The sequence below is a fragment of the Malus domestica genome, chromosome 16 (assembly GCF_042453785.1).
Source record: "Malus domestica chromosome 16, GDT2T_hap1".
Classification (NCBI taxonomy): domain Eukaryota; kingdom Viridiplantae; phylum Streptophyta; class Magnoliopsida; order Rosales; family Rosaceae; genus Malus; species Malus domestica.
Window position 1 is genome coordinate 15,385,086 of NC_091676.1, and position 71,851 is coordinate 15,456,936.

Sequence of the window (71,851 nt, forward strand, 5' to 3'; positions counted from 1 at the left end):
ATTTGAGACAGCGATCAAGTATGGATTCATTGTTGTGTCGTGTCTTCCTCTTCTAGGGAAGTGAATCCTACAAACCGAGTGATTTTTCGTGCTCCGGGCCAAGACAGATTGATTGGCTATTTGTTGGTGTACCGTACCGTCCAACAGGGGCAGCACACCTTTCGGGGATGTTGACTCGACATCCATTAAGTATGTCTATCCTTGTAGGCATGGTTGCAGCTGGTATATGATCTCGTCACTTTAGATAGATTAGAGGAATACGTCTGAAGCAACAATCTGAAAGCTAGAATTCATTGCACTTGTTTATCATACTTGTGTAGTATGGGGATCGAGATGAGACATAGTGGGTAACGTCCATGCAAATTCGCGCCATTCTCTAGGAAAGTTGACGTTCTTATCTCCCTCTAACGACAGGAAGACTGTATCATTAAAGTGACAACCCGTAAATGGGCGGTAAAGAGATCGCATGTAAGGGCTCGAAGAGAGCTAGTGTGAAGGAGAATCATAATCGACAAAAGATACACATCCTTCTTTGAAGACCCATGATGGTACGTTGTGGCAGCGCAACTTGGCACATGGAATACACACCCAAAATGCGTAAATACGAAAATCGTCAGGTTCGTACCCAGTAACCAATTGTAACGTCATATAGGTTAGGTGGCAATGGGCCTCAAGGCGGACCAACATAACTGCGTACAAAGATTGCATAGCCCTAGGCAGAAACCAAAAACTTGGTACGTTTACCAAAATATGGGCGATCATTTAAATTGCGCTTTATGATCACTAGGCGAGGCTATTTGCGGTGAATCATGGGAATTCGATGCTCAATTATAAACCCAAAATGACATATAATACTTTATCGAAAATCGTCGATAGAAACTCTCTAGCATTATCCAGTCTCCTGGACTTTTATGGGACAAGTAGGGCGGTGAACCTTTAATCAACCAAGAGGTTTAGCAGTAATGTGTGTGGATAAACATGTGACCAGTTTGTCGATTCATCAACCAAAACCATAAGTATTTATATGGTCCACATTTTGGTTGGATTAATCCACATATATTCCCTTGAATCCATTATGAAAAGAGAGTCGTGTCATATCTTTGCGAGGAATGATATAGAAAATCAATTTCCCTAATGAGCATGTTTGGCAAAGTGTGCTTGTAGGCATAAGATCCTTCGGGTAAGGAGATACGTCGTAGCATCATTGTTCGACCTAAGTGTCCCAAAAGGTCATGCCAAAGCAAGAAACTGCTCAATCACCAGGCTCTAAGCTAGCCATATGTGGTGTATTCCCAGTTGGGAGACAACCCATTGGTCCCAAATCAAAGCTTCAGGCTCATTTTTTGAGGTGGTGCAAAGATATTTCACTCTATTTTCTTCAATGATTTCATTTATGATCATTGTCATCTCGAATATCCTTAAAAACTCAACGGTAGGGAGAATTTAAGGTCCCTTAAATGGTGATGCAGTACCATTCATACAACAAGGAGCGTGTCAATGCTCTTAATCAGGTTGGATAAACCTGAAGTCGTTGTTAAAGATGTGATTTAGGTGTAAAGTTAATGTGTATAGTACGTATTCATCCAGACAACTAACTTTCCCACATTCCTACCTAATCACGTGTTTAATTGAATTGGTCACATGTATTAAGAAACATGATTCAATTAACTCATATCCGAGGACAATATCAATAAGATTATCCATAAGTAAAACATACACCAAACTTGAATCCAAGAACATGGAAAAATGTTCACAAAGTAAATGGTTTACTAAGGGGATTTAGCCAACAAGGTCATCCATGTCAATTATACTCTTCCAACGGTGTTTGGTGGAGTAAAATTAGTCTCACGTATTGACTACTAGAATGGTACTCCTTAACAACATTGGTAGGGGCACGAATAGGTGCATAACTAATTATCTATTTCATCAAGACAAAAGTAGATTCTGCAGGGTTAAGGTTTGGGAATACTATCCCTTATTCTTGAAGTTTTAGGTCTTAGGTGCCAAGAATCATGCTTCGAGCATGATGCCACACCTTAGCAAACCCTAATTCTACCATATGTTTGTGGTAGTAATTAGATCTGAGAATTTGGTAAACTTATGCTTTCTACACTACTGCTTCAGGAGCGAGTTAGAAACATGGAAAGACGAGAAAAGTATTCTCTAGTCAAAATTCGATTGGATTCATAAACTTCAGAATTGTACTCATTCATGGACGTAATCATGGTGTGCTTCAGGCAATGTCCTTCATGATTAGACAGTCCGTATGAGCGAGTCAAAGAGCCATGAAATCCTTGTTCAGGAGGTATTTCCATTTGTAATGCTTTGGGCATAAGTCTTCGAATGAAGATCATGGAAGAGGCTTATTCAGCTATTCCATGCCATTGTTGGCTACAATGGTTTCTCAGCTTCTTGATAGTCAAATGGAGATTCACGTCTTGTACCCTACATAAAATGGTTTCTATTAGAAATGTCCAAATAAGGGAAATCGAACTTGTGACGGTTCGAAAATCCACTGAATTGGAGGGAACAAGATTGTGATGGGTGTTATGGGAATGAATCATCCAGAAGCATCAAAGTTAGAACATTCAAGTTCTAAGACATGGTTTTCATGGGTGTATTGTTTTATGAAAACTTCAGGTTTCAAAGGCACTAAATTTGAAATTACAAGTTTAATTTAGTTTATGAACGTTTAGTTCATAAAATAGAGGTTCATGCAAGAACACAGAATGCAAGTCACTTTTAATTAATTTAATAGATTAGGACCAAACGGGGTCGATAGTAGAAGCAAAAATAATGACTTCGAGTCATATTCACTTTAGATGGCTTCAGGCCAAATAATTAAGAAAATATAGCCTAGTGATGCTTTAACCAAAAACGTCCAAAAAATATTTGGGTATGGTTAAGAAGCGAGGATACCAAAAAAATTGCATCGGGTCAAAAAACAAGCCAAAAATGGCTTTAGGCCATGTGAGGCTGCTGCAGGCAGCCCAATAACAAGCAAAGTAAGTCTACATGCTTGCTGTGATGTTACAGACCAAAGACAAAAGGCATAGGGGTTAGCAAGCCCAGCTTGTACTGGCACGGGCTGGTGCGCACGAAGCCTAGCTTGAGCTGGCTTCAAGTTTTAGGTTGGAGCGAGGTGAGCCCATTAGCTTAGGTTCTGTTGCGGGCAGGCCGTGACATGTGGTAAGGCCTAGCAAGCATCGGGCTTGCGAAAGTGGACCATCGTGCAATAGGTAAAGTCCAACAAGCAGTAGGCTTGCTTGCTTAGGTCAGGGACACATGGACAAGGTCCAGCATGGCTATAGGCCTGCTAGAGGTAGGTTAGGGGATATAGGCCCATATAGAACCATTCTCAGGCCAAAGCTTGGTTGTCATGCACACGCAACAAGCCCCAAAAAAGGTTGTTGCTGTGGTGGTCCAAATGTCAAACGACATCATCCCAAGGTTACACAACGTGGCTTAGTTGCAAAAATCCCACATTTTTAGTCCTTGGAAAGCTGGAATTGTATCTCCAATACGTTGTATCACGTTCAACATAGAAAACTTAAATTGAATCAATAGCATGTAGATCAATTCAATAAAATAGTAAATTAATCATAAAAAGAATGATTAAAACGTAATACTCCCCTAATTGAAAATCAAACTCTCTTTAGCGCAGCGTCAAGAGCGTGCTAATAACGTGTTGTAGGTATAATTTACCGAACAATTATGGAGGCCATAGAGAGAGAGAAAGGTGCGGCATAGAGAGAGAGAGAAGAGAGATGTGTAATTGTGGGTGTGTTCTATTCCACCCCATTATGCCTTTGTTTATAATAGTAGGATAGGCAAAACCTTTCCCTTTAGGATTACAACATTTAATAGGTAATCTACTCCTAATAGGAATATAAAATATATTCCCATATCTACTAGGATTTACACAATCACATTCCTAATCTAATAAGACTGCAACAGTTTCCTTAAAAAATTGTTTTCTTGCTTATTTATTTAATTGTTTTTATTAAATCATTTTTATTATTTAAATTACAAAATCAACCTTTTATACAATGTTCTAAAAATCGACCTAGGCGGCGCCTAGGTGCTAGGCGATAGAGTGTCGCCGCGATTTGGACCAAATCGTCCGGCCAAATTGGGTAAGAGTTAGAAGCCCGCCCAGACACTCTCTAGGCGGTCTAGGCGGTGAGTAAGGCAATAGTTTTTTTTTCAGAATAATAGCTCTCTGGTCTTCAGTTGCTGTCAGCGCGTCGCATCTTTCGTTTTCACTCGTTGTTGTATTTTTAGCAAAAAAATAGAAGATTTGAAGAGAAGAGGGAGTATGGGAGAGAGAGAACATTCAGATTGCAAACCTGGAATACATCAAATGAGGAGGAAATTTACAGAGCAAAAGCAAAATAGAAGATGAACTGAGAAATGAGGAAGAGGAAACAATTGAAAACCCCAAAATAATGGCCTTCCACTTTCCAATGCGTCAAACCTACAAGCAACACTACACTCTTGTCATTAAATTTTCTTTTAATTTTTTTACACTATTTTATGTCTGATGGATTGGGACCTAGAATGATGTGAGGGGGTTGTGATGGAGGGGTCATCACGTGGTTTGAATAAAACATTAAATACAATTTTATTCAAAATATCTTATATTATTTTATTCTTAAAAATTTTAAAATTAGATTGTTTTGTTTTGGAAATCCCAATTAGAGAGGGAGAATTTTTTAGACTTTGAAAGTTTCTCTCTTTTTAAGACCACAATCGCCACACCAAATTATGTACTTAAAACTCTAACATCACATATACTTTTTTTTTAAATAACATATTTTTCATGTTTATTTTTCTAATATATAATTAATTTATAATAAATTTACGTAAATCCGCCTAGTCCGCCTAAGTGTCTACCTAGATCTCGCCTAGCCGCCTAGGCGCTAAGCCCCAGTCCACCGCCCGACTAGCGCCTAACGTTTTTTAGAACCTTGCTTTTATAAGCTTTGGTTTATACAGTCTAGTGCTATCCTTCTTCACTTGTAAGTGAAAGGTCTTAGGTTCGATTCTCGCCAAAGGTGAATTTGAATCACATTATTACTAGCCTATTGTGAAGCTAGAGTGGGATTTTAACATATATTATTTTAAATAATCTCTATGGAGAACGATCTTACATGAGCCGTTTATACTACAACTACCTTATTTTCTTGCAAATATTTTTAAGTGTTTTTATCCCTACTTTTGAGGTGATAAAAATCCTATCACACAAAGCAAGTAATGTTCCAATTCTCCCGATTCGAAGAAAATTCTCAAAGCCATACAACTACCTTATTTTCTTGCAAATATTTTAAGTGTTTTTATCCTTATTTTGAGGTGATAAAAATCCTATCACACAACGCAAGTAATGTTCCAATTCTCCTGATTCGAAGAAAATTCTCAAAGCCATCCATCTTCCGCTATCATCCCTAAGCAATTCCCCTCCTGGGGCAATACCCGCAATTTCCCTTACACTACCATCTGTATTAAGTTTGACTCAACCCGAATTTAATCAGTTTCATGCAATGAAGTTCTACGTTTTATGGATTCCACTTTGAGCTTTCTTCTCCAACTGGCTTTGATTTCAAGGTAAGTCTTTTCTCTAGAATTTTGTTTGGGATTATCTCTTTTTCCCTCTGTTCTGCTCAATCTCTATGGCCTCTAATTGAATATGTTTTGTTAATCATCCTCGAAAGATGACTTATGAGCTTTCTCGACCAAAGAATCGTTAGGTTAGGGTTGAAGGGTTATTGATCTTTTGCCATGCTCTTTCTTCTTTCTTGACCCTGCCGCCGTCAGCTATCTCTTTCAAGCCATCAGCCGCCGCATGATCTTCAAACCCAGGAATGTCTCCTTCCCAACTTAATTTTATTTCCGAGTTTGAAAAAAAAAAAATTCCAAGTCCCAAATTTGTAATTAACAATAAAACATGTAGATGCAACTTTCCCCTTTGTTTTGTATGTTTATCTCCGACGCTGGATGTCGTTTGGTAAGGTTGATTCTCCCTTCTTTTTTATTTGTTCCACTTAACTCATTGTTTTCTTTCCTATTTTGTCTTTGGTGAAATTTTACTTCCATTTTTTTTTAAATTACTAGATGCTAATGCATTTACTCGGTGTCAAAAATAAATAAATAATATATATATATATAAAGCCTTTAAATAAAGCAATTTTCATTTTTTTATAAAAATGGAGATTAGTGTGAGGTCCACATCACATCGAACTTTAACGATTCGAGTTGTCTATGTGGATGAAAATTTCCACCGTCTTCCCCTTTGACAAAAATGCACCTGCAAAATAATAACACATAAGATTAAGGCCAAAAACCTCAAGCGCCCACGATGAATGGGGGGTTTGGCCGAAGAATCTCCGATGTCAAAGTTAGAATTCTGAGAAGAATGTGTTTAAGAGTTTGTGGGTAGTCAGTGACTTAGCTTTTTAGTTGGAGAATAAGGCTATTTATAAGGAAGTGGCCGACCCTATTTGGAGAATAGGGAGGCCACATATAGTGGAATTATGAGTATAATTGCAAGATATTATGTGAAATAATAACTTGCAATTAACTTGACAATGAATCCTAAATTGAATAGGAAAATTGGGAGTTACTTTTTGAGTGATGATTTGATTAGGAGTGATGAGAGGGATTTGAATAAATATCATTTTGATCACCTTTGTCTCTTCCTTGATTGAGTTGTTATTGTCCGTTGAATGCGTGTGGGAATCTCAGTGTGCCTCAAGGGTAATTTTGTCATTTTAACCCAAAAGTACATGTGCCACCTCCATAATTTTCTTGATTTTTTTTTGCTCCACAAATGCCCCCACACCTTCTGGGCTGCTCGTAGGAAATGGCAGCAGGTGTAGAGATCTTCCCTTGCTTTAGGAAACATAAGATTATTTCCTATTTTGATGTAGATTCCCACATTAATTGGAAATTAAATCATTCTAGGAACAAGAAATAAATCACTTCCAAAGTCTATTTAAGTCTACTTTAAGTAGATGATTAAATAACCTTCATATAACAATTTATTCTACCCTAGAAGAGAGAGAAAGCTAGAGGATATTTGTTCCCCCTCCCCTTGCAATCTTCTACACTTGCCTGTGTAAATGACTGTCTTTCGTTGCTTTCTTCATCTTGACGCCGCACCAAGGTAAGCAAAAATTAATTTTTCCTTGTCTTCGTAATTTTTACGAGCCTCGAGGCTTGAAATTTGGCTCGACAGGGGTCACGTCATTATTGTTGTGAATCTCTTCACATGAGAGCGAAAGTGTCTGCCATAGTTAGATCTTCTTTCATGATCAATTATCCGAACAACGAGTGGTCTGCTGGGAGTCATTTTGGAAGGCTACACTAGTTATCGAGTCGTTGTATCCGACTATCTTTGCTTTCTCTGCGTTGAATCTCTTCACATAGTCGCGAAGCAACTCTTTTAGGTTCTTTTTTACGTTGAACAAATGGTCGGATTTCTTCTTGATCGAGCGATAAGATGAATATTCTTTGGTGAAAACCAAAGAAAGTTCGTCGAAACTCCAGATGGATTGTGGCGGAAGGGTGTGGAACCAATCTTATGTCTCACCTTGTAGAGTGGTGGCAAATATCTTGCACATGAGAGCGTCATTGTTCTAATAGAGGATCATTGCACTTCGGTAGTGCTTTAGGTGTCTCTCCAGGTCTTCATCCCTTTTGAATGATGTGAAATATGGCATGTTAAACTTGCGTTAAGGCTTTGCCTGCTCGATCTCATCTGTGAAGGTTAACCTGCTTATGTTGGTCATTTTCCATCTTAATGCCTCGTCAGTGACCTCGTTGCGTTGGAGATTGCACATTCACTCAGTCAGGAACCTATCTACTTCTTCCTGAATTTGCCTTTGTTGGGGTAGCAAAGCTCTCAGCTACCCCCGGTCGTGTCCTGCTGGTCTAAACTGCTCTTCTATGTGCTTAGCTTGTCTATGTCGCGGTTGTAGTGCATATGTTACATTCCTAACAAGCGAGCGAGTTCCTCGCAATCTGCCGGTTGAACTTAAGCTGGATTAAGTGACTGCTTCTCTTAGTCGGTCGTGCTGCCTATTCCAATGTGAGGTGAAGGATGCTCATTGTGGGCCTAGCCACGAATGAACACTTCACCTGGAAGGTTGCTCATGTTGATTATCAGAGTGTGGCCCCAACCGTGAATGTATGTATGTCCATAGGCTAACCAAAAGTGCACCCTCCTCCACATGCTAAGACGAGAGTATACGCTATCTTGGGGGCCCAGTCGGGAGTATACACTGCCTAAACTCTCAATTCGTGACTGGTCGAGTGGTTGCTTGTTGAGACGTTATTGGAGAGGTTCTTCATCTGCCATTGTCCTACTTCAGGACACCTCGTTTGGGGCACGCTGCAAGAGCTGATTCACTAAGGTTGTCTGCTATGTGAGGGCGTTTGTCAATATGACTTGTCAAGACAAGTGTTGTTCGCCATTTAGGGTGGAAGAGCTTGGACGGTATACGTCTCCTTGAGTAGTGGAAGTGTAATGGACTCCGGCATGAGATTTGAGTTAGGACATATCAAATATGCGGAGAAATGAGGTGAAAATACCCTTGGTTCAATCGTCAGTCTAGAAATCTGAAGCCGGGACGGTTGAACCGGTCTTTGGCCGATTGGGATTGCTTGGAGGACCATGGGAATGGGCTGGACCTTGGATTGGACCATGAGAGCAGGTCGGGCTGCTGGCGTGGATTACTCCGAGTACAGTACACGTGGGCGCTGGGCCTAGGCTCGGCTCAGGAACTCACTGGGCTCGCACTGGCCTTGGGCCTGCGAGTGTTTGGCCGTTTCTCATGTCGTAGCTACTTAGGCTTGCGCTGAAAAGTGGAGTGGGCCTGGGCTTATGACTACCTTGTTGCTCCATGCTCACCGTGGGCTGGCAGCCATAGAGCTGGCTCACTCCCCACTGCCATAGTGGTCCCCGTGGTTGCCATGGTGGTGGTCCTCCTTGGTGGCAAAGTTGCTCATCTTGCCATCGTATTGAGCTTCGTGGATCATCGTAATGGGGCTACGTCTCATTCTCCATCATTTGATCTGGATCTTTGAACGTACGAAGTTCTGTTCATCGTGGTTTTCGAATTTCCCGTCATTGTATTTTTTTTTCCTCACCTCTATTCAAAGAATTAAAAAATTCTAGGAATAAGAAAGTATGAAAAATGTACGAACGAACGAGAAACGAGAAACTATGAATGCGAGAGTCTTCTTCGAGCATGTGAATCAAACTCTCAATGAAAGCACCAATTTGTGGATGCAAATTTCCGCCGTCTTCTCCTTTGACGAAAATGCACCTGCAAAATAATAACACCTAAGATTAAGGCCAAAAGCCTCACGTGTCCACGATGAATAAGGGGGGGCTTTGGCTGAAGTATCTCCGATGCCAAAGTTAGAATTCTGACAAAAAAGTGTTTAGGAGTTTATGGGTAGCCAATGGCTTAACTTTTTAGTGCGAGAATAAGGTTATTTATAAGGGAGGCCGGCCCTATTTGGAGAATAGGGATCAGCCATATATGGTGGAATTATGAGTATATTGCAAGATATCATGTGAAATAATATATTGCAATTAACTTGGCAATTAATCCTAAATTGAATAGGAAAATTGGGAGTTACCCTTTGAGTGAAGATTTGATGAGGACTGATGAGAGGGATTTGAATAAATACCATTTTGATCACCTTTGACTCTTCCTTGATTGAGCCGTTATTTTCCGTTGCATGTGCTTAGAAATCTCAGTGTGCCTCGAAGGTAATTTTGTCCTTTTTACCCAAAAGTACACGTTTCACCTCCATAATTTTCTTGATTATTTTTTGCTCCACAGTCTATTTTTCAAGTTGCACCTCGTAGATTATCCTTGCTAAATATTAGTCAAATCGGAAATATTTAAGACATCTAATTGGGTTCAAAAAAATTAACGAATATTTTGTTATATAAGAAACAATGAAATTTTATCTTGATAATTAAAATAGGCAAAGAGAGATTATATTCACACACCTCAAATTACTTATCCCACACCCTTTTAATTTTTTAATATTTTTCTATCAAGTGTTAGTGGTGTGTAGAAAATATTAAAAAATTAAAAATGTGTGGGAGAATTAATTTGAGGTGTATGATTATAATCTCTCATAGGCAAATGGTTTCGGATAGAATTGAATTTTTGCAAGAATGATCTATGAATCGAGACTTACAAAATAGACGGTTCGAATCGTTGAAGTTGGACGTTAAGTGGACCCCAAACGTAATTTCCATATATATATATATATAATAGTTACATGTTTTGAAGGAATGAGGATATTTTGTGATTGAAAAATCTGGAACATTTGGTGGGTTATGACCAAATCTAAAATTATTAAATTTTCCTTTTTAGCAATCCGAGTACTTGATTAAGGAAAAGGTTAAATACCTCCATGTAATAAAATTCATTTACTTAGGGTGAAGTACCGATTTAGTCTCTGAACTATCACTTCAACGAAAATTAGTTCTCTAAATTATTTTTTTGGTGAAATAAGTCCCTAAATTCATTAAAATTTGCTAATTTCATCACTACAATTATATTCAAACCTATTTTATCAAATTTTTCGTCAACTTAAGTCACTTGACACACTTTAAAGTGTAATACCGTCATTTTCTCACCTATAAGCCCTAACATTTCATAAAGGTTGTGAATCTAACGTCTGATTTACACTCCAAAGTTAACTTACTCTATTTCTTATAAAAAACTACCAATTTACCCTCCAAAGTTTATTTCATACACGAAATCTGAAGAGCCAGGGAATGAGAGTCGAGAGGAGGAAAATGGGGAAATTTCTAGGGTTAAGGTTAGGGTTAGGGATCACCCTGTTACAATTATTCCACTTGATTAATCGTGTGTGTTCTGCAAATTTTAGCTGGAGTGTAATCATTTGGTTAACTAGTTGGATAAAAGAGGTGAGGAAAATTGCAAACAAGACAATTGACCAAATGAAGTTAAGAGTGCAATTCCGATCAAGCTGTTGAGGTTACTTGCTTAGATGAATCTGTGTCTCGGCATGGTAACTATGATCATTATGATAAGGAAGGTGTGCGAGGTGAGTATATACTCAATGAGAAGATCAAGGGGCTGGGGATATATCCAAGGTGGGTAAGTGGGGTGGTGATGCAAGACGGCATAAGCTGCTACATTATCGAGAACCGCCTCATTGGAGCTTGAAAGGTATGGTTTATTTATCATTGGTTATTGTTGGGCGGGGATAATCATAACACCTTCAGGAAGCTTTACAGTCACTTTGATTTGATGGAGGGTTTAATGTATGGGCTTAATTATATTTGTTTAAATCCTATCTTTTGGTTTGGAGTGTTTTGGCACTCAATTAATGTGTTGTTTTGGTTCTCAATTAGTTCGGTTTTCGAGTTTTTTAGTGCCATTTGGGCTAGTCTTATGACCTTTAGGGTGTTAATTATTACTAAGGGCTATTGTGTGTCTTCTAAACTTCTGGGTTTGCCTGTTTCATATTACTGGAACTGTGTCGAAAGCTTGACACTTAGTATTTATAGGTATGGGTTGGTGAGGCTTAGTGTTTCATCCCAGAGCTTGTATACCTTAACCATGACTGCCATCTCTCAACTTGAGGCCTCCTCCTCCAGACATGCTAGGATTCCTACCAGCCCTAAAATTCCTGATTGGGTGAACAAGTTTGCTAACTGTTGGAGCGGAAAAATTCAAATCCTTTAAATCTTCCAACTAGTAAATCTTGTAATCACATCGAGAAGCCAAACATCATCTTCGCTTGCCATCAATGAGAGCGGGGAGACTTGCAGGGAAACACTCTGATGCTCAAGTCAGTCTTTGTTCAAGATGCTTGTACAATATAGAATGATCTCATACCTCTCTCTCTCTTTCTCTCCATACTGATGGGATTATTGCCGTTTTATAGGCATTTAAGTCTTGGGCTCCAAGTTCCACTCTCCTTCTATGTCTTCATGTTCCATGGAGTGGGTATTATGTTGCTTGATTGTAGCTCCACTCCTCATGTTTGGTATACTAGTGGCTTATTTAGTGGAGGAGTTATTTTTGGCTCCTGTGGGAGGATAAAACCTAATTTCGACTCATGGGCCGATCATCTAAGGAAAAAGAGTTGTGCAGAATAAAAAGCCCACAAGAAATAAGCACAAGGGCGCATGCCGAGGTAACTACCCCACTACGGAAGAGAAGTGGGAGAGGAAGGCAGGTCATGGGACTTGTTCCCAAAGCATGTAGTGATATGACGATGACCACTAAGGAAGTGGGGAAGGAAGACGATCGTGGTACTTGAATCTCAAGTACGCAATCCTATAAATAGGGAGAGGAGCCAAAGAATCAGGTACGTAAAGAACACCCGAGAGAATCCCGAGAATAGGAACTAATCGACTGACTTGAGCGTCGGAGTATCTTCTGCAGGTACCCCACCCGGCCAAAGCTGCGGAGGAAGATTATTTTGGGACACTTCGAAGAAGGATTCGGCGAACGTGAGGATTGCGGTCAACAACTCTGTGGAGGTATTTCTCTTTGTGGGAAATCCCGCTCCAACAGTTGGCGCCGTTTGTGGGAACGAAACAAAATCAAGCTATAAACATGACTGGATCCACACAAAAAGTTCTGAATCCTTCTGAAGATACAAGGACTCGATCGGTACACGCAAGGTCTCAATCCCAAAATAGTGAACCTTGTCTCGCCATGCAACAATTTAGAAGGTTAACGAGGGAATTGCGTGAAACAAAAAGACAGCAGATGAAGCGTTGAAGAAGGCTGAAGCGAGAAACGCAATAGAAGGTGCAACCGGCACCAAGAGACAACGTGCAGAAGAGGAAGATAAGAGGGCATCTCTAGTAGCGCGCCATACAGTAACCGTGTTGAAGTGACGAAAAATCAGGGCGAAGAGGATCACAGGGGAAAAGGATCGAAAAAGGTAAAGGATGTTGATTTGCGAGAACAAATTGAGAAGATTGTGAAGGGATATAAGCCCCAGACCCTGGCAGAACTTGCCTTGGAAGCAGCCAGAGGGATTCGCAAATCGCCGTTCACAGAGGACATCCTGAAAGCTAAAAAACCTGCCAAGTTCACCCAACCAAAGTTTAGGCTATTCGAAGGTGCAACTGATCCCGTCGAACACATTTACCACTTTCAACAACAAATGGAGCTTGAATGAGACGATGAGGCCCTCATGTGCAAGTTGTTCCCCTCAAGTCTTTCGGGGTCATCGTTAACTTGGTTCAGGCAACTGAAACCGAGGTCTATCGGAAGTTTCACAGAGCTTTGCGAAGCATTCATATCCCAATATGCCTGCAATCGGAGGCCAAGAAAAGATATTACGATCTTGTTCAACACCAAACAAAATGTTAGCGAGAGCCTCAAAAGCTACATGACTAGGTTCACCGAAGAGATGTCCACCCTAAAAGAATGTGATTCCCACACTGCGTCTTTGGCATTCCGAGAAGGGGCGTTGCCTGGAACAAAGATGCGTAAGTCATTGATCGAAACGCCACCACTGGACATGAGGGAGGTGATGGTCCGAGCTGATGGACTCATCAAATTAGAGGAAGAGGAATTAATCCAATCAAAGCAAGCCACCACGACTATTGTTACATCTCCAGCGGGCACTACCACGAAAGATTTGAGTGGATATTGAGAAAAGTCATGGAAAACACAAAAGATTTGAATGTAGGGAAACTTGGACGCATATGGGAATGACCATATGAGGTGACTGAAGCTTTCAGAAATGGAGCTTATAAACTCAGGCACGTAGAAACAGGTCAGTATGTGCCGCGCCCATGAAGCGCAATTCATTTGAGAAAGTACCACATTTAGCTACTCGTGTTTATGTTTTCCGTATCTAAGTTTCTATTTCCAGCAATGTTGAAGGGTAAATCCCCTATTGTCTTCCTTGCATGTCAAAGAGGGTGTCCCTGGATGTCTGTTGACATCTCCTCATTGTATGATAAATAAAGTTGCACTTTATTCGAATCTTAGACTAAAGTCTAAAAGTTGAAGAGTATAAACCAAGGGATGAGGATCAAATCAAGATCGAAAACATAAGATCGAGTGGGAAAAGAAAACCCAAGATCGGATGGGCAGAGACCCAATCAGGATCGGAAATCTAAGATCGTGTGGGAAAAGAAAACCCAAGATCGGATGGGCAGAGACCCAATCAAGATCGGAAATCTAAGATCGTGTGGGAAAAGAAAACCCAAGATCGGATGGGCAGAGACCCAATCAGGATCGAAAATCTAAGATCGTGTGGGAAAAGAAAACCCAAGATCGGATGGGCAGAGACCCAATCAAGATCGGAAATCTAAGATCGAGTGGGAAAAGAAAACCCAGGATCGGATGGGCAGAGACCCAATCAAGATCGAAAATCTAAGATCATGTGGGGAAAGAAAACCCAAGATCGGATGGGCAGAGACCCAATCAAGATCGAATGGGCAAAGATCCAGCCAAGATCGAAAAGGTAAAAAATTGATTAAGAGTAAACTCAAGGTTGAACGATTTTTGAGATCGATAACGAAAGTGAAATGTTTGAAATATTCCCACAAGAGGGGTTTGAAATAAAAAATCACCTATAAGCTAAGAGGCCACTTTGAAACGAGAAATCACAGGCTTGGTGAAGAAACTGAGCAGGTGAAGTGAAGGAAAATAGGGATGGAAGAACTCAAGGTAATGACATATAAATATATACGCATACATGTGTAGAGATATATGCAAGTATATGAGAAGTAAGTGCAGAGATTTGCATGTCGTACGCAAAGGTATGCCTATGTTGCGTGTAAAAATGTGCCTATATATGCCAATGTACCCAAATATGTATGCATATATATATATATATATATATATACATGTGTGTGTGTGTGTGTGTGTGTGTGTGTGTGTGTGTGTGTGTGTGTGTGTGTGTGTGTGTGTGTAGGTAGTCTGGTTAAGGAAGTGATATCTGCAAGTCCAGGAAAATATATATATAGATAGATATATAGGTAGCCCAGTCAAGGATGTGATTTATGCAGGAATGTACATAAACATATAAGAGAGGGAAAAGCAAGTGTGTCAGTGTATATATATATATTGATATATTGATATATGTATACATAGGCGTGCATATTAGATGTGCAGACTAGGTGTGCAGCCTAGCGTTATGGATTATATGCGTGAGGAGGAAACACACATGGTAAATATTTATATATGTAAATATATATATATATATATATATATGTGTATGTAAATCAGGTAAAAGTGAATGAATAAGTGCAGACAAGATGGGATAGAGATCTATATAATAAACACGTATAAGGCGTCAGTCCACTTTCATAAGTCCTCTTTCGTAATGTTCGTAAATCCTTTTTCGTAATGATAGACCTCTTCCGTGACGTCAGTCCTCGTTCGCCATGTCAATCTTTCGTAATGTTCATAAATCCTCTTTCGTAATGATGGACCTCTTCCGTGACGTCAGTCCTCTTTCGTAATGTTCATAAATCCTCTTTCGTAATGATAGACCTCTTCCGTGACGTCAGTCCTCTTTCGTAATGTTCGTAAATCCTCTTTCGTAATGTTAGACCTCTTTCGTGACATCAGTCCTCGTTCGCTCTTTCGTAATGTTCGTAAATCCTCTTTCGTAATGTTAGACCTCTTTCGTGATGTCAGTCCTCGTTTGTCATGTCAGTCATCTTTCGTAATGTTCGTAAATCTTCTTTCGTAATGTTAGACCTCTTTCGTGATATCAGTCCTCATGTGAGTTCGTAATGTTCATTCGTAAATCCTCTTTCGTAATGTTCGTTCTTCGAAAATTTATTTTTAGAAAAAGCAACTCCCACAAGGTTGGCAATGCTTAAAGTTTTAGTTTGGCTTAGAGAGTATAGTTTCAAGGCCTTATGAGATCGAAAAACTTGGTTTTTCCCTATTTTACATGCGTAAAAAAGGGAAAAAAAAGGCATTGTGGGAGGATAAAACCTAATTTCGACTCATGGGCCGATCATCTAAGGAAAAAGAGTTGTGCAGAATAAAAAGCCCACAAGAAATAAGCACAAGGGCGCGTGCCGAGGTAACTACCCCACTACGGAAGAGAAGTGGGAGAGGAAGACAGGTCATGGGACTTGTTCCCAAAGCATGTAGTGATATGATGATGACCACTAAGGAAGTGGGGAAGGAAGACGATCGTGGTACTTGAATCTCAAGTACGCAATCCTATAAATAGGGAGAGGAGCCAAAGAATCAGGTACGTAAAGAACGCCCGAGAGAATCCCGAGAATAGGAACTAATCAACTGACTTGAGCGTCGGAGTATCTTCTGCAGGTACCCCGCCCGGCCAAAGCTGCGGAGGAAGATTATTTTGGGACACTTCGAAGAAGGATTCGGCGAACGTGAGGATTGCGGTCAACAACTCTGTGGAGGTATTTCTCTTTGTGGGAAATCCTGCTCCAACAGCTCCCACATTGCCCCTTTTTTTCTTTGCAAACACATCGTTGAGGGTTTGTAGAGGAAAAATGTTTCTTTGCAAAAATTCATTCGACTTGAGATTTCATCATTAGTTTGGCCTTCGACTACGATCATATGGTCTTTGACCATGAGTTTGGCCTTCGGCTACGAACATATGGTCTTCGACCATGAGTTTGGCCTTCAACCACGATCATGTTGGTCTTCAACCATGAATTTTGGGTTTTCGACCTTCAATCTTGAGCCTTCGGCTCTTATTCAGTCTAGGTCTTCAACCCACGGTCTCATGATCTTCAATCACCAATTTATATAGTAATAGTATGCCCTCAGAGTGATTAAAATTCGAACAACATCAATAGTACTAATGAGCATGTGTAAGAAAGAAACTCTTATCTGTTGGGCAACTTCGTTGTTGTCGAATTAAATGGATTTCCTTTGCTTACAACCCTTGAGTGCTTGCCGAATAAGTGCCTTTTCAATATGCAACCAAATGATGTGCAATGTAAGCATTTCCACTTCCCCTCCATATTCTCACAAATTGGAACAATTCATTGCCAAAACAACTCCAACAATCCTCATTAGCCTTGTCAATATAAGGCCACAACATTAATAGTGAAATACTCATATTATTCATTGCCATAACTGATAAAGTAAATGATAAATAAGTTGAGATTCAATTAGTGATTCAATGTTCTTGGCTTTCTTTGCCAAAGAAAAACCATGAATTGCACGAATCCGAAACTAATTAATAATGCAATAGTTTTTATCTGTCGAAGCAAATTTAGTGCATTTATTCTGCTTTCAAGCTTTGAGTGCTTGCCGAATAGGTGACTTTTCATTTTTCTTCGTAGCTTCTGACTCTATCATCCTCGTGCATTATTTGCAATATTACGCCATGTTTGATTGGCTTGGACTTCCTTCAAGACTTGCAATTTAGATCCCATCACAATCTCATTTCAAACTCACTCCCATCATGCTAGACGGGTTCGATCACACCTACCATCTGTACTATCACATAAATTATCGCAATGACAAAGCATAAAAATACTGTACTTTCATGTAATTCCTGAAATTGTAAAAGAGATGGTCTAAGAATTCTTATCGATTTGGAGGGTTTAACTTTGCCCCAATTTTGGTTTGACCAGGGCAACTAATGTGAGTGGCTCAGCATTGACACATTTTGGAGTTTCTCTTATCCAAATGGTCTCATATGTCGGTGCAGTTGTGGTTGTCAGCAGCAGTACAAATGCTTGTGGCCGGTATTATCTTTGCAGTCAAGTAGTGTGCATTATAATCATCATGCATGATTCTTTTTTCCCTTCTCCAGTCACCATTGTAGTTGGTAGAAACCATTCCAGTGACAAACATATTCCCCCAGTACACACGTTTTGTGTCGATCATGTCCAGTCGCTTCATCCTAAGAGAAGTATGTAAAGCTGATTGGTGCAACACTGAACTCTAAATCATTGCCTTATGCTAGGACTTTTTTGTTCGTGTGATACACAACGTGCCCCAAATTCTCGGCTAGTCTTATATCCAACATTACTGATATTTCCTTCTTCCCACATTGTTAAAGGTCCTTGCCCTCATAATCCTTGCCACTTTTATTATCAATTCGAGAAATCATAAAGGAGGGCAGCAAGTCTTTATTTTTGGGAATTTTAATCCATGCCCCCATTGTCGCTTAGACGGCCTTTTTGTACGTTTCCCACAGACGACGCCAATTGTTGGAGCGAAAAATTTCGGATACACCAATTCTCCACCAACAAGTAATCTTGAACACGTTGAGAAGCCTTGGACGCTATCTTCACTTGTCAACCATGAGAGCGGGAGACCTACAAGAAAACACTCCGACGCTCAAGTCAGTCGTTGTTCAAAATAATTGCAAGACATTGTAAAGCTATCTAATACTTCCCTCATTTTCCTCCCCCTGTTCTCATGGGATTCTAGTTCCTTTATAGACATAAAAAACTTGGGCTTCAAGTTTCACTTTCCTCCTATTTCTCCATGTTCCATATTCCATGGAAGTATTTGATCATGCTCCTTTATTCTAGCTCCACTCTCCCAAATTTAGGTAGTGGCTCATTCCTTAAGCCTTAATTTTTGCACCCACACCAACCCACTTCCCGGTCAACCCCCTGTTGTGGTTGAGGGTGCATGTGGCACCTTCACCATGGAGAATGGTGTTACTAGAATGTCGACTCTCTACTCAAACCTGAATGTTGAGTACATGGAGAGTAAGGTCCTTATAGGTAAGTTAATGGGAAAGCAATTGGATGCTAGGACTATTAAATGGAAGTTGGGGTTAACTTGGGGTTCTAAAGTTAAGAATCCATTCTACTTGGACCACTTTAGGCACAGGTGGTATGCCATTGAGTTTACTAATGAAAAAGAAATGGAGTTTGCTCTAGATAACAGGCCTTGGTATGTGAGGGGTCAGATTTTCCATATGGAGAGGTGGAATGTTCATTTCAAGGACACAAATTTCATTTCTAATCTAAGGGTGTGGATTAGGATTCCTAGAGTCCCAGTTAAATAACGAGATGCAAAGATCTTGGAGGTTATCACACAACCTGTGGGCAATTTTATCAGTGTGGATGAAACCACTCTCTTGGTGCTCCATGGATTGTTTGTTAGGGTCCTTCTAGAAGTTGACTTGAGGCTGCCTCTGAAGAGAATCCTAGTGGTGAATGATGATGAAGATTGCCCTTGTTGCTGAGCTACGAGAAACTTTTCGAGATTTGCTTTTATTATGGGAGGAAAATGAGTGACAAGCACTCGTGCCCTGCTAATTTTGACAACAATGATTGCCTTCTTGTGGAAAAAAAATTTCGAAGATGAACCATTAGTGTGCCCTGCAGATTTTCTAATGAGTGATGAAAGCAAGAATGAGCTTCATGAGAGGGTAATGCTTTTCTTTCCCTAGCCTACTCTTGTTGATGAGGTTGGCTCTGTTAAGGGAGAAACTACAATGAGGGGTGAGATGGTCCAGGAGCAAATGGAGGATGAGGATTGTTGGAACACTGTGCCAGTTAGAAAGAGTAAGAGTGATAGCAAAGGCAAGAGTTCTGGACGTAGGGATAGCAGAATCTATGAAAATGTGGTTCGTGGTAATAGAACATGGGTGTCTAAGGCTGACCTTGTTTCTAGGTGGGGTCATCATACTGAGGGAAGGTAAGGCTCTGGAACTGCTCGAGGCAAGTGTGTGATGTTTGAGAAGTCTACGGACAGCAAGCTTAAGGGAAATGGAGTGAATGAATTTATTGATCTGGAAACCGATGAGGTGTTTATGGAAACGGAGGATGGAGAGTTCGAGCAGGTGCAAGCTGGGGGTAATAGAAAGAGAGATAGGAGTGAAGGTAAGAGTGGTGAGGGTCCGAACTACAACTTAGAAGATGTCGACTGATGAAGTCGTTACCGTGGAACTGTAGGGGTTGAGGCAGGCCTGATTTTGCCTCTCATTTTAATTTCCTTTGTTGTTTATGTTTTCTGGATGTTTTTTGCATTGTTAAACCTAGATTTAGCCTTGATAGAAGGCTTGAAGCTTTATTGTCTAAGAGGTTCTCTAATATTGTTTTTGCTAGTGGAGATGGTAAGGCTGGAGGCCTCTGCCTCTGTTTGAATGATCGGAATATCAGTCTGAATGTGAATATTCTGAATTTTTGTTTTATCCATTGTGATATCTTAGATAAGCAAACAAATCCTAACTTCATGTGTACCCTTGTTTATGCCTATCCACAAAAACACATGCAGCCCCAACTTTGGAAAGATATTCTTGATCTAACACCTATTATCCTTGGATTTAGACCTTGGCTTCTAGTTGGGTTTTTCAACAATATAACTAATCTTGCTGAGAAAATTGGTGGCAATAGAACTATTAATAATTACATGATTGAGTTCAATAGGTTCCTTAGTGAAGGAGATTTAATCTCAATCCCTGCTTCAGGTGTGCCTTTCACATGGTGTAATGGGCACAAAGATAACACAGTTATTTATGAAAGATTATACAGGGCTATTGCTAATTCAGATTGGATTAACTTGTACCCCAAGGCATCTCTGCACAATTATCCCATATTTGGTTCGGATCATAGCCCCATTTTATTGGATACCAATACTATGTACAATACTAATGGTGCAGGTAGTACTAATTTTAAATTTGAGGCTATGTGGTTAGCACATCCTGATTTCAGATATGTGGTGAGTAGAGTTTGGAGTGAGGGTATGCTTGGAAACTCCTGTGATAAGGTTAAGGGGCTACTTAGGTAGATTCAAATTTCTTGTCCATAAATGGAACAAGGATACCTTTGGCAACCTTGTTGATAAGAAAAAAGCTCTCATGAGTGAGTTAAATAAAATACAACAAGATAACATGAGCTTACCGATGTCTAACTATTTGTTAAATAAGGAACGTGATATCAAGAGGCAACTTTATCATGTCCTTAGAGATGAGGAGATTTTCTGGGCGCAGAAAGCCAGAGTTATTTGGCTCCAACTTGGAGATAAAAACACTAGGTATTTCCAAACTGTAACCAATATTTGAAAGAAAAAGAATGAGATTTCCAAGATTCGTGACCACCTTGGTAATTGGTGGGGGAAAGGTGATGGCTTGGAAAATGTTTTCGTTGAAGATTTTAAACAACGGTTCACTTCTTCTCTCACCCCTTCTAACTCAGATATCAATGATTTTATGAATATTATTGATCTTTGTTTAAATGAGATTCACAATGCCTCCTTACACCAACCTAGTCTTGACGATGATGTCCTAAGAGCGGTTAAAAGTATCGGTGCCCTTAATGCCCCAGGACCTGATGGTATACATACAGTTTTCTATCAAAATTGTTGGGATCTGGTTGGCCATTCGATTACGAATATGGTTAAAGATTTCTTTAGCACAGGGTCCAGTTTAGGGTTGATAAACCATACTCGTATTGCCCTAATTCCTAAGGTGGATAACCCTGACGTGGTGTCCAATTTTAGGCCAATTAGCTTATGTAACGTTACTTATAAAATTGTTACTAAAATTATGGTTAATCGGATAAAGCCTTTGCTAACTTATAGCAGTTCCAGGAATCAAGTTGCCTTTGCTCCTAGAAGATCTATCCAGGATAATATTCTGATTGCTCATGAAATTTTTTCCTCTTTTAAGGGGAGGAAGGGTAGGAATGTATTACTTCAACTTCTGTCTCTGTGTTAGTTAATGGTAAAGCGCATGGCTTCTTTTGTCCTTCAAGGGGCATTAGGCAGGTGATCCCCTCTCTCCCTACATTTTTATTCTTTGTATGGAACCCCTGATAAGACATCTAGACAAGTATGGTAGGTCCCCTAGATGCAATGTAGTCTTCTAACTACTCCTAGAGGTTTTATAGTAACGAACCTAATGTTTTCAGATGATTGTTTGGTTTTTGCTAAAGCTACCAATAGTGCAGCCAAAAATATAGCCAAAGTGCTTAATGATGTTTCTAATGCTTCTGGGCAAAAAATAAATTTCCATAAGTCGTCGCTTTGATATTGTCAATATTCTGTAAATCCAGCATAAAACCACTATTGGTAAATAAACATTTAGGGATTCATAATATAATTTTTTGGAAGGATCCAACTAATGCTAAGGATCTTATTATAAAGATACAGAACAAGCTGTTTGGTTGGAAATACACTTTCTAAGGCAGGGAGATTTACTCTTATTAAAGCAAACCTTTATGGTATTCCTAATCATACTATGGCTTGTTTTAAGTGTCCTAATAAGCTTACTACGGCTATTGATAGAAAGAACAGGAATTTTCTGTTGGGACAGGATTCCAAACTTAGCCCTGTTGCTTGGGACAAAGTTTGCTACCCCAAAGAGAATGGGGGGTTAGGCATTCGGAAGAGTGCTCACTTCAACAACACTTGCTTGGCAAAGTTAGGGTGGAAAGTCCTGACTAAGGAGCAAAATTGGTGGGTCCAAATAGTTAAGAATAAGTATATGAAGAATGAATATTTTCTAAGTAATAAAATTAGACAAAACTACTTGTGTGCATGGAAGGGTATCCTCAAGTCGAGGGAGGTTATCATGATGGGTTTGAGGTGGGTGGTGGGAAATGGAGAAAATATTCTTTTCTGGACCCATAATTGGGTTTTCCCTTTCCCACTTACTAATCTCTTATCTAGCAACCAGATTACCCATGTTGATCTTGATATGAAAGTAAGCCACGTTATTGTTAATGGGCGATGGGGATAGACAATTACTATATTGTATGGTTGATGTTGAAGTGGTTAACAAGATTTGTAGTATTCCCCTGCCTTCTAGCCCTCAAGGCAATTCATGCTATTGGGGTCCTAATGCAAATGGTAAATTCTCTGTCAAATCAGCGACTTGGATACAGAACTTTGCTACCAATATGTGCATTCTAGCAAGATTATGGAAAAAAATGTGGAACCGTATCCTACCTCACAAAGTTAAAATTTTTAGTTGGCTTCGTATTCTGGAAAAAGTCCATACCAGAGACCGGTTGGCGAGATTTATTAATAGTATGCCTACTTCATGCCCTATGTGTAATGTAGAAAATGAAAGTATTAGACATCTTTTCATTGATTGCAGTTTTGCTAAGCAAGTGTGGAATAGTCCTGCTATTCCTAATTCTGTTAAAATGAATCAAAGTCTTAATTTCAGTGATTGGTTAAACTCCTTGGACACCAGAAATAGTGAAGGATTGTGTGAGGATTGTGCGAGCTGAGTATGGTACTCATAGTGTGTTGGCAGATTTGGAAGGAGAGAAACCGGGTTGTTTTCCAAAATAAGAATCCGGATTAGACTAGAATTGCATGCTCTGCTTTATCAAAAGAACATCAATTGTGTGTGTTTTGCTTCCTATGGTGATGCATGTTGCAATGCACTGATATTTGTTTTCTCACATTCTGTTGTAATTTAGAGCAAGTTCATCGAACTCTTGCGGTCAAACCCATAGGAATCTAGGAACTTCGCCCCAGAGACCAATGACCGTGATATGAACACTTGGACACCTACATGTTAGTTATTGAAAATATAGTTGTAAATAGACCTCCACATGTAAATAGTGTTGCATATTGTAGGTATTCAAAAATTTATGCTTGTTTTATACAGTTTTAAAACCCGCAGCACCGCACGCGCACCGTTGCTAGTCTCTTCCTAAATACGATTTCACTAAAAAAGAGCAAAGCCAAGACAATGGGCGAAGGTAATGACGGGGCATCGTTTTTACAAGTAATTGAATCAGAACGGATTGTAAGCAAACTACAATCAAAGAATTAGAAAATCCTCATGGCTCGACAACAGCAAGAGCACCTACTAGCGGTTTCTGTACATCGGGGTGTTAGGACTCAAGAATTTAAGGCAGCAATTTATAGCCGCAAGCTACGTGGGTTAGGCTTAGTAAGCGCTTTGGTAAAGTAAGTGCAGATCTCGGGCAATATACGCATGATCAGATGAGAGTTCCTGCAGTGTTGCAGCATCGAGACAAGTTCAGTAGATGAAAACAAAAAAACGAAACTTCAGACAAAATAAGCAAATGAGGCGGTACCCTTTTTCGCTAAGCAAAAGATGACTAAATCTAGGAACTCATTTGGCCTATATATAAATAATCTTCTGAATGAGATCGAAAGGTTGGAGGGAGCACGTACCCTGGTCTGGCACTCAATTTATCGAACTGCTCCAAAATAAACAATATGCATGTGTGCCTCAATGACATCGCATGGAAGGCTTCTGAAAGTTCATACATGTTTGAAACGTTGTCCAACGATATGTCCTATTCAAAAAAGAGTAGAATGGTAATTACGTGGCTGCCTTCTTCAACTCAGAGCAGGACATGAGCAGAGAGAGAGAGTGTCAGGTCACCTGTGCTATTGTATACTCACAAAGCCGCTTGAGTCCCTCCAAAAGATACTGATCAGCAGCTCTGAGGAGATCTTGAGCAATATCAATAGTAATGTCGACTGATCCAGTGTATATAAATCTGTGCAAAGTCGGAAGTCTCTGAGTTATCAAAGCTCACAAGACGGCTTTTGTGAAAGAGGAAAAATACAATCTTCAATTTACCTCATCATCAACTCGAAAACCTCCCATCTAATATTTGGTATCTCAATGTCCCTCGCATCCTTCTCCTGTCATAGGTTAAATGGAAATTATAAAGACATTGCACACTATTGAACATGAAGACATCCTTTTTACTGTGTTATGTGCACTTCAGTGCTTATTTGTAGGAAAATAGATACCCACCCGGTAACCACCATCAAACATTGCACGGAAGGCATCTGAAGAAGCTAGCAGGCAAATTCTGTGAGCATAGAACCGTCTACCTGCAATTGGTCAGCAAACAATCAAACATTTAAAGAGGTCCTTTATGTTAACAATACAATGACCCATGGTAATTGAATATTCTGTACTGTCAACTAATCTAGCATAAGTAGGACGAGCTTAAATAAAGATAAAAGATTTAAACCTTCAACTAAGAAAATAACATCGGACAGCGTAGGATTGTTTACATACTGCTCCCCCAGATAGACCTGCATGAAGATTTATCCCCCATCACAAGCAATTTATACCAAAAAAATACTTTATTGCCTTAAGATTACAGTAATTTTAAATGCAAGAAAGCAACCATAGAATAGGCATATAGGATTCGATTTCTTTCCACGGAAAAACTGTACCGAATTACAATGAGTGGTGTGGTTGTAACTTTCCCTTATGTTTTAGAGGTTCAAAATGGCCAACAATAATTTGAATAAGTTGGAAAACAAAACATATATAATGCTTCCACATTGACTTTATATTATGTCCACAAACACAAGAATTCACCACAAGCAACCAACTGTTTGAAAAACACCCCAACCTGTGGTGTTGGAGATGGGGGAGCTGCATCCACAGGAGAAAGAGTCATGGCTTTGTTGGCTAGCTTATACAAAGCCGTAGCACCATCAAGTTGCTGTTTATGGGCACTGGAACCAAGAAGCCCGAGAAGCAACTCCAGCCCTGCTTAATAATATCGATATCAGCAAACACAAAACCAGCAGAAATATAATACAAGTTCATATGCAAAAGAAACCATGAAAAACATGATATAAACACGGGGATGTGACATGCCATTGTTGTCGATGAATACTGTTCTTAGATCATCTGGCGAACAAAGATGAGCAAAAGCCAAAGCAACTCGTCTTTGGACAGCCCTCTCTGCTACACGCATCAAATATAACAAATGGGATAAAACCTAAATTGAAACAATAAGAAGTTACAATCTCATAGATTTAATACATTAAGCATACCAAATGCTAGAATTACAAAATAAAATTAAAATTAGATATAGGCATGACAGCTCACTCGTCCATGAATCTTCTCCTCTAATCTTTTCAATGTTTTGGTCACACAATCCTTTGTTGCCTGATAATACGACTCATCAATTCTTGCAGGTTTACAATTTATAATATGTAGCAAAGAGAGAAGGAAAATGGAAGAACTGAAAGCATCCATTATAGTTAGTTGGTTAAGATACGTAATGATTTAAGAATTATAACATTTAGAAACATGCAGTATTTAGAGGAACTACAAATATAATTAAAATCTTTAGAGGGAGAGAGAGAGAGAGAGAAAGATACTTGAAAAATAAATTCTCCCTCTTGCAGCTTCTGAACACCTCCAACCCTTATATAATCGGAAACATTATCCTAGAGGAGAAAACGAACCAACAAAATAACATCAATTAAAATGGTGTTAAATGTCTACCTTGACCCAATTTTCATGAAAATTTATTAATTATACCATACCTCATTATCTGCAAGGCCATAAAGAGTAAATGCGGCATTATGTTGTAGAGAACCATTTTTCGAATCAAGAAGCTTCAGCAATGGCACTAAACCACCATTGTGAGCAATACCAGCTTGGTTGTTTGAGTCCTGAATTAGCAAATACTTGAATCATTATTACAAAAGAGCATCTCGCATAGCACCAAATGACAAAGAAAAAGCATTACTTGAATAATAAATCAAAATTAATTCATTGGATCACTATCAGGAAACCTGAGAACTAGTGATGATATTAGTGACTAGAAGAAACTTGAGTTTAAATCTAAAACTTCTGCTCAACAGTGAAAACATACGACCAAAATTCATCTTCATTTCTAGCGTAACATGAAATAAGTCCATCTATGGTTAAGTATATTCTCAGCGCAAAATCAAAATCCATCCTTGAAAGGTAGAATACATCCACTGGGATGAAGACAATATGGCCAAAGAATTGTAATTTACACAAAAGAAACAGCATATGTGAAGAAATAATAACCTGTGCCAGTCTCCCCAATGCAAAAGCTGACATCTCCTTTAGTTGTACATCAGGGGACTGAAGCATCTCAATCAGAGGCCGAACAGCACCCCTCTGTACAATGTGAACCTACAAAAATCCTGACTATTTCAGTGGAAGGGCAAGGGCAATGTAAGGAGTAAGGACCCAAAAGCAAAGTATCAACAGGGAAAGAACAAAGCCCTATCTACAAGAATAAAGCAAAGATTGCAAGTCATAGGATCATTATTCAACCAGAGACAAGATTAATGATGTTTTCATTCCTAACATCTTTGTGGTGCCAAACGCAAAAACAGGGGTGAGAATTTGACTCAAACCATGAAAAAGAATTGAAAGAAAGAAATATATACCCACCTTGCAATCTGAATCAGTTGCAGCAAATTGTCCAAGTAATAAAGCTGCTTCTCTTTGGCTCTCAGAGCAGCAGGAACTGTAACCCAATACAAAAGACTTGAGAAACTTCTTCACGTTACGAAATAATGGACACAAAACAATAAAAGTGTAGTTTCATCACGTGACATGGCACTACTGAGACACACCTAAGCAATCCAATGACAGGTTGTAAAGCTCCCGCAAGAAGAACTTCTTTCTTTATGATTGGAGACGAATGTACCAGATTTCCAATAACACCAACCTGCATCACATTATAAATGGTCTGATGTTGCAAAAACATTAAGTGCGAAAACCTAATTCTGAACAATATAAGTCCAATAGTGCATAGTATAAATTCAAGTAAAATAAGATCCTACCGCTTCGTAATGTATTGCAGCATCCTCAGACCGAAGCATTAGAATGAGAGTAGGAAGCGCATTGCATTCAACAATCTGCAAAGCCATAAATTGACACCATCAGGTTCTTGTTCAAACCAACCTTTTATCAAAGTAACTTAAAAAAAAAAGACCCATCACCTGATTCTTATTCTCATCATTTTTAAATGCCAGGGTTCGTAATGCTCCAGCAGCTGCTCTTTGCACCTTGGTATCAGCAAATTCAAGCAACTCAACTAGAGGTGGAATTCCACCTTCTATTCTGTATATTCAGTCCTGATGATCATTAGAATCGTGTTGCTACTGTCATTTTTATTGAGAAAGAAGGTACTTGAGACATAAGCAAACCTGACACGGGTTTTAATGTTGCTATTCTCATGAGCAAGGTTGGTGATGGCATCAGCAGCTCTACGAATGACGCTATACAAAGCTCGAGATACAGGACTATCCTTGTGCCTCTTTAACAAATCCACAAGATGAGCCAATGCACCAGTGTCAACAATGAGTTGTTGGTGCTCCGGCTGTTGACACATAAGACAGGAAGAATGAACATGTTTAGCAATTACACGAAGAGTTAGCATGACAGTGAATTATATCCTATCCAAGAGTCTCTCGTATACATATCCGTGCAACATAAAGATGGTCAAGATTAATACTCGATAGACCAAGAATCAAAAGCAACCCAGACATATCGGCAACCATACCACACCAACTTACTATAGCATACCAGCAACTACAATACCACCAAACAACCCGATTAAAAATAATCACACTACACCTCGTTCCATGTACACATCCAAAACAGGCTTGATTGTTCGTTTTCTTCTTGGAAGATAATATATTGTTTTCGTATTTTCGAATTGTAATTTCCCCAACACTGACTGTAATTTTATAAAAATTTTGAATTTTAGCAACTTCAGTTAGTAACCAAATCCAACTAACATAAATTCCAAATCTTTTTTTTTTTTTGTCAAAAATAAATTCCAATTCTTGATTTCTGTGAGTAAATTACACGCTCAATTGTATGATCACTGAAAAAAAAACGAGAAATCTATTCATGCAGAAAAGGAAATTTCCAAGTCCACAGAAAATTTTGACCAACAGTGGACTGAAAATTTGAAAAACAGTAAGAGTAAAGTGACCTTAACTGCGAGAAGGCCCAGGGCAAAGGCACTTCCCTTCTCAACCTCGTGTTCGAACGGCTTCGAACTCCCGTCGCCGTCGCTTAACGGCGGAGCTTGAAGATGTTTCACCAGAGCCGGAACCGCGCCGCCTTCGACGATCACGCTCACTACCTCCTCTGCTCACACACAAACGCATAAAATCGTTAAATCCAAACAATTCAAGATCCTCGAAAGCTTCACAACCGATAAGAAATGAGGGGAAAAAAGGAAATTGAGGCGAGATCGGAGGGTGATTTGGGGATTTCGTTTCAACCAACCGTTCTTGGCGAGCTCGGCGAGGACGTGCGTGGCGCGCTTAGCAGAAGCTCGATCGGCTTCGCTCCAAGAGAAAGTGGAGTTGAGGACCTTCACCTGCTCACTGACCTCGCTCAGCAGCGCTTTTCTTGCTTCGCCGGACTTCACCGAGATCTCCCGCTCGCCGCCGGTTTCCTCCTCCAGCTTCCGCTTCTGCCCCTTCCGCTCTGGACGTCTCTGGTCCTGGCGCCTCTGCAACTCCATCAACGACGACGGAAGCGAAGAAGAAGAGAAACTGATCCGAATTGGAAAACAAACTTCGGATTTGAACAGGTTCGACTAAGAGACAGAGACAAGTGAGAGAGAGATCGATCCAAGGGTATTTTCGGAAATTAGAATTTTAAAAAATAGAAAAAGTAAAAGCTTTTTCTTTTTTGTTTTGTTGCTTTCTCCTTTCTTTTCTTTTCTTTTTTATTTAATTTTTTTTTATTAAATTATTTTTTTGAGAATAACTAAATTATTAATATATGGATTAACGTGCGCTCCCGCTTGGAGAAAGCATAGAGTGGGACGGCGATATCAGCTAACGTGCGCACGGTGCGTTCCCGTGAGAATCCAGAGGACCCCGCCAACTGCCATGCTAGTTCCGTCGTGCTTGCAGGTAGTTGCCGTGTGGGACTTTCGTTCAAGTTATTGGGTCGGGTCGACCGGGATGGGTCGGGTGTGTGAATAAATGAACCCGGGAAGTTAGCCAACTGAAAGTGATGTCTTGGGAGAAAGCACAAGACCGCGTGAATTTGGCACCCACCCGAACCAACCAAAACTACAAGGAACGGTTTCATTAAACAGACAGCGCTATCTTAACGTCTCCATCTACTGGTACAAAGTTATTTACTAAATCAAAATGAAGAGTTTGAAGTTATTGTTATGTAGCATTTTGAGCCGTTAATACAAATTCAAATCTTGAATTACGGTGACAGTAAACTCATTCTCTAATTCTCGTGAAGAGAATGTGATTTTTCACACACGAGGGGTTGATTATGATTGTTTCAAACATTCAACTGGGTTCACATGCCTAACATTTCACGAATTGATTGGAGAGTTTTGCATGTGAGTCAAAAATAGAGGTCCACCCAATTCTTATATTTGGAGAGAAATAGTAGCTGCAGAATCGAGCCTAGGGAAATAGAGAGAATCCAATGGTGATTACACAATAAAATATAGGGTGTGGGTGGACCAGCACAATCAAGTTTTGGGCCCATTTTCAGAAGTGTCACTCTTTTCTTTGGACTTAGTCTATCACTAGACCCATTTGTCGTCCGATACCCTTTTTCAGCTTTTAAAAATGAGATGATGGGGTGGTTTGAGAGTGACATGTTTAAAAAAAAAACATTCATGAAAAAAAGCTATGAGGGTTTTAGGTGTTTGGTAAACTGAAAAAAAATGGCTTATTTTGGAAGCTGCTGTGAGAAAAAGCTGAAATCAAAGGAAAAAGCTGAAGCTGCTATTTGTAGCTTTGGAAAACTGGCTTTTTTTCAAAGCACACGGAGCTACAGTGCTCCTTTAATGAAAAGACCCACTATCAGACTGTTTTTTTTTTCAAAAGCACTTTTACAAAAAAATTTACCAAACACTCTGCTGATTTTTTTCACAGCCGCTTATTCTCACAGCACAACCGCTTATTCTCACAGCAGCTTTTTTTCAAAGCACAGCAATACCAAACCAGCCCGATATACCACTCACTACAGTCTGATGGTATTCCTCTTTATTTAAAAATGAGAGGTCTTATATTCGAATCTCGTGGATGGCAAATTCGATACCAAATTAGGCTGTCCATTGTGTGGCTTTGCCGAACTCCCCCTCCCCTTAGGGTAAAAATATCGATGTACTCAAAAATAATAATTTGAGGTGATTTGACCCAAAAAAAAAAAGGAAACTTTAACGAAAAACTTCTGGTACTGTTCACTTAACGAAAAACCACATTTTTACACTAAAAAGTCAATCCTGATACTATTCATTTTACCCTTTATTTTGTCATTATCTTTAAAACTCAAAGTTTTTAAGCTATTTTCATTAGTTTTCCTAAAAAAAAAAGGTGCTACCACTTAGTACTATTGTCTAATAGTATTCTTCTTTCCTTGTAATTGAGATGTTTTAGATTTGACTCTCATTAAAAGTGAATTTAAACCACATTATTGCTAGTCCTTGTACTCAAAAAAAAAATTGAGGTGATTTTGTAGACATCGAAATTTCGTAAATAAATGTTGACCGGTAAATCAAAGTGTCAACGCTCATGTATTACATAAATTTTACACATAGCGTGTGACTCAACGAAAATTGAAATGAGTTGGAAAAGTCATCAAATAGGACACGTGTCAACACCTGGCAGAAACGACTTATTTCATCTGGAATATTATATTCAAAATTAGGTCTTGGAAATTTCTATAAATACAAGCCTATTTCATTCATTTAAGGGAACCAATTCATATTACACCTTGAAGCTCTGAAACTCCGAAGCTCTCAAGCATCCAGGTTCCCGAAGAATCAAGAAAGTGTTCTTCGTTCTTCATTCATCGTTCTTCCAAGACCAAGCCTCGACGGCCCTTGGATCAACAATCATCCACCTTCAAGATCAAGCCCCGACGGCCCTTGAAGAAAGCGTTCTTCGTTCTTCGTTCATCGTTCTTCCAAGATCAAGCCCCAACGGCCCTTTGGATCAACAATCATCCACCAATTCAAGATCAAGCCCCGACGGCCCTTGAAGAAAGCACCATCGTTCATCATCCGTTCATCCAAGATCAAGCCCCAACGGCCCTTTGGATCAACAACGTCGACAAATCCACACATCCAACCGTTCTTCAAGATCAAGCCCAAAAGCCCTTGAAGATCCGTTCATCACTGTTCTTCAAGATCAAGCCCAAAAGCCTTTGGAGATCCGTTCATCACTGTTCTTCAAAGATCAAGCCCAAAAGCCCCTTTGAAGATCCGCTCAAATCCACCTTCAAGATCAAGTCCACGGCCCTTGAAGAACATTCATCCTTAGATCAAGCCCAACGGCCCTTTGGATCAATCACACATCCACAAATACACACCTTAAGGAGATCGAATCAGAGGATCAAATTAGAGAGAGATTGTAACCCAAAATCATCATCAAATACAAATATTTGTTTGTGCACGTTGTTCTTGTCTCTTTCGTTTCAGGAATTTTCCTTGTTCACAAATTGGCACGCCCGGTGGGATCATCTCTGCCTCTCATCTCTTTCTCCGTTCAAGAAATTCAAGCGCACTTCAAAAATTAATGGCATCAAGGAAGGCTCAAATTGTTCCCGCAACCGGCGCAAAGAACAAAAGCGTCCTCGTCGCAACTGGTGTCACTTTGGGCATCACGACTCGAAGCATGGCAAGAGCTACTTCTGCCGCCTCTTTCACATCTGCATCAACTCTGCCAAGGGAACAAAAGCACCCAAGGCACGAGCCCTTGATCACCTTAGCCTCACTAAGGGCACCAAGGGGGGAAAGCCCAAGGAAATACTCCAAATCCATGCTCTCCGATGCCGATTCAAGCGACAGTTCAGCCATGCAAGTCATGACCATTGGAGCAACTTCAATCGATGAGCAGCTGGCTCAAATGAATGAAGCAATCGCAAGGCTAACCCGAACTGTGGAAGAAAAAGACTTGCAAATTGCAGCACTCGTCAATCGACTAGAGGCGCAGGACGGCGATAAACCCGACCCAGAGAATGATCCACTAAAGAGAAGAGAGGACGAAGAAGAGGAGCCTCAGGTGGAGAAAAACGACGCGAAGCCGGAGCCAGACCAAGCAGCGGCACTCATGAGATCTCTTTCTATCCAGCAGCTGCAGGAGATGATCACCAACACCATCAAGGCACAATACGAAGGGAGCTCACATACCTCCTTGTTCTACTCAAAGCCCTATTCCAAGAAGATTGATGCCCTAAGGATGCCAAGGGGTTATCAACCACCAAAGTTCATGCAGTTTGATGGAAAAGGAAACCCAAAGCAGCACGTTGCACATTTCGTCGAAACTTGCAACAACGCGGGGACGGAGGGAGACTACCTCGCCAAGCAGTTTGTGCGCTCGCTGAAAGGAAACGCCTTTGAGTGGTACACAGACCTAGAACCTGAGACCATCAACAGCTGGGAGCAATTAGAGCGGGAATTCCTCAACCGCTTCTATAGCACCCGCCGCACTGTGAGCATGCTAGAGCTAACAAGCACAAAGCAGTGGAAGGACGAACCAGTCATTAACTACATCAACAGATGGCGCACTCTAAGCCTCGACTGTAAAGATAGGCTCTCGGAAACCTCTTCAATCGAGATGTGCATCCAAGGCATGCAATGGGGTTTGCAATACATCCTTCAAGGCATTAAACCGCGGACCTTCGAGGAATTGGCCACTCGCGCCCATGACATGGAGTTGAGCATCGCCCATCATGGGAAGAAAGAACCGATCGCCGACTACAAGAACGACAAAGTTCTTGGGACAAAGGTGGAAAAGGCTGCATGGAAACCCACCAAGGAAGCGATGACGGTCAACACATCTCCCGTCAAAATATCCACACGAGGCAAGGCAATTCAAACCGAAGCTTTTCGTGATCAAGAGATGCGTAGACGCACTTTGAAGGAGCTTGAGGAGAAGACTTATACATTCCCCGACTCTGATGTGGTTGCCATGTTAGATGACCTGTTGGACAAGAAGGTGATCCGTTTGCCTGAGTGCAGACGGCCGGAAGAGATGAATCGTACCGACAGTCCAAGATACTGTAAATTCCACCGCTTCATCAGTCATCCGACAGAAAAATGTTTCGTGCTGAAAGATCTCATCATGAAGCTGGCTCAGAAAGGAATCATCGAGCTAGATCTTGACGATATAGTGGAGTCAAACTATACCACATCCACTTCTGGCTCTTCCGACTCAAAGTTTTCACCTCAACCGCTGGGGGCATCCTCCAAGATAAGCAAAGTTGAAGGATGGACTTATGTCACTCCGAAGAAATTGCACAAGAAGCATATGTCTTCTCCACAAGTTCACCAATGGGAAAGAGGGCAAAACAGCTCCTGTCCACCTCTAGAACAATGTGAAAGTGTTGGAGATAGTGAAACTTTGACACAAAGATCATCCATCCCCATCACGATGTGTGACATCTTCCCAGAAGACTTCTTCAACTACTCAGTCAAGGCTCCTTGCTATGAAGATTGTGAGGAACGACTCTCTCAGATCGCTTGACGAACCAAAAGCTCCTGGTCTGCAAGAGCCTAAACTGCAAGACGAACCAAAGCTCCTTGTCCGCACGAGCCTAAACTGTAGGACAAAAGGCTCCACGCCTACACGAGCCTAAACTGCATGGCACAACGCTCCTGGTCTGCACGAGCATAAAAGGCAACACCAACGCTCCTGGTCTGCACGAGCATAAAATGCAACACCAACGCTCCTTGCCTGCACGAGCTGAAACTGCAACACGGCACCAAATGCTCCTTGCCTGCACGAGTTGAAACTGCAAATGGCACCAACACTCCTTGCCTGCATGAGTTAAAACTGCAAACGGCACAAAAAGAAAATACAAAAAAAAATATGTATGTATTTGAACTACGTTACGACTTGATCTCTTATTTGGAGGGGTATGTAGGCAGCTCGAATATTCAAAATTCGAGTTCAGTCACACCAAAATAGGGAATAAAGATTTAATTAAAAATTTGGTTGCTATTACAATTTCTTTGTACAAAAAAAAAAAAAAGAGAAAATGATGAATACATATGTTTATGTATTTACTAAAAAATAAATAAATAAAAAAAAACACATGTTATTAATGTATTATAAAAAAAATATATATATAATGGTGGGCTGCATTATTGAGGATGACCGTGAGCCCAGCAAGCACTCAACGGCCCAAAACCGTGAGTTACTTTTCAAACAGAATGAGCCTTCGTCTTCTACCTCCTCTCGGCCTTCTGCCATCGATGAGATTGGGTTGTGGTATTGTCGTCAGAAGGGCTCAAAAACAGATGGTTAATGAGCAGAGAACCCCTTTAATGGTTGCTGCTACATATGTTGTCAAAGCTCAGAGACGCAACAATGGCGACGAGGTTGATACGGATAGCCATAGCTTCTGCGGTGTCGTCGAGATCAACGGCGGCGGCGTCGTTTTGTTTCGTCTGCATCCGGGCTATGGCGTCTAAGGCCCAAGCCCAACAGGTGGACCTCAAGGCCCGAGACAAAACGGACATCAAGACCCTAGTCGAATCGGACCAGTATGTGTGCGAAGATCTGCAAGCAGGGGATTTCTCAAGACACCCAACAAGAAATGCGACCCAGGCCCAATCTCGCTCTCCCGGACTCTCGGCCGCCCTATGGTCAGATTCATCGTAGTTCTGCGTGTTGTGAGATGCAAAACAATCTTCTTCATAACGGTACTGACGCACACAACCATCTGAATCAAAACGCCTCACGCGATGAACAATCTCATATCTTCCATCAGGACGCATCACGGGTTCAGAGTAACCATCTTGATTCAATCTCCGAGATGAACGCTCTGAGTCAAACCTCTGTCCTGGTTGGAACCGTCTTCCGGTAAATCTCCCGCCGCCGTCGCAGCAGCAGAAACTACAATAGCAGCAAGGATGGAGCAACCGTCGCCGCTGTGGCCGAGTTCGAGCCGAGCTCGGTTTTCTTGGCGAAGATGGTTCAGAATTTCATCGAAGAAAGCAACGAGAAGCAGCCGCCGCCGAAATGTGGCCGGAACCGCTGCAATTGCTTTCACGGTAACAGCAATGACAGCTCCGACGACGAGCTCGATATCTTCGGTGGAGGCTTCGGCGATTCAATCTCCTCCGGTTCGTTCGGTGGCGACGCCTCCGATAATTTAAAGAGTCTGATTCCATGCGTGAGCGTCTCGGAGAGAAACCTCCTGGCTGATACGGCGAGGATCGTCGAAGCAAACAAGAATCTCAAACAAAAAGACGATTTGAGGAAGATCGTCGCCGACGGACTGCAATCCCTTGGCTACGATTCCTCCACCTGCAAATCGAAATGGGAGAAGTCGTCGTCTTTCCCTGCCGGTGAGTACGAGTATAGCGATGTGATGGTAGAGGGCGACAGGTTGTTGATTGACATCGATTTCCGATCGGAATTTGAGGTCGCTCGATCCACTGGGGTCTACAAAGCCGTCCTCCAATCGCTGCCCTACATTTTCGTCGGAAAATCGGACCGTCTCGACCAGATCGTCTCTATCGTATCGGAGGCAGCCAAACAGAGCCTGAAGAAGAAAGGCATGCACTTCCCTCCGTGGCGGAAAGCTGAGTACATACGCGCCAAGTGGCTCTCTCCTTGCACCCGAACCGCCGTTCACCGTCCCGAGAAAAACGCACGGCAAGGAGCGAGGATCAAGGCAGGCGTCGGAGATGTCGAGTACATGGACGGAAGATGGGTCAACACCGGCGTTTTGAAGCTGGTAGTCGAGGATATTCCCTCTCGGCACCCACCCCTCATTCTTCCTCCTCCTCCGTGCTCCTTCTTCTTCCTCCTTCTCCTCCAAGCTGCTCATCTCATTCTGCCCATCTGTCAAGCATCGGCATCAGCAACTTCTTCTAGCACCAGGACCTCCATCGCTGTCCTTGCCCCTCAATGGAAGCTTGGGCAGCCCCTCCTCCTTCGTCATCTCTCGAGCTCGGCCTGGGTTTTCACCCACAAACCCAGACTTGCATAGCATCATATATAAAGAAAAAAATAATAATAATAATAATAATATATATATATATATCATGGTGCGGTATGAGTATAAGGGCCATCATTTCATTAGTGATGGTGGGTGTAAGCACGAAAGGAAAAGAAAGAAAAGGGAAAAGCAAAGGTGGTGCTTCAGGCACCATGTGCAAAGAGAATAAAAAAAAAAATAAAAAAAAAAAAATAATAATATATATATATATAAATAAAAAAATAAAAAATAATAAAATAATAAAAAAAAAAAAGGGGAAAAGGTTTTGGAATGATGAATCAGTCCACGTGAAAAAAAATTAATATGTATGTATGTGTGTGTGTGCATAATATATATGTTTACAAAAAAAAAAAAAAAGAACAACCAAAACAAAACAAATGCATCGAGAGAAATAAAGTCCGTTTTTATTTATTTTTTCTGGAAATTTTACATAAATTTGCATTATACACACTTAAAAAAAAAAAAAAAAAAAAAAATCAAATTTACAAGAGGGGATCTTCAAGGACGATCAAGTGCCGCCTCACCACTCGGCAGAGCTCCAGAAATGAGAGGCGCCGGAAGTTGACTATTTGAAGCCACACCACTCGGCGGAACTCCAGGAAGAAGAGGAGCCAAAGGTTGATCATTTGGAGCTTCATTACGCGGTACAGCCCCAGAAGACGAAGGCAAATGCTGCTGGAACAAACCCACAAACCTCTGATGATCAAGTAAAATTTGACCATCAGATTCCTGCATCTGGTCAATCTTCCTCTTCATGTTTGTCGCATAGCTATGTGCGAGCTTATGCAACTGTTTATTCTCCTGCTTGAGCCCTCTAATCTCCTGTTTGAGACTCATCACCTCAGCCGCCAATGATTCAACTTGACGGGTTCGAGCAAATAGGCGTTGGGCCATATTAGACACAGAACCCGCACACTGCACACTAAGAGCCAGGGACTCCTTAACAGCCAACTCATCAGACCGCCTGGAAAGTAGTCTGTTATCTTTGGGAGTGACAAGGTTCCGGGCCACCACCGCAGCGGTCATATCATTCTTCATCACTGAATCCCCAACGGTAAGAGGACCAGTGGGGGATATGAAAGATGGGCGCCATATGTTGTCTGGAGAAGGCGGGATTGCCTCTTCACCAAGATTCAAGTCAAAACGACGGTCGGAGGGTCCAGACATTTTCAAAGTGTTGAAGGAAAAAGAGATCGGACAAATCAAGATCTTAGAAGTACAAGAGGGGAGTTTTCACAAGCGAAAATTCAAGTGTGCTTTGAAACGAACTGCATGCCTCTATAAAAAATCAGCACTCGACGGGATTTCAGAGATCGAAGAGGCGAGCTCAGAATTCGAAGAGGCCATTCAAAAATCGAAGAGGCAAGCTCAGAAATCGGAGAAGCATCTTGCTTTTCCAAACGCGTCGGCACCCGTCACACGCAAACTCAGCTTTGCGAAAATCACGGGCAATTTGTCGAAGCGCCGATCCCAGATATCGAAGAGGCGCCAGTCTTTTTCATCCACGTCAACACCCATCACACGCAAACTCAGCTTTGCGGAAATCACGGGTAATTTGTCGAAGCGCCGATCCCAGTTATCGAAGAGGCGCCAGTATTTTTCAGCCGCGTCAACACCTGTCACATGCACACTCAGCTTGGCGAAAATTACGGACAATTTGTCGAAGATTTCTGATAAAGAAGAAAGCACGTGAAGCCTTACTGTTTAATCACGCGTTAGTTGCCGACACGAGTGAAAGAATAGTACCTCTACAGGTATTAAGGGACCTCCTATAACTGTCCACCTTCACCTTCCATAGCGAGGCAGACATGCAGAGCCTTTCTTCATCTCCAAAAATGCTTTCCCAACGAAACCTCTCGAGTCATTCAACGTTCCTTATTCCTTGGGGTACCTCTACAAGCCAATGACTCCAAAGCAAAAGTATCTCATATCACCAGGGTAGAAAGCAAAAGTATCTCATATCATGCGTTCTACCTGTCATTTCCTTTGTCCTTGTTCTTACCTACAAAGACAAGGATAAAGAAAACAATATGCCGGAACTTCCACTCAAACTCGGGTAAGGAACCGACTGCTTGGAACCCTTCCCTGATTGCCTACCTAGCACTGCTCTCGAGTACTCGTTTCCCACTGCTGCTGTACTTTCAAAGAAACTGCCACATCTGCTTGGAGGACAGATAAGGCAAGTGAAAATGATACCTTGCAGCATGTGGAGACAAGGTGCAGAAGGAACAAGCAGAGAAGAATGCGGTCTGCACGATCAACTCAGCAGAAGGAGTCCGAACTGAGGAACTCGAGAAGCTGCCACATCTGCCTAAAGGAACAAGCAGAGAAGCATGCAGCATGCACAGTCAACTCGGCAGAAAGAGTCTGAGATGAAGAACTCGTTTTGACCCTCAAATTCTTGGGTTGACTTACTAGGCGTTGTGGGCTGCACGTGTCGATTCACCACCCTTGAATCAAATCCTTAAAGATCAAGTCACCAACTGGAAGAAGAGTTCATCAATCTTGAAGATCATACCGTTGACCAAACTGCTCAGGTGTGAATTAGAAAGATTGAACAGAGCAACAAGTCGTCACCTTCACCTCGTGCCTGCTTGTCATGTGTTCGAGTCAACCTTCAAGAATCAAGCCTCGACGGCCCTTGAAGAAGCTTTCAGCCAAATTCAAAATCAAGCCTCGACGACCCTGGAAGAAATCACAAGTCCGATTCAAGATTAAGTGTCTACCACCCCTGAATCAAAACCTAGTTCAAGAATAAGTTGTGGAAAATCAACAATTGAAGGAATCCAGAAAATCCTTCAACACAGTTCAAGATCAAAGCTGTGGAAAGTCAACAAGCGCAACAAAATACGTGCCGATTCACCCACTACCAAAGCCGAAGATCATCTACCACATGAAGCTCCTTGTGGTCCAATTTCAATCTTCAAGATCAAGCCTTGACGACCCTTGAAGAAATTTCAAACAAAAAGTTCAAGAACAAGCCTCAACGGGCCTTGAAGAAATCTCAAGCCCAATTCAAGATCAAGCCTCAACGGCCCTTGAAACAATCTCCAGCCCAATTCAAGATCGAGCCTCGATGGCCCGTGGATCGACATCTACAGTAAGGGACTTCAAAACGCATCTCCTACACGTGACAAGCACATGTATACGACGTGCCTTGAAGTGGGGGCATTTGTAGACATCGAAATTTCGTAAATAAATGTTGACCGGTAAATCAAAGTGTCAACGCTCATGTATTACATAAATTTTACACATAGCGTGTGACTCAACGAAAATTGAAATGAGTTGGAAAAGTCATCAAATAGGACACGTGTCAACACCTGGCAGAAACGACTTATTTCATCTGGAATATTATATTCAAAATTAGGCCTTGGAAATTTCTATAAATACAAGCCTATTTCATTCATTTAAGGGAACCAATTCATATTACACCTTGAAGCTCTGAAGCTCTGAAACTCCGAAGCTCTCAAGCATCCAGGTTCCCGAAGAATCAAGAAAGTGTTCTTCGTTCTTCGTTCATCGTTCTTCCAAGACCAAGCCTCGACGGCCCTTGGATCAACAATCATCCACCTTCAAGATCAAGCCCCGACGGCCCTTGAAGAAAGCGTTCTTCGTTCTTCGTTCATCGTTCTTCCAAGATCAAGCCCCAACGGCCCTTTGGATCAACAATCATCCACCAATTCAAGATCAAGCCCCGACGGCCCTTGAAGAAAGCACCATCGTTCATCATCCGTTCATCCAAGATCAAGCCCCAACGGCCCTTTGGATCAACAACGTCGACAAATCCACACATCCAACCGTTCTTCAAGATCAAGCCCAAAAGCCCTTGAAGATCCGTTCATCACTGTTCTTCAAGATCAAGCCCAAAAGCCCTTGGAGATCCGTTCATCACTGTTCTTCAAAGATCAAGCCCAAAAGCCCCTTTGAAGATCCGCTCAAATCCACCTTCAAGATCAAGTCCACGGCCCTTGAAGAACGTTCATCCTTAGATCAAGCCCAACGGCCCTTTGGATCAATCACACATCCACAAATACACACCTTACGGAGATCGAATCAGAGGATCAAATTAGAGAGAGATTGTAACCCAAAATCATCATCAAATACAAATATTTGTTTGTGCACGTTGTTCTTGTCTCTTTCGTTTCAGGAATTTTCCTTGTTCACATATTTGACCCAAAAAAAAAAAAAGGAAACTTTAACGAAAAACTTCGGGTACTGTTCACTTAACGAAAAACCACATTTTTACACTAAAAAGTCAATCATAATACCATTCATTTTACCCTTTATTTTGTCCTTATCTTTAAAACTCAAAGTTTTTAAGCTATTTTCATTAGTTTTCCTATAAAAAAAAAGGTGCTACCACTTAATACTATTGTCTGATAGTATTCTTCTTTCCTTGTAATTGAGATGTTTTAGATTTGACTCTCATTAAAAGTGAATTTGAACCACATTATTGCTAGTCCATTGTGAGGTCTAGTCCGCTCTTCCACTTCTTTAGTGCACATAACATCATTTATCATTTGCTCAAGAAAAAAAAAAAAGGAAATTCTTTATGCACTCTGTTTTGATTTTTAGCACTTCATTTTTTTTTCTTTCTAGTTATCAATGAAACTAATCAAAAGAAAATTAAAAGATTGAAATAACTAGGGAGTGTAATTGTGAAAGAGTGTGTGAAAAATCATTGTCGTTTTAAATTAATCATGTTTACGAACAAAATATAGAGGGCTTCTAACTCAATTGGTTATGATGTAATTATTATTTTTTATTTTTTTATAAATGTGTTGGTGTTTTTCACATAAAAAATAGCACATGGAGGTCCAAGAGAATGGGGCTCAACCACGTATTCGACTTAGGATTTAAGTTGTGAACAAAACTAATATACTTGTCCAATTAGTGATGAGCTAAGATTACATAGGTACAAAACATGATATTAGAGCCAGGTTTAGATTGGGACACATGACAAATCATCATGGAGCACATGTAATCAATTGCCTAATAGAAGGAGGATGGATGAATTATGATTTGATTCAAGGTCGAGATTGTTAAGAATGGTGGATCAAATACAATTGTGCAGTCACCCAATACTACAGTATGGTAATATTCATTTTCAATTAAAAGTGAGAGGTCTTAGGTTTAAATCTCATGTGTGGCTTAACTGAACTCCCCCTCTTAATGTAAAAATATATCAATGTACTCAAAAATACAATTGTGCATAATCGAAGGATTGATTGTTCATAAAAGAATATTAATCTAAGAGTTGTTGGTCTAGCCGTCAAGTCCTTGGTTTGCTCTTAAATTGTATGAAGTTCAACTTTCTTCCACGGTACCCACCTAGCAAATGCTAGAGTTTGTTGCTCCCCAAATGTTGTGGGGTCAAGTGAGTAGTCAAGTCTGTTGATGCACAAAATCAATGAGGATTTTGGTACAACAGAAAGTGTTAAGTTTGTGACATTCGCTAGATTGCTCCGGTCACTAATGTGGAAAGTATGTAAATGGATAGGAACAGGGAAGCAAACACAAGATGTACGTGATTCACCCAGATTGGCTACGTCCACGGAGTAAATGAGTTCTTATTAATTTTGAAGGGTTTACATAAGTACATAAGTTTAAGCTTTCTTTTAGTGAGTACTAGTGAATGATTTAGTACAAATGACATTATGAAATATTGTGAGAGAATGATCTCTATTTATAGAAGAGAGTTTCTAGTTTCATTCTGACATTGACACGTGTTGTGTTGTGATTGGCTTCTGATGTTGACACGTGTCGCGCTATGATTGGCTTCTAATGTCGACACGTGTCGCGCTGTGATTGGCCTCCTGGTTGAAGGGAAATTCTTCTAGGTACTTGACGGTATAACGTTAATCGGTGCTCAGTAGTTTCGGGATTGGTCAAGTATGGTACAAACAGGGTCTAAGATTTGGATACACTAGTTAAAAAGAAAAAGAAAAAGAAAGAAAATATTAAGTGCACGGTCTTTTAAGATAAAATATCACTTATGTCACACTTAAAGTTACATAAAGTTCGAGCCCTACCATTTTTTCCTTGGATCTAGTGGTTAAGAAAACATATACAACTTTATTTTGGTATAATGTTGAATAACTATAGACAAAGCCAGTATTTGTTCCAATTGATATAAAGTAGAGAGCAGAAAACAGTCCCTGTTTGCTTAAGCCGATTTAAAATATTTATTAATCTTTTTCTGATGGTTTGGTTTGGTTTGGTTTGGAGCTTCTGTTTGTCTCGGCTTCTACAGTTTACCGTTGGGCTTTCGTTTGAGTTGGTCTAGTCCTGCTGGCTTCACTTGTTTACAGTTTATCCGTTTACTTTTTCTGGTGGGCCGGGCCTTCATTTGGTCTAAGTGGTACCCCACACACCCACCTACCCCACCAAATCATAATTAAATTAGTTAATTTAGCAATTAAACTACCAACTCTTGACCCAGCCCTCGTTTTCCCGCGTTTACCCAACCGAAATACCTTTCCTCTTCTCCAACTCCACCTTCGCGGCTCCTTCTCTCTCTCTCTCTCTCTCTCTCTCTCTCTCTCTCTCTTCCTATTCCTTCCTTGCTTATCTCACTCACCCAACCAAAGCCCTTCCATTCTCTATCTACACCTCCTCTCTCTCTCCTCACCCTCTCATGCCTCACCCTCCACCATGTTTATCTCCCTCCTCCATCTCCTCCCCCCCCTCCTCCTCCTCTCCCTCCTCCCCCTCTCTCTCTCCCTCCCCAAAGGTATGCCCTTTAACATGGACATGTCAAGTCCTTTATTGTAAAATTCATTTTCCGTCTTCCAATTGATTTTGGGTTGAATGCTCACATTCTAATTTTGAAAATTTTGAACCAGGTACTCTAATTAACTGCGGCGCCGCCGTCAAATCCGAAATCGACGCCCGCGAATGGCTCCCGGACACCAGCTTCGTATCCGCAGGGACCCCGAGGAACTTAACGACCCCGGGCCTCGTCCCCATCCTCTCCACCGCCCGATCGTTCCCGAACAATCCCCACCGCAAGTTCTGCTACACCGTCCAGGTCTACCGCAAAGCTAAGTACATGGTCCGGACCACCTACTACTACTACGGCAACGGCTCGCCGCCGGTGTTCGACCAGATTGTTGACGGCACTATCTGGGCCGTCGTTAACACCACCGAAGACTACGCCAACGGCTTGTCGTCTTACTACGAGGGGGTCTTTCTCGCTCAGGGCAAGACCATGAGCGTCTGCCTCGGTTCGAACAATTACACCAAATCCGACCCCTTTATCTCCGCCCTGGAGTTTGTGATACTCGAAGACTCGCTCTACAACTCCACGGACTTCAAGTCGTACGGCCTCAGTTTGGTCTCCCGAAACAGCTTTGGGTACATCGGATCCATCATTCGGTATGCGCCTCTCTCTTTTGCTGTAGCTTGTAAAACTCTGTAAATTCAGTGACTTTTGAAGTCAAAGTTTGAGTGAGTTTAGAATCTAAAAATTGGGTTATCATCAGATACACAGATAACCAATTTGGTCGATTTTGGGTGCCATTTGGAGGGCACATCCCATTTATGTTTTTGCATCACCGTATTGATTGCCGTTAGATGAGTTTAAATTTTAATTTTTGTGTAGTTTATAGATTAATTTGCATTCTTCTAATGACAATCAATGTGATGGTGAGCAAAAATGCACTGTTATCATTTGTTTAAGTTCTATGTTTGTGTTTTCAGTGACTTCGAAGTTAAATTTGTGAGATTTTAGTATCTGAAATTGGGTATTTTCAGATACCCAGATGACCAATTCGATCGATTTTGGGCGCCATTTGAAGAACACAATACAATGATTCCGATCAATGTGAGCAACTCAAATGCGTCTGTTTCTGGCATGTGGAATATGCCCCCTTTGAAAGTTTTTGAAAGGAAATTGACGACAGGAAAAACTGAGGCCATGGAGTTGAATTGGCCTCCTGGGTCGGTTCCTGAATCGAATTACTACATAGCTCTGTACTTTGCCTCAGGGGAGTCCACAGGGTCAAGAGTGTTGAACATTAGCATCAATGGTATTCCGTATTACAAGGATTTGGATGTGAAGCCAGAAGGGCTTGTTGTTTATGCGGCAAGGTGGCCTCTTTCTGGTTCTACCAGGATTACTTTGACCTCATCTGCCGGATCAAGTGGTGGTGCTTTGATTAATGCAGGCGAGGTGTTTGATGTGTTGCCCCTTGGAGGAACAACTCTTACTCGAGATGGTATGCTTATCCTTGGTGTTTTTGGTTTATATTTTAGTTTTGAACTTACTAATGTTAGAAATTTGTAAACAGACTTATTCAAATTGCAACATTAGATGCGATTTTGTTCCTAGGCTCAATGTAATACTTCATGGAGTTCCCTTTTCATATCGCAGTTATTGCTTTGCAAAGAGTAAAACAAAGTCTTCTGAACCCTCCACCTGACTGGAATGGTGATCCTTGTTTTCCCCGTCAGTACTCGTGGACAGGCATTACATGCTCTCCAGGCCCTCGAGTTCGTGTGGTCACTTTGTGAGTTGAAACCTGTCGTAATCATTTTTCATGCTCGATTTTTGTATTGCTTATAGTGTGCTTCCCTTTCTTTTTCCATCTCAACATGGCCAAAACTTACTTCTATTTCCTCATGCTTACAGAAATCTGACAAATACGGGCCTTTCAGGATCACTATCACCTAACATTGCCAACATGACCGCATTGTCTAATGTGTAGGTTCCTGAGAATTTAACTGTATTTAGTTTGTTCACAAGTATTGTTGAATGCCTGATTGACGATTTAGTACTTCTGACAGCTTGCTTGGGAAGAATAACTTTACAGGGCCTATTCCCGATCTAAGTTCGTTGAAGTTACTGGAGAAACTGTAAGTTGTGACAATTTACTTCCCACCGTTTGCCCTTGCCTCTTCATCATTTTATTTTTGAACTTGTAATGAAATACATTATGGCATATGGAAACATTGGCCACCATAAATGGTATTCTGGAAGTCAGTGGCCTGAAAGTTGAAACCATACTGCTTGTGGTGTGATTAAGTGATTAATAGTCTATTTTAGCGGTTTTTTGCTACTTTGTCATTGCATTGGTTGTCTCATCTGATTCCTGAATATTCTGAGTCTCCTTATTTTTGCCTGAAATGGCTTTCTCTGATCCAATTTTTCTTTTTCCCTCATTTAAGGCACTTGGAAGATAATCATTTCAGTGGAAATATCCCCTCATCGCTTGGGAGCATTGATAGGTTGCATGAACTGTAAGTGATGTCAAACAGTCAAAGTCGCTTCTTTCTTCTTTCTTGGTATTAATTTGAGTTTATTAATTGCATTTTCTAAAATGTCTTTTGTATTGAAAAATGGATGAGAAGAATTTGGTTTCGCTATGTTATTATCGGTTCAAGCTCAAATATATGTATATTTTATACTGTTTAATTGTAGAATTGTTAGCGCTGTGATTTATTGGAGGCAAAAGTTAATTGTGACTGATTTGAAAATTTTATGGTGTAAAGTCAACTTGTGGTATAACCCCAGTACTGATACCTTTTGATTCTCCTGTAGTTGGAAACACCTACTTTTTAAAGCATATAAGAATCTGAATGGCTGCAACGAAAATGTGCATGTTCGGCGAGCTGTATATTACAGATGAATACATTAGGGCTTCCAGATGTTCTGTCTGTTTTGTTTGTGAGAAGCAAATACCATTAGAAGTGTATCATGGTCTAAACCTTGTGATTGACTAAGGATTCTCACTAAGTTCGGAAATATATGCACACACGGCACATTTATCTCTATACATAGGACTAATATGTAATGAATGCATACTGTTAATGCTTTCAATTCTCATGGAAGATATCTAAATCCTTTTTTTTTTTTTCTGTTGGTTCAGACTTTTTGCCAATTATTATGCTCACAATGCTGTTAGATGACAGCACAGCTGGGCAAACTGTTTTTTTTTTTCCTTTCTTTCATCTTGCACATGCGGTGATTCTGTGGTGATACTTGATGTTTCTGATTTCCTAACTTGCTTCCATGTCTCTTTCAGTTTCTTACAAAACAATAATTTGACTGGTGAAGTTCCAGATAGCCTTATTCGAAAATCGGGACTGGACCTAAGGTAGTTGAATTCCACTAGTCTTACCACTCGAACCTTAAGAATTGCACCTTAAGCTGATTGTTTTAATTTGCATTTCAGGACGTCTGGAAATTCTTTTTCAGCACAGCCACCTTCTTGAACAGCTAGTATCGTGCATTCAAAGGTAAATATCTTTTCCAAGAAACTTGATCCCAACTTTCAACATTAAGAGCTCTACAAAATTGGGACTGCAAATTTTCCCTTTGCCCGCTCTTTGGTCCTGCAGTCGAAAGTTCTTGCGCTTATCTTTAGTTTTGATGGGGTTTGAGACCTTCATTGAAATTTTACCCTACATTTTTATACCCGATTGTTCATATACGGTCACGTTGATCCGTAGTGTTTTTTGTGTAATTAGTTGATGCTCTTAAGCTGTCCATGTTTATTTTTCTTTTTCTTTAATACACATTTTTTCCTTTCAAATGTACACCAGTGTATTGTTTGTAAAAGTTATATTTTTGTGAAGTGATTGATGTTGATCCTTTATTTACTTCCATTAGGTGTATGGTTCCCTATTAAATTCACATATGTACTTTAGGCCAATAGGCAAAGTGCCAGTCTTTTGCACCGAAATTTGAATCCCCGTCCCTGTGAATTAGAGTCGGGAATTCGACTCCCTGTTACATTCAAACCATGCATCAAAGAGAACCCTACGAATGTGGTCCTCTTCCCTTTCTTCATATGCTAAAAATAATTCATTCAATGGTGGTTAAGGCCAAAAATAAGATTCCAAAAGCTGCAATGGCTCACATGTTGGACCCACCGAGTCACAGATGTGCATCTGCATCTTGCATGATTTTCTCACTTTCCTCCTTGCTTATTTGGGAGAGCCAGTTGGCAGATTAACTGTATGTACTTTTTGGACAATACAAAAAGCCAAAAGTTATTTAATATTACAGTTTAGTGGTATTTTTCTTGGTTTGTAAGTGAGAGGTTTTAGGTTCGGTTTTTATCAAAGGCGAGATTTGAACCACATTATTACTTGCCCATTGTGAGGTTTAACTCACTCTCCCACCTTTAGTGTAGATAATATCGTTTGTTCAAAAAAAGCCAAAAGAAAAAAAAACAAATCAATCAAACAAATTTCTATTAATTTTGTGAAAAAAAATACTAGAAAAGTTAGCATTTACATTATGATTCTTCAAATTCACCATAATCAACACTGAGTGTATTCAATTGAGATTTTGAGGGATTTTAATTCTTTTAATGAATCTAGGGGTATTCAATCAGAATTTTAAGTGATTCTTTGAAATTCAATTTGTGTTCAATTAAAATTTAAAATAGTTTATTAAAATCCTTAGAAATCCGGATGTATTCAATTAGGATTTTAAAGAAGTTTATAACATTCCAGATATATTCAATTAGAAATTGATTTTAAAGAATTTGAGAAAGTTGTGGGGAATTTGAGAGATTTCGTAGAGTATTTTAAGCATCCACAAATCTCACATCTCCCCATGAGATTTCAAGGGAATTGAATCAAAATTTTATATGGAATCTTACAAATCAATTAAACTCCATAAAAATTCATGGATTTATAAATCCATTAAAGTCTCTTGAATTCTCAATTGAATACACCTCCTAAACATGGGACAGAAATTTCAAATGAAAGAAAAAAAAATAAGGAGAAATTTGAGAAAACAATGAAAATCTGGATTTTCCAATATGCATGGGGATCCTTGGATGTTGGATCTTTGGCCGCACTCTTACGCCAGAGCACAATAGAGTTTTCGTCTTACGGCGGAGCATAGTAGAGTTTGTATGAGACAATTAATCTTGCAGATCGGACCAACTTCTCTACCTCTCTAGTACTCTTCCTTTCCTGAGAGGAAACAAAGGTGGCAAGGCACTGCTCTTCACTTGCGTGCAAATTGGCACATTTAGCATCGGCCTTATTCTTATGCTTGCGGATCTTGTTCGTTCCAACCCTTTCTTTATCCTCTTCATATACTTCTCTTTGTTCCCTTCCTTCTCTTGATCCGTCGTCGTAGCTATATCCGCCAACGAGTTCGAGGAAGAAGAGGAAGACGAGGACGAGGAAGATGGGGACAATGTCGAAGCGCGTTGCTTCTTCAGTCTCAGTAGCTCCTTCCACAAAACCGTGCACTTAGGCGGCCTCGGAGATGGATCGTCGTCCACAAACCAACTCCCCCGGCTCTCCTCCTTGTTCACCCCCTCCTCATTCTCGTCTCCCTCGACGTCCTTGGTGTTGAGGTTGAGCTTCGTGAGCCGTTCGGCGTGCTGCTTTTGCCAAAAGGGAAGGAGCTTCCCTTCGAAAAATAGCTCATCTGCAGACAACATGGCATGGCTACTCACATTGCTCGAGAGAAACTCAAAATCCGGGTTACGTACCTTTTGGTGATCACCACCCTCCATTTTTTTATCTTGTACTTCGCCGCGCAAATTCGGGGTGATGGAGATGAAGTTGTTCTCGTCGAGGAACTCAGCGGAGAACGAAATCCGCGGACTCGAAGACATGTCGACGGATCTAGGGGTTGCCTGAACAATTTCTAGGGATCCCATTTTTGTGGTAGTGAAAGAGTGGTTTTGAGCAAATGCATGAGGGTATGTGATATATATAAAGGGAAGGAAGAGATGGTTTATTGATGTTAATTTTTGAGTTAAGTGTTAATCTGTGTGTTATGTGATTGCTAATTGGGCAATAATTATCGTTTGGATTATAAAAGTTAGGTGGTCTGGTGGAGGCGAAACATTAGAGCTCAGGTGGTGTTTAGAATATAGAAGCAGGCACATGGACAACTTCACCATATTGGGAACTCAATAAAGACAACAAATTTATATATTACCATAGTTTGTCATGCAATTCTAACTAGTGTTTTCTTTCTTGTTCTTCTAAAACCCCAAATTTGATTAGAAAAGGTGCAAAGTAACTTCCTGGAAAAGGGTTTAACCTGTGCTTTTTGAAGAATGGAAACTTTTTCTTTTGTTTGAACCCTTAGTGCTCATATGATTTATTCAATTCAACCGCTAGAGAAAAAGAGGGAGTGTGAGAGGAGAAAAAAGTGAGCGTGAAAATCATTTTCCTATAAATTATACAAAAGGAGAAGACATTTTCTTTTGTTAGACAGTCTGACATATTATACCATTAGATTTGTTGATTTGAACAATGCATCACGTTACATATAATTTAGATTCATGTATTATAATATAACATGTCAGATATCTACGATTTCTTTTGAAAAAAAAATTAACTATATATCTATATTGCATTAGATGGGTACATTGAGAAAATTGTGGTTGTCTTGGATGAAAATTATGAGAGAAATTAGAAAATTTTTGTTACTTAAATAGACTATGAGAAGTGATTTTCACACGTCTTTTTTTTTTATTTCTAATCATCAAATTGAATAAACTAAACTGAATCAACTGACATGATTAAAAAGAAGTGTATAAAAGATTAAAAAGGGTATTATGTGTTTATCATTTTCGAATAAAAGATAATCTTAAAGCTTTTCATGCTTTGTCTTTTTATTGTTTTGTAGGTATTAGATTAGGGTAAATCCTATGAACCTTGCAAGATACATGTGATTATGTTGGAGAGGGGGATCTTTTGCTTTTTCAAATTTAAAACAGCACATTGGTGCAGGAAACTTTAAATTACGATTATCTCATGGATTAGTGGTAATTAATCTAAATGAGTTTGGATTAGTCAAAGAGCGATTTGACTCCCCTGCTTACAGGGGGAGAATAAGTTATAACATGTTAGTTAGGGGTCCCAAGCATGTGGCCGCATGTGCCATTCTGAATCATAGATACATTTTTATGACCAAACTACCCTTCCATAGGGTTTGCCTCTTTCTGGTATTTCATGTGAATTCCCCTATCTTGGGTTGGTTTTCTTGTCATTTTGAAAGGTTTTTGAAGTGGTTGATATCATGCCAATAGCTTAAAAAGCTTCCATTAAGGTTTGGGGAGTTATAATTATAATTAAATCAGGACAGCTAATGAATATTTTTTAGGGTAAATCACTAAATCTAATTATTATTAAGTATTGGGGGGGGGTTGTGTGGTCCTTCAGTGTCCTGTATTATATGCCTTTGTTGTAAGACTGAGGGAGACAATAATGTCTCAAAGTGTTTACTCATCTAATAAACAACATTAACCACCATGTGAAACCCAAATTATTTCTTGATTTTAACAGTCATCAATAAATGCCAGCATTTGCATCATAAGTCATAAGGCTCGTTTGAAAGTGCCTTTATAATTACTGAAAATGCTTTTGGAGAAGAAAAATTTTGGGTTTCAAAAGTAGAAGCACTTCAAGTGATTTTTTTTAGGATTTACTTGCATTTTTACTAATAATTGATTCCAAATAAAAATTTCATCAAAAAACTATTAGTCAATTTAAAAGCAATTTCAAACGAGCTATAGTTGGTGAAACCAAAGAGAATTAGGTATGTAGATTAAAATTAATATTAAAAAATGTATGATTATATTAAGAAAATATAGCACAACCATTACAATTTTTTGGAAAAAAAAAATCTCTCAAATAAACTTATTTGAGAGATTCCTCGATTATAAATATGTGATATGTTGATTGTCACTACAAATAAGTTTGACCTTACTCAAGACTTTCCTTGTAACTAGGTGGTTAATATGGTAAAGGTCTGTTTGAGACTGTTTTTGGAGAGGTTAATAACACTTCCTAACTTATAAGTGTTTTTGGTTGATATAGAAGTGTTTTGGAAAAGTATCTGCCAAGTATTAGAAACACTTCCTAAATGCTTTTCCTTAAAATACTTTGGAATTCTAATAAAAATTTCTCAGTTTTTCAACCATGTTTCCTACTTAAGTAGTTTCAGACGATTGATAAATCGTAAATAACTTCTGATGTTATGTACCTCAAACATAATGTGCGAGATGATTGCCACATGAGTCTATAACTTTCTACATCTAATTGTCTAACATGTGACATAAGGCTCGTGTCTAGCTAGACCATATGACTAACATAATTTTCTTCATCTAACGGTTCCAATAGTGTTCGTATATGAATCACCTTGTGAAATCGAAGGCTAGTACGTACTTGTTACTATTTATGTATAGTGTTGTGACAGACAATAGTAAAGGATAAAGACACAAGAACATAGTACCCTTCCTATCTGTCACATACGTGACTCGTTGGATTGTGTAAGTTTGTAACCTTGGTGGAAGGGAACCACAAATTTTGATATGTTTTAGACGTACTTACTTTTGCAAGAAGGATTAAATGCACGCAAAAGATAAAAGAGGTTATTCGTTGGAGGTCATAACTCAATCCTAGTTATGGCATCCTTTTTAAATCCTGCCCGCTCTCTTTCGTTTTAATTTATTCAATTGGACGACTAGAAAAGAGAAATAGTGTATGAGATAAAAAAAAGAGTGCAGAAATCACCACTTGAAATAAAAAATCGGAGGGAAAGCAATGTGGGTGCCTAACTGTTGTGGAGGACCATTAATTATTAGCATGGAGATGATAGACCACTGTATTAATTAAAGATTAAGAGGAGGTTTACTCTGGTTTCATGCAAATCCCAGCTGTTAAATACTCCATCATGGAGCTCTAGAGAGAGAGAGAGAGAGAGATTTAATTTCTTTGACTATGTGTTTGTTTAATTACTTTCAGTTGGATACCTAACACTGTAATTTGTAAGACTCAGTCCAGACAGTATAATATATAGGTTTGGTGGATTGAAATTGAATCATCTTCTGCAAGTGATGCGTTAAGTACTCAGCAAACAGAAAAATAAACAAAAAGGAAAGGTAGCTTAATTAAGCAATACATGAAATGGTTTCTATTTAATAAAGGACATGTCTCGCAGTGGTTGTACATATCAAAAACCTGTTATCAGTTAAAAAGTTTTTCCGAGTGTAAAGATACTTTTAGTGGTTCATGAACAGAGTACTTTTGTTATAATTCTAACAACAACAAAAACTCTGGGACGATTGTAAAGAAATGTTCCACAACTGAAGTTTATTGTCACTTACTTAAAAACTGCTTATAATTAGAAGTGAATCCTAAAAAAACGCTCTCTAACCCGGCCTATTTGTTAGCATTATAATAGAAATATTTGAGGGACGGAGAAAGTTTAGGCAAAACTGGATGGGTGGATTTGAATGTAGTTGCGGTTAGCAAGGCCCAAAAACCTGACTAGAGTATCTCTCCTGCAGTGTAGCATGAGCATTTTCATCGGGCCGTGATCATAGGATTACTTAAAGGAGGAGTGTAAATTAATCTCTGCCTCCGACCAAAAAAATATAAAAAAATCTCTGCATGCAGTCTTTCAAGTTTCAACTAGATCTTCTGCCATGAATCATTTTGGAAGCTGCACTCTGACCAGAGCTGTCTCTGAGATTTTGGAGGTCCTATACAAAATTGTAAAAGATACCCCCTTAAGATAATTTTAAGTTTTTAAAAAATTATGACAATGTATTGATACTAAAGAACATTCACTTAAATCAAAACAAAGCTACTTAATACTACAATCTAGTGGTATTCCTCTTCACTTGTAAGTGAGAGGTCTTAGGTTCTATTCTCACCAAAGGCGAATTTGAACCACATTATTGTTAGCTCATTGTGAGGCTTGGCCCACTCTCCCACCTCTTAGTGTGGATACTATCGTTTATTCAAAAAAAAAAAAAAATCAAAACAAACTTTAGTGCTCATTGATTACATGGTTACAAATGTCCTTAATGATAAGTAAAAAGAGCTATAAACATAACATTCACTAAATAATCAAAAACAGTTTTATCTTAAACAACCAAACATGAAATAAAACTTCAAACCTCTAACTTTAAAGTTTCACTTGAATATATAACATTGTTATATAATAAAATTAAGAAATTGTCATTTTTAGGATGTTATTATTGACACTCAAAATATCTCATTGTACTCCAAGTTTTTATATTTAGAAAGAAAAAAAAATACTCTTATAAAGAATGTACAATGCGGTTTTAAAGTGCTAACAAAATCAATTTTTGAATATAGAACATAAACGTGATGTTAGATGGCAAAAATTTAGGGGCCCCTTCAAATTTGAGGCCATGTGCAACTGCACATTTTGCTTCCTCTTAACGCCCCCTTTGACTTTGTCACCTTCAAATAATTCCACTACTTGATGAGAACTTTTTACTACTACAATATTAGCTTTAGGTGGCGGATGATGGTGGCGGATTTAGAAAAATATTGTCGGATAAATTATATCCGACACATCATTTAATTAGTGGTGGATATTAGAAAAATCTTTTTGGTTATATCCGACATAAATTCCTGGTGGATATTATAAAACTCATGTCGGTTATAACCGACAGTATTTTTGAATTTTAAACAAATATTTTTGACAGATTCTGGTGGTTTTTAAGTTACTGGTGGCGGTTTTTAGGTTAATGGTGGTGGTTATAACCGACAACAATTGATTATTTTATTATTTTAGTATTCTGACGGTTATTATTTTAGTATTGTGTTAGTTATAACCGATAAAAATTCACTTTACACCAAACGCTTTTCAATTTGTTGTTCCTTCAGATTTCGTTTTCTTCCTCATCTTCATTTTACTCGTTTTCTCTTCATCTTCAATCTTTCTCTTATTCTCCCCTCAATTTGTAAGTTTTTCAATTCTTTTGCTTCATATTTTAAAATGTTATATTGATTATAAATAAATAAATAAATAAACAAATGGTTTAAATATTTTTTTTTTCACTCACAGTCCCGTTACCTAATTTCTGAATGTTTTTTTTTCTGATTTTTTACACATGCTATCTTGGAGTATATACAAACATATTTGATAGTTGGATCATTGAAACTAGTTTCGTAGAATGCATATCCTATCAAATTAATAGATTTAACAAACACTTAAAAGTTAATGTTATATTTCCATGAAGTATAAAAAATTATCCACTAGTGTAAATATTTTAAATTGAAGATCAAATTCATTCAATGCATTCCTATAGGGTCGAGGAGTGTAGCTGTAAAAAATCAACAAAATCAGAGCTAAAATAATCGTTAAATTGTGATTTTTCGTTTATAACTGTTGAAAACTTTTGTTCTGTTACCTAATATCTGAATGTTTGTTTTTTGTGATGTTTTAGGTATGTGATCTCGTTGATCATTGAAAAACGTTTTGTAGAATGTGTATCGCATCAAAACGGTAGATTAAATAAACACTTAAGAGTTAATGTTATACTTCCATTAAGTATAAAATAAGATTTTGTGATATCCACTAGTGTAAATATTTTAAATTGAAGATCAAATTTATTCATTGCATTCTTATAGGGTCGAGGAGTGTAGCTGTAAAAAATCATTAAAATCGGAGCTAAAATAACCGTTAAATTGTGATTTTTCATTTATAACCGTCGAAAACTTTTGTTCTGTTACCTAATCTCTGAATGTTTGTTTTTTGTGATTTTTTTAGGTATGCAATCTCGAAATGTGTACAAACAAGTTTGACGGTTAGATCATTGAAAAAAGTTATCGTATAATGTGTATCACGTCAAAACGATACATTAAATAAACACTTAAGAGTTAATGTTATACTTCCATTAAGTATAAAATAAGATTTTGTGGTATCCACTAGTGTAAATATTTTAAATTGAAGATCAAATTTATTCATTACATTCTTATAGGGTCAAGGAGTGTAGCTGTAAAAACTAATTAAAATCGGAGCTAAAATAAACCTTTAAATTGTTATTTTTCGTTTATAACCGTCGAAAACTTTTGTTATGTTACCTAATCTATGAATGTTTGTTTTTTGTGATTTTTTACGTATGCAATCTCAGAGTGTGTACAAATAAGTTTGACGGTTGGATCGTTGAAAAAAGTTTCATAGGATGCATATCGCGTCAAAACATAGATTAAACAAACACTTGGAGTTAATATTATATTTCCATTAAGTATAAAATAAGATTTTGTGGTATCCACTAGTGTAAATATTTTAAATTGAAGATCAAATTTGTTCAATGCATTCTTATAGGGTCAAGGAGTGTAATTGTAAAAAATCATCAAAATCGGAGCTTAAAATAACCGTTTAATTATGATTTTTCGTTTATAACCCTCGAAAACTTTTGTTATGTTACCTAATATCTGAACGTTTTTTTTTGTAATTTTTTATGTATGCGATCTTAGAGTGTGTACAAATAAGTTTGATGGTTGAATCGTTGAAAAAAGTTTCATAGGATGCATATCGCATTAAAATGGTAGATTAAACAAACACTTAGAGTTAATATTATACTTCCATTAAGTATTTTTTGTACCATACTTAGAGCCTCCGTATAAATACTCAGGGGACTCAAATGTAATTATGTAATAAAGGAATGTGCAAATATGTAAAAAGGGGAGGAGCCCTTATTCTATAAAAGGGCCTCCTCACCCTCACAAACAAAAAGGCTCAGAAGCCTCTTCACATCCCCTAAACTCTAAGCTCTCTCAAAGCTCTCACTCTCATATTCAGAGCTCTCTCTCTCTCCCTCAGAAATACAATATCAGTGTGGATGTAGCCCAAACCTTGGGGTGAACCACGATACATCTTGTGTTATTTACTTTCTTGCAGATTCACGATCGGATTTACGTTGTTCCAAGACCTCCGGTTTTATGCATCAACATTTGGCGCCGTCTGTAGGAATCGACACGAAAAACTATGTCGGTTCTCTCTCAAATTTTCACCTCCATCGTGGATCTGCAAAAACCCAAGAAACCAAATCTCTATTTCTCCTCTCTCGGTCAGTCATACACAGAAACCAAAACAAAAAGAAAACCTCAAAAAGTCTCTCAAACTCTCTCAAGTAGTCCCCTAGACGGCAAGAAAGTACGCCCAGTAGCTTAACACTCTAAAAAAGTCTCTCAAACTATATTTGATCTCTCCGACTTGTGCAGCTCTCTCTCTGCTGCTACCTATCTGTGAGACTGTGACCCTCTTCCCTTCCGCCAGACTGCGCCCTCTCGCCAGACTCCATCAAGGAAGCCTTCATCAAAGCAGCAACGGCCGTCAAGTCGCGCGCCACCCCGACCTTCACCTCAGACGAAGACGAAGGAGCCAGATCTGAAAGAGATCGTGAGCAGCTTCTTGTCAGAAGCTTCAGACAGAGACCTCTCTCTCTCAATCCTCGGTCTTGAATCTTCAGGGGAGTTGGTTGTTTTTCAGTCGGTGCTAAATGCGTCGGCGGAGGGTCCATCAACCATCATCAGCGGTAAGTTAACAGGCACCGTGGGTGTTTTTGCACATGAGATGTTGCCGGGGTGCTCGTTAATACCAGCGACGTTGGTTATAAGAATCCCGTGGTACAAGAAGTCGGTTTAGTACCCAGAAAAACAACTGAAAAAGATTCGATCTCTCACTCGAACCAGATCGACGACACCCACCAAGATATCGCCCATCTCCATGCCAGGACTCTGGAGCTGGAGAAAACCCAGGATAATTCCATTATCTCACTCTCAACCAAATCGATGATGCCCACCAAGATGCCGTTTTGCGAGGTCGCGTCGCCGCAGAATGCCACCACGGACGCCAAGCTCAACGCCGGAATATTCTACAGAACGTACGGCCGCGGACCAACCAAGGTCCTCCTCATCATAGGATTGGCAGGGACGCACGACTCGTGGGGTCCACAGATACATAGCATGACGGGGACCGTTATCCTCAATGATGGCCAGAGTGCGGCAGCCGCCGATTGCTTCGACAATAAGGCTGGTTTCTAGCTTTTTAGCAGAACCACTGCTGCCTCCGTTGGCATGTGGGATATGGGTTTTCTGCATAAGACATGGAGAGCTCGGACGAGGAAGTGGTTGCTGTGATCATGGTGGGTGGACCTACTAAAGGAACTAAATGCCGGCCATTGTCACTGAATATACCGAAGCCACTTCTTGATCACCTATATTCTGTGATCCATCCCCTTAAATTTTTCTTTGGAAGATCTACAATGGAACATCCAAAAAGTTTTCTCTCGCGTGCAACAAAATCTGCTCCAAGTGCAAGGGTAAATGGTCAAAGTCAGGTGCTTTAATGAAATGTCCTGGCTGCCAAGGTTCTGAAATGAAAGTCTCTATTAAACATCTTGGCCCCTCAATGATCCAGCAAATGCAACATCCTTGCACTGCTAGGTCCCGCAATCGTCGAACCCTTCCAAGCCCAACCTCCTCTTCATCCCCAGCTTCAGCGTCAACGCAACATGGCAGTTCGTTGACCTCCTCCGCCATGTCACCCCTCACTACGACGTCTAGGTGCCGGATCTCGTCGTCTTTGGCGGCTCCTACACGGATGGCATTTTGTTCTTCAAGCCACATCCAGTTAGGTTGCCGCCATCCTGCTTGCTCATTACTGGCAGCACTGATCAGACCACCCACATTGATGACTTTTGACCACCCACAGAAAAGCTATGGATATGTTTGTTGTAAAGCAAGTCTGCATAAGCAAAAACAAGTCTGCCAGAGAGGGTGGAGGTGGAAAGACAGAGAGAGAGACGCAGTGGAAAAAGAAAAGAAAGAATTATGCTTTCTTTAGTTGAAAGTTGAAGCAATTCGATAATAACGGTTAGTGCTTTCTTTATTTTGTCGACCACCCACAGAAAAGCTACAGATAGCAGGCACGCAAATCTACAAAAGCAAGGAATAAATGGAGCAGATCATGCCTGCTGACCAAACCCCACGATGTAAATCTACAATGGGAAGAAAAGGAATATAAAAAAAAAAAGAAAAAGATGTCTGAGGAGAAACCACTGGAAGAAGATAAAGAACTCTATTATCTTTTTCATGCAAAATTATGTAATTTATTTTTCTTATCTTTCAGAAACATCTGTATAATCCCCATCAGAGGGTAATAATAATAATAATAATAATAAAAAAAGGCAAGCCCGAAATAATGGGCTGCAATGTCGTGTGGAGGGCGAAAGCCCATAAGCCCAAAATAGCACCAACTAGGTGACCAAAACTATGTCCAGTACTACAAAACTTATTCGGCACCTTGCCGCTATTATCACCAACCAGGTGATCAAAAGTACGCCCAGTACTTCAAATTATACATGAGCATTACTCATACCAATCATACATAAACATTCATGAGCATTACTCATATCAATCATACATAAACATTCATGAGCATCACTCATGTTAACATTCATGAGCATCACTCATGTCAACATCCATGAGCATCACTCATGTCAATCAACATAAACATTCATGAGCATCACTTATGTCAATCAGCTTCAAAAGCTTCATTTACAAAAGCTCAAGCTTCACAAAAGCTCAAGCTTCAAAAGCTTCATTTACAAAAGCTCAAGCTTCAAAAGCTTCAGCTTCAAAAGCTTCAGCTTCAAAAGCTTCATCTACAGAGCTCTATCTTCAAAAGCTTCATTTACAAAAAACTCTTCAAAAGCTTCATTTACAAAAAACTCTAGCTTTAAAAGCTTCATTTACAGAGCTCCAGTTTCAAAAGCTTCATTTACAAAAGCTCTAGCTTCAAAAGCTTCATCTACAGAGTTTCAGCTTCAAAAGCTTCATTTACAAAAGCTCTAACTTCAAAAGCTTCATCTACATAGCTCTAGCTTCAAAAGCTTCATTTACAGAGCTCTAGCTTCAAAAGCTTAATTTACAAGAGCTCTAGCTTCAAAAGCTTCATTTACATAGCTCCAGCTTCAAAGCTTCACTTGCAAAGCTTCACCTACAAAGCTTCAGTGCAGGGTATACAAATACCGTCTATGAACAACCGCCACTTCGGCCCATACATGAATTCAATTTGAAGTCTCCAGCCAACAAACTTTATTGATCGAAGACTTGGGGGACTACATTATGTACCACATATTGGGCCTCAACTGGGCCTCATGAAAAACACTTGGGGGACTTAGCCCATTATTTATGTATTGAGGAGTGAGCCCTTATTCTATAAAAGGGACTCCCTCACTTTCATTAGAGAGCACCCATTATTCATGTATTGAGGAGCGAGCCCTTATTTTATAAAAGGGACTCATTCACCATCATTAGAGAGTATCGCCGCCTGCTGAGCAACCACCTCACCGCGAGCATCAACTCTAACCCATCACTTATGTATTGAGGAACAAGCCCTTATTCTATCAAATGGACTCCCTTACCTTCAAAGCCAAGCCAACCAAGGCAACATAAGCCACAAGCAGAGCAGCCTCGCAACATGTGCTATTTCGAGTTGAGCATCATTTCAGATTGGGCACCGCCTCATATCGAGTATCAGTTCAAGACGACATCTAGTTACTTCGGCCCACACAAGGACTGAATTTTAAGTCTCCAGCCAAAAGACTCTCTTGACTGAAGACTTGGGGGACTGCTATTTGTACCATACTTAGGGCCTCCGTATCAATACTCGGGGGACTCAAATGTAATTATGTAATAAAGGAAGAGGCAAATATGTAAAAAGAGGAGGAGTCCTTATTCTATAAAAGAGTCTCCTCACCCTCACAAACAAAAAGGCTTAAAAGCCTCCTCACATCCCCTAAGCTCAAAGCTCTCTCAAAGCTCTCACTCTCATATTCAGAGTTCTCTCTCTCCCTTATTAGCAGATTTACGGTCGGATTTACGTTGTTCCAAGACCTCCGGTTTTGTGCATTAACAAGTATAAAATAAGATTTTGTGGTATCCACTAGTGTAAATATTTTAAATTGAAGATCAAATTCATTCAATGCATTCTTATAGGGTCGAGGAGTGTAGCTGTAAAAAATCATTAAAATCGGAGCTAAAATAACCATTAAATTGTGATTTTTCGTTTATAACTGTCGAAAACTTTTGTTTTGTTACATAATCTATGAATGCTTGTTTTTTGTGATTTTTTATGTATGCAATCTCGAAGTGTGTACAAATAAGTTTGACGGTTGGATCGTTGAAAAAAGTTTCGTAGGATGCATATCGCATCAAAACGGTAGATTAAACAAACACTTAAAGTTAATATTATAATTCCATTAAGTATAAAATAAGATTTTGTGGTATCCACTAGTGTAAATATTTTAATTTGAAGATTAAATTTATTCATTGCATTCTTATAAGGTCGAGAAGTGTTGCTGTAAAAAAATCATTAAAATCAGAGCTAAAATAATCGTTAAATTGTGATTTTTCGTTCGTAACTGTCGAAAACTTTTGTTTTGTTACCTAATCTCTGAATGTTGTTTTTTTTGCGATTTTTTACGTATGCGATCTTGTAGTATCTACAAACAAGTTTGACGGTTAGATCATGGAAACTAGTTTCGTAGAATGCATATCTCCGTTAAATTTGCCTAAATTTTGAAGTGGGAAAAGTAATTTGTGCTAAATTTTTATTTATATTTTTCAAGTATTGATTGAACAATATTTAGTTTGTGTGATGTCATTTTCATTGTACAATTCTCTTTTTGTTTCTTTATCGCATATTTTACATGGGTTATTATCTATTAAACCAAAAGTGTAAAAATGATCTATTAAACCAAACAATTATTTATTTAATTTTTAAAAACGTATTCTATTTAAATACATATTATTTATTTATTTATTAAGCCAAACAATTATTATTTAATTTTTTTAAACCGTAACAAAATTTTGGGGGGGAATTTTGGAGGGATTTTTGCTGCCATTTTGTTTTTGTCGGTTATAACCGACAGTAATGAAACTTTTATGTTCATTTTTATTTTAAAAAAAAATTTATGTCGGTTTTAACCGACAATAATGACAATATTCCAAAATAAAACCCCTCCATCTCTTTCCTTGCGCCGGTGCTTCTCCCTTCCCCCTTTTCTCTTCTCCTCATTTCCTTCTCCTTCTCGCTTTAATCACCATGGATGAACAAGGCAGAAGCTATGCAAGCTCTTGAGCACAGAGACAAGCAAAGCGCTGTAAGTCATTCCACATGCTTCCACCTATGATTTAATTCATGTTTTGCATGTTGGTAATGTTATTCCCCCCCCACCCCTCACCCACCCACCCACCCACCCACACACACACACACACACATACGCGCATTTGTAAATTTGTTTGAGTTGGGTTTTCATCCATTGTCCATATATGAAAGAACAAGTTGAAGAAATGAGAATTTCCCCATCTGTTCAAATGCCCAATCAGTGTGGACTTATTCAAAGATCCAATCACTCTCTGCACAGGCCAAACATACGACAAGTCGATTATCGAAAAATGGCTTTCCTCAGGTAATCTCTCATGTCCTGTCATAATGCAGAAGCTTCATGATCCATACATGGTGCCAAATCATACTCTTCGCCATTTCATCAATCAATGGTCGGAGATGGTTAACCAATTTGATCCTCATTGCTTTGTCTTTTCAGGATGAACTGTAGGAAGTGAAGAATATGGTGTACCTTATTAGCTCATTGCTGCAGAATCTGGTTCAAGCATGTTGGGTCATTCTGAGCAGAAGAAGAATGATGAGAAGAAGGAGAAGGGATAATGTTGTCATGTCCTTTTTATATATATTTTTTTATTATTCATCTATTTGTTGTCGGTTTTATCCGACAGAGAATAGTCTTATTTATTATTAATATATTCCCTATCGGTTATAACTGACACAAGTTTTGTCGGTTTTTATATTTTCTGTCGGTTTTATCCGACAGAAAATGGTCTTATTTATTATTAATATATTCCTTGTCGGTTATAACCGACATAAGTTCTGTCGATTTTTATATTTTCTGTCAGTTTTATCCGACAGAAAATGCTATTATTTATTAATTATTAATTTATTATCTGTCGGTTATATCCGACACAATTTCTGTCTGTTTTAGAGTATTTTCTGTCGAAAAATTCATTTCCTGACGCAGGCAATTCGGTCGCTTATTTTATCTGCCACTGCATCCACTTTCTGTCGGATTTTGCTTAAAATCCGACATTAATATACGTTTTTTATCGGTTTTTAAACCGCCAGTTATAGATAATTTTGTAGTAGTGAATTGTGACGGGAACACAAGTGGTACACCACGTGTTTTAATAGGAGTGGTGGGAAATTTTATTTTTTAAGTTATTAACTTTTTAGCACACATCCCACCATTTGCATAATGACACGTGGTGTACCACTATGTGTACTGGTCACACTGAAAAATCTCTCCTGCTTGAGGGAGCCACTTCTTTTGTTCTTTCGATGGAGATAATCGAACTCTGGACGTAATCCAATCTACATCCACATTTACCAACGAAGAAAGATTGGCTCTTTAAATTAAGGAAGGAGTTCTTCCTCAAGACACTTTGTAATCGATTTATGAAACTTTGTGTTTATGACCAGAACCGTTCATATTATAAATCACTCTGTAAGATCATTTCCGCGAAAAAAAAAAATTAAAATAAGGTTGTTTAGTCAATCAACTGTAGCAAATAGATAATGGTTTATAATGGTTTTACGATATCCGACTATTTATTTTTATATAGTTTGATAACTAAACGATCTCGTATTTTATTGACTTTTTGCAGAGATGATCATTACATAATGATTTATAATATGAACTAATCTGATCACAAACACAAAGCTTGTGAATCAGTAACATCTTGAGGAGGAACTCTTTCTCATCCATTGAGGAGTCAAGTTAATTCTTGTTTTGCCACCTAAGCTATCTCCACTCTCATTTTTAGTAACTTCTGAGTATGGTTTTACCGATTGTACGGGGCTTCTAACTCAAGTAATTAAGAACATTTATTTTCGGTTTTTTTTTACTTGAAATTCAATATTTGATTCCCCCCCCCCTAACTATTGATTGTTATAAGAAAAAAAAAAGGCTTATTAGTCGAAATGCTCTTTGAACCTGCCATTGAGTCTCAGTTTAGCCCCTGAAACTGGTTTTGTCTTACTTTACCCCCTGAAACTGACATTTTCAACTTTTTTGTCTCACTTTACCCAGTTCTGTAATGAAATGTTAAATTTAAGCATATTTTAGACATTTCAGTTTTTACACATTTATTTACCTCTAGCCTACACACTAAAAGGTCTTAATTTTATTTTTGACAACTCTAATTCAAACGCATAAATTTTGGGCATTTTTAAAAATAAATTATTCAATCAATAGAAAAATTCCGAGCAACCAAATCATTGTATCAACCAGAATAATGGTTACATTTGTTCGTAGAGTCATTTCACTTGCAAAACATCCATGTATTGGCTCGAAACTTCGCAATTGAAAAATATTCATTACAACAAAATCATTATACCATTAAGCTATCTGATCCAAAATATTTCCCAAACCAAAAAAAAAAAAATCATTTAAAGCAAATGTGCATAGTTTGAACAAGCTTATGCCTAGTGGAATCAGTGCTCAAAATTTTTTTGTTTCAAAGTGTGCACATTTGCTTTAAATGATTTTTTTTTTGTTGTAGGTGAAATTACTCTACAAACAAATATAACTCTTATTTTGGTTGATACAATGATTTTGTTGCTTCGAATTTTTCTATTGATTGAATAATTTATTTTAAAAAAATGCCCAAAATATATGCGTTTGAATTAGAGTTGTCAAAAATAAAATTGAGACTTGTTTAGTGTGGAATAAACGTGTAAAAACTGAATTGTCTAAAATACCCTTAAATTTAACAGTCCATTAACGGAAGTCGGTAAAATGAGACAAAAGAGTTGAAAATGTCAGTTTCAAGGGGCAAAGTGAGACAAAACCAGCTCCAGGGGTGAAGTGGTAGTTTCAGGGGGTATTTCGACTAATAAGCCAAAAAAATATGGTATTGATTCACTTATATTATAACATATTATTGACTGATATTATAGCCTAAAGTATAAACTCGTCACTAGCATATAATATAATTTGAGAAAATTAGTAACACAATGTTGGCATGCCATGTGATGCTATGTGCGGTGTTAACCGTTAACAGTCAATTAATACTAAGTTTTGTTGTGACTATCAATCCTACGTCAAGGGAAATGATGGACCTTGCATATACTAATGATAAAAGTGTAGGTGTAACAAGAGAGTATGAAGATCACTTCCCTTACTAATCTAGATTGCCTCACTCATCTCTTTCTTTTGATTAAGTATTTTACAAATGCATTCGCACGCAAGATAGGGATATGGTCAACTCAAATGGTGGTGATATATATATATATATATATATATATATGATCTATTAATTTGTGCATGTCGATTGCAATGTGATTATGTGGTAAACTAATTTAGGCGGTAGTTTAATTTTTATTGTTGTTTTTCTTTTCTACTGTTGAATTAGATCGATTGGTGAATGACTATATTTTTCTTAAATCATGAGTACAGGAGAACGATATTGATATATCGATCTAACTGCATGTGCATGTGCATGCAGCAAGCAACCCCCACAGAACTAGTTATCGTCGTCCTTGGGAGGCTGCTAGCACAACCACTCAAATGCGAGAACAATGCCGAGGAGCATAATCATGCCAAATTAAGCTGTCCCTCGTGCTTAGCTTTACTGTTCAAGACTACTAGAGTTGTTCAGACATGGCGTTTTCCAATTAGTTCAAGTATCCTATCATTGCATGTAACAAAGTGAAACAACTAGGATATATAAACTATTTATCCTTTTAAACATAAATCATGTTTGCATGGCATTCTCGTCGTTTACCGTAACTAGGATATATAAACTATTTGTCCTTCCAAACATAAACCCTATTGCAATCAAAATATGTGCATATCAGTTTTTTTCTCCTTCATAAAGCTCAACATTTTTACTCAATTTTTTTTAACACTCGTCAAATATAAACTCAATATAGTCGAGTGAAATGGTGTGAGTGGCCTTGAAAAAGGTATTGTTTTTGTCTGTACCATTATTTGACGGAAGGGTGAATGGAAGTGGACATATTTGCCAAATTGTAAGATAAATTGAACTCTGGGTGGTTAATGGTGAAGTTGTTTAGTTTGGGATGTTGGACTAAATTGAAAAACTTCATATGTCATTTGTTGAAAGTTTCCTTTCAAAGTTAATGTAAACCACATGTAATTACCCCTCTCTCTATATACATACATATACTTTAGGGCCTCTTAAAATATGGTTTTCCGCTTGTCCTGTCAATGAGGCAATCGCACTTTAAGTTCACTATGCACTATGCATTATAACTCTCTCATGTTATAACGTGTGATTAGTTTAAGATACCGATATAGTGACTTCCTATAAAAAAAACTTTTGCAACGGTTGATAGATACTATTCAAACTTTACATATATGGCCCCAACCCCCAAATACTGTACTAGTAGTAGTACGTGGTGTGAAAGGGGTGGCTATTGTTCATTGAGGAGGCCATTGTATTATTTGTTTAAGGTCCACATGAAACAAGTTAGATTCAGAAGAGTGTCATCGATCTGACAAAAGACAATCTACCAGGTCTGAATTAATGTGATTTTGTCCTCCTCCATGATTTTGTTTCCGAAATATTTGCCATAATAATCTATAAACTTGATTTAACTGTAAATGTGTGACATATACAAGCATAGTAATTAATTAACATGTTGTTCTTGTTCCATATTCGTTTTGAAGAACCTCACCACACAACGAATGAATAAAAAACAAACAAATTTTTTTTTCTTGTGCTGTTAGTATAGAGAGTTAAGATTTTGATAGGTTCAAATCTTTCATCCTACCGCTAAACAAATTCGCGGAATATCAAAACGCTGGAAAACAAACACAACTTAAAGGAAACGGTAACCTTACCCATCCAATTCCAACAAACATCTAGGGGCCTACTCTGTTATCTGAATTTTTTGTACTACTTAGATTTGAAAAAATGTCCATAAAATTGGAGGCTTGGCAGCTGCTTCCTGTATTAAAATATCCACCGTCTTTATCCAATCACGACCTCTGAAGCTTTACGCACATGGCTGACCTCAAGTCAAGCCTCAACAAACTGAAATGACCATGTGCCTAACTTTCTCCCATTTAATTTAATTTTCTAATTTTTCTTTTAATTATTTTAAAGCCAGAACTTACAAAATATTTTATGTGTACCGGAACACAAAGTATTCCATAATGTATTATAATATAAATAAACGATATAATTGATATGTTATATTTTAGAATATGCTTTCCATGTTACTGTAGTTATATTATGACATATGTTATATCGACTTATATAAACTTGATTCATACAAATAACTTCCAAAGGATTTTTAGCTGAAAATGGTTCCTGAGAATATTTTGGTCATTCCGTGAAAAATTTCCGTTAAAATAAGAATAAAATGACAAAAATACCTTAATTTTTGTCTAAACATTTATTAAATTGAAAATATTTTGTCATTTTATTCCTTATTTAACAAAAAATTTTCATGAAAGAGTCAAAATGATTGATGGTGAACAAATTTAAAGTATCTATCATAGAAGAGTTAAAATGATTAACAGTAAATAAATTCAAAGTATCTATTAACTGACGGTGAACAAATTTAAAATTAAAATATAAAATATTATTTTGACTAAAAAGTCAATTTCCAAAATATATAAAAGTTAGAAACAGTCATACACATTTTCAGAAAAAAGCTGATCCATAAAAGGTTACGACAACTGAAATAATCATCACAAACAAACACGGAAAAAGCAAAAGCCAAAAGCATTACTTCATGCTATAATAATTTACGTTTAAGTACAGTTTTAGTTTTTTGCGGTCAAATAATCGAAAAACCAAAAGCCAACAAACCAAACACAACCCTAGAAAAACAAGATTCAAGTTCCAAGGGCTAACATAACCAATTTTGATCGATTCCTTAATATTTGAGACCAAATCCAAATGAGTGTTTCCACAATACCACCCATCACATGCATCATCTGAAAGCAACTTGCATGTAAAAATTCACTATTATATGGTGTTTTGATTAAATAATGTAATGATACATGAAGATTAATTTATATAAGTTATTATATTATTAAATCAAAACGTTACCATAAATAAATTTGTTCTCTGTAAGTTTTTTTGAAACCGTCATGTATGCAGCTAATTAGATGACCTAGCTCTCTCTTGGTAACAAACACAGAGATAAAAATACTTATAATTAACTTGGGATCTAATTAGTCATACAAATTAATTAATTAATTATTTTACATTTAATAATTAACTTGGATCTCAAATCTCATGACTGACCATGGTTGTAGTGCTCTTGCCATGAACCAAGGAGTTCTTGCAATGAGTAATTGCGCCTTGAATTGCACTCTGAAGCTCCTCCATCGACGATCTGTCCCCGTACGATGACGTGCCACTACTAGGGCCACCACCACCCGAGCCCGTTAGACCCCCAGTGCGGGAAAGAATCCCCGAGTGGCTCGGAGATCCCCGCATTGAAGAAGGGCAGCTAGAAACGCACCCTCTCTTTCTAGGGTACCTCAGGTTACCGGAGAAGGAATGGGAAAATAATCCATGATTATTAGAGCCATAATCTTTATTAGTATTCCTTGCCGCCGTCGCCGTGCATTTGTCGGGTGTTTTCGTTGTTGTGGTCGTGACCCCCAGTCCTCCTCCTCCCCCCATTTTTTGTTGTTGTTTTTGGGAGAGTTTTTCATACAAGGGCTTCACCTTCTTCAAGTACTTACTAATAACCTCCTTGGCAGTAGTGCTCATGCGTTTAGGTTTCACTGCATTGTTAGATCCGAGCCCCGCCGTGGCGGCGTTGTTGTGAGGATCTAGAGTGTTGTCTTTCTGCACTTTCGGCTCCTTCTTGAACACGGAGGAGAATCTCGATAACGAGAAGTACTTCTTCTTCGAAACGCCGTCGTTGGAGTGGACGCTCACGTACTTATTGTTGTTGTTATAGTTGAAGGCGCGCTTGAACAACGACTCTTCGTTGTTTTCCTCCGTGACGGAGCTGGGGCGGCGGGAGGAGTCGCATGATTGGTCTGCCAAGAGCACGAGGTCGCTGGCAAAAGAGGAGGTAGAATCTCGTGACTCGTTGGAGGAGCTGCCGGTGGAGTCGCGCGACGTGGTGGTGTCGGAGGAGGAAGAGTAGGACGTGGAGGAGGGGAGGAGGAGGGTCCGGACCATGGAGAGGCGAGGGGAGAGGTGGAGAGGGAGGATCTGTCCTTTGTAGAAGAGCTCGTCGGCGGGGCAGACGGCGTTGGAGGATTTGCGAGGGGAGAGAGAGATGGTGAACTCGAAGTCGGAGGAAGAGGAGGAGGAGGAATGGAAGGAGTGCGTGGGTGAGGGCGGTAAGGTTTGAGATTTTTGGTGGAGGTGACGGCGGTGAGGGTGAGGATTGGGCTTGGTCATATTATTGGTCGGATCTTTTGCCGTGCTCAACGTCTCCATTTTTGGTGTGTTGAGCAAATCAAGTTACATGGTAATGATTTTTGTGAGTTTGATGAGGGTTTTTGTGGTCCGTCAATTTTTGGAGAGGTGGTGGGTGGTGTTTTGTACGTTAAAATTTGCGTGGATCTGGGTTTTGAAGCTCACATGGGATGATGGGTCTCCAAGTTTGAATTCTTATTTTTCTCTTCATCTCTTTATGGTTATGAGTAACACAAGTAACATTTTTTTTTCACCCCTTAATTGAATCATATTTTGTAGATTGCATGATACGACGATTAATGATTGTATTTTTTATTTAAATAATTAAATAAAAATTTTAACCATCAACAACTATATCATAAGATTACAAATAGGAGTTAAAAACATAATCTCCCCACTATTTTCCTAATAAGAATTAACAACTTGATTAAAACGTCCCACTTACATCAATAAAAAAAACATATATATATATATATATATTATAATTTAAGAAAAATAATAAGATGATACAATGGTGTCCTGAATGAATGAAGATCCTCTACATATCCTCTTTGTGAGGATCTCAGTGATCCTTCAATCATGTTCGTTTATCGTAAATTATGCAGTCAATTTTCGTTATATACTATTTATATTTAATTTTAAATAAAAAAATTGTAATAATTCCTGACCGCACAATATACAATTAATTGATATGATTGAATGATTCTTGAAATCCTTAAAAAAAAAAAAATCGATAGAGGATCTCATTCGTCCTAAATAAACCGAAAAAATTACTGCCCTTTCTTTTGGCTGACTGCTGTGTATGACGATAGCAGTGGGTACTGATTAGATTGTAAGGTATCACGTGTCTGAAACGTGAAAGGTGGGGTTTACTTCATGTATTTATGTAAGGTATCTTTGAGTTAATTAGTGCATTAATCGAAGAAGCCAGGGTGCTGAAGGGCGAGCACCACCTCCTTAAATAAGGCACGATATGTTTCAAGTTTATTTAAATAAGAAATAGTATGGTCATTCAGTACTACGATTTAGTTGTATTACTTTTTTATTTGTAAATGAGACGTTTTAGATTCGAATTTCGTAGATGATTAATTCGATACCAAATTAGATTGTTCATTGAATAATTTAAGTAAAATTTATCATTGTACTAAAAAAAAAATTAACTCAATACGACGTGACAGGATTTGTAAAAAATGGGTGGACCGAGCCTAAGGTATAGACATAATGGACTGACCAGTTCACGGCCCATTGGCCCGTCATAGGCCGAGCACAGCGTGCGGCCCTAACTCATTATGGAAAATCTCATTTATTCATTATTTTTTTCAATTACAAACATACATTTTAAGGTTAGTAAAACTTAATACTAGTTATATTTAGCTTAGTAATATGTCCAGATAATTTTTTTAAAATTTTTAAATAATTAAAAATTTAGTTTTGCTGAAGTCGACCTGTTTAATGACTCAGACAACACGATATAGGTCCTAAAAGGCCAGGATTCGAGGGCTAGGCAGGGTTAAATATTTTATTAATTGATTCGGCCCAAGTACAAATTTTTTATTAAATGAGCCGACTCAAACGCGACCTAAGGCCATCTCCAACTGAAGGGTCCAGAGGACCAGAGGGCCAAAAATAGTCCTAAAACCGTCTCCAACCGAGGGCTAGGCCAGAGGGCTCTGGAATCTGGGAGGGTCCCACGGGATCGGAGAGGGCTGGAGGGCTAGAGGGTTGGCTGCTTTCGGCCAGCCAGCCAGCCCGCTGGCTGGCTATTTTTTTTTTTAATATTTCCTATTGCTGTCGGTTAAAACCGACAGCATTAAAGGGTTTTTTTTTTTTAATAGTTCTGCTATTAGTGTCGGTTATAACCGACACTAATAGTTTGAAATATTTTTGAATCTAACGGCTAGCTGAGTCAGCTAGCCGTTGGTTTTTTTTTTTTTTTTTTTTTTTTTTTAATTTATTTTAAACATTTCTTTCTTCTATAAATATGGTGAAGTTCTTTCAATTCTTCACTTCATTTGCAATATTTCATTCTTCAATATTTTTCAATATTTCCTTCAATATTTCCTTCAATATATTTTCTAATATTTCCTTCATCTATAATATTTGTTTTAATTTTTCAATATTTCCTTCAATATATTTTCCAATATTTCCTTCATCTATAATATTTGTTTCAATTTTTCAATATTTCCTTCATCTATAATATTTCTTCACTTCATTTGCAATATTTCCTTCAATATTTCCTTCATTTTTTTTCAAAAAAAATGGCCTCATCTGCAATGAAAGGTAGGGCTTGGACCCGAAAAGAAGATGAAGCTCTTTGCAAGGCTTATAGATGGATCTCAGAAGATAGTGTGAGGGGGATTTCTCAAACAAGTGAAGGTGTTTGGACTCGTGTGTCCAAAAAATACTTAGAGTTCTACGAAGGCACCACTCCACCGAATACCCGAAACCACGAAAGTTGTTCTTCAAGATGGAAGAAACATCTTCATCCAAGTTTGAATAAATGGCATCAAGCACTATTAGCAGCAGCACGTAGACATGAAAGCGGCGCCAATTACTATGACGAAGTTAGTGTTTTTACAGTTTATTTTAAATGTTTAATTATATTACATTTAATTTCGTGAATTAATTTCCTAAAATTTTTTTAATTATATTTTCTAGGTACGCCAAGCGGAGGAATTGTATATGGAGGGCAGCTCAAAACCCTTTCAGTTTCACGGTTGTTGGGAAATTTGTAAATGGTGGGTGTTATTTGAAGATCCACCTCAACATAGAGTGGATCCTTTGGAAGCTGCATCCCCATCTGTAGATATGAATGAAGATGGATCTCCTACCATTCAACAAACAAGGGTAGAAAATCCGACTCCGTCCGAAATTTCTTTACCTAGGCCTATGGGACGAAACAAGGCCCGAAGGT

General features: G+C 38.9%; 5 protein-coding genes across 6 annotated transcripts; 2 read left to right on the forward strand and 3 right to left on the reverse strand.

Annotated features, from left to right (window-relative positions):
• Positions 1-23,507: 23,507 nt before the first annotated feature.
• Positions 23,508-29,761, reverse strand: LOC103445903 (ARM REPEAT PROTEIN INTERACTING WITH ABF2). 2 transcript variants are annotated; one of them, XM_008384959.4, is made up of 19 exons: positions 28,975-29,761; positions 28,682-28,833; positions 27,882-28,054; positions 27,675-27,795; positions 27,516-27,590; positions 27,306-27,400; positions 27,121-27,196; positions 26,749-26,856; positions 26,235-26,363; positions 26,067-26,135; positions 25,792-25,851; positions 25,558-25,681; positions 25,307-25,446; positions 24,917-24,980; positions 24,694-24,773; positions 24,514-24,578; positions 24,313-24,430; positions 24,099-24,223; positions 23,508-23,913 (listed from the first exon to the last, which is right to left on the reverse strand). In XM_008384959.4, the coding sequence occupies exons 1-19, from the start codon at positions 29,213-29,215 to the stop codon at positions 23,820-23,822; spliced, it is 2,109 nt and encodes a 702-aa protein (XP_008383181.3). In that variant the 5' UTR covers positions 29,216-29,761; the 3' UTR covers positions 23,508-23,819. The 2 variants fall into 2 exon arrangements, with proteins under 2 accessions (XP_008383181.3, XP_008383180.3); XM_008384958.4 differs by having other exon boundaries at positions 28,676-28,833; positions 28,975-29,581.
• A 5,833-nt stretch (positions 29,762-35,594) lies between these two features.
• On the forward strand, positions 35,595-36,675 carry LOC103445922 (uncharacterized). The gene has a single exon (XM_070815974.1). The coding sequence runs from the start codon at positions 35,650-35,652 to the stop codon at positions 36,673-36,675; it is 1,026 nt and encodes a 341-aa protein (XP_070672075.1). The 5' UTR covers positions 35,595-35,649.
• A 6,461-nt stretch (positions 36,676-43,136) lies between these two features.
• LOC103422284 (putative leucine-rich repeat receptor-like serine/threonine-protein kinase At2g14440) lies at positions 43,137-47,286 on the forward strand. The gene is made up of 9 exons (XM_070815870.1): positions 43,137-43,417; positions 43,530-44,061; positions 44,440-44,903; positions 45,059-45,194; positions 45,317-45,388; positions 45,472-45,540; positions 45,853-45,924; positions 46,710-46,781; positions 46,860-47,286. Exons 1-9 carry the CDS (start codon positions 43,339-43,341, stop codon positions 46,897-46,899), a joined length of 1,536 nt encoding a protein of 511 aa, XP_070671971.1. The 5' UTR covers positions 43,137-43,338; the 3' UTR covers positions 46,900-47,286.
• Positions 47,287-48,303: 1,017 nt separating this feature from the next.
• On the reverse strand, positions 48,304-49,547 carry LOC103422278 (uncharacterized). Its single transcript, XM_008360325.4, has one exon. It carries the CDS (start codon positions 49,314-49,316, stop codon positions 48,591-48,593), a length of 726 nt encoding a protein of 241 aa, XP_008358547.3. The 5' UTR covers positions 49,317-49,547; the 3' UTR covers positions 48,304-48,590.
• Positions 49,548-67,692: 18,145 nt separating this feature from the next.
• LOC103429613 (probable membrane-associated kinase regulator 1) lies at positions 67,693-69,168 on the reverse strand. Its single transcript, XM_008384944.4, has one exon. It carries the CDS (start codon positions 68,956-68,958, stop codon positions 67,783-67,785), a length of 1,176 nt encoding a protein of 391 aa, XP_008383166.3. The 5' UTR covers positions 68,959-69,168; the 3' UTR covers positions 67,693-67,782.
• Positions 69,169-71,851: the final 2,683 nt, after the last annotated feature.

Excerpts from the sequence above, each read along its gene's own strand:
- LOC103422284 (XM_070815870.1), top strand. The coding sequence starts at position 43,339 with ATGTTTATCTCCCTCCTCCATCTCCTCCCCCCCCTCCTCCTCCTCTCC. Across the intron at positions 43,418-43,529 it reads CTCTCTCTCCCTCCCCAAAG|GTACTCTAATTAACTGCGGC; the intron begins GTATGCCCTTTA and ends ATTTTGAACCAG. Across the intron at positions 44,062-44,439 it reads TACATCGGATCCATCATTCG|ATACCCAGATGACCAATTCG; the intron begins GTATGCGCCTCT and ends GGGTATTTTCAG.
- LOC103445922 (XM_070815974.1), top strand. The coding sequence starts at position 35,650 with ATGGTTCAGAATTTCATCGAAGAAAGCAACGAGAAGCAGCCGCCGCCG.
- LOC103422278 (XM_008360325.4), bottom strand. The coding sequence starts at position 49,316 with ATGGGATCCCTAGAAATTGTTCAGGCAACCCCTAGATCCGTCGACATG.
- LOC103445903 (XM_008384958.4), bottom strand. The coding sequence starts at position 29,215 with ATGGAGTTGCAGAGGCGCCAGGACCAGAGACGTCCAGAGCGGAAGGGG. Across the intron at positions 26,364-26,748 it reads CATTGGGGAGACTGGCACAG|GACTCAAACAACCAAGCTGG; the intron begins GTTATTATTTCT and ends TTGCTAATTCAG. Across the intron at positions 24,224-24,312 it reads GTGAGTATACAATAGCACAG|GACATATCGTTGGACAACGT; the intron begins GTGACCTGACAC and ends TTTTTTGAATAG.
- LOC103429613 (XM_008384944.4), bottom strand. The coding sequence starts at position 68,958 with ATGGAGACGTTGAGCACGGCAAAAGATCCGACCAATAATATGACCAAG.